Source organism: Lepus europaeus, chromosome 21 (assembly GCF_033115175.1).
Source record: "Lepus europaeus isolate LE1 chromosome 21, mLepTim1.pri, whole genome shotgun sequence".
NCBI lineage: Eukaryota > Metazoa > Chordata > Mammalia > Lagomorpha > Leporidae > Lepus > Lepus europaeus.
This window is the reverse complement of record NC_084847.1, coordinates 33,544,721-33,616,809: the sequence shown is the minus strand read 5'-3', so window position 1 is coordinate 33,616,809 and position 72,089 is coordinate 33,544,721. Positions and strand designations below refer to the sequence as shown.

The window sequence follows — 72,089 nt, the reverse complement described above, 5'->3', positions numbered from 1 at the left end:
TCGTTAGGCAAGTGCATAAAATGTCATGTATACAAACAGAAATATCATGTTTGCTTGCCGCAGTTCCTCTAGCTTTCTCCTAGACAATACGAATGTGTAGAGCTGGTGTCTCCATTTGGAACCACTCAGTCTTTCCCAGTACAAAATTAAATGTTCCTTGAAAAAAAAACATTCAAAAACAATAAAGTCCTTCGATAATATCCAGAAAACACAAACACAGGGGCTGTGGCAATATCTGGGATTGAGTTAGCCAAAACAAAACCGGATGTTTCCAGTTTCATCCAGTCATATCCGTACAAAGTGGTGTGGTATTCGTATGCAATAGACCCAGAAAATCACAGTAAAAATGGTTTTGGAGAAAAGCAAAGTCTTTTCGTTAGGCAAGTGCATAAAATGTCATTATACAAACAGAAATATCATGTTTGTTTGCAGCAGTTCCTCTAGCTTTCTCCCTAGAAAATACGAATGTTTTAGAGCTGGTGTCTCCATGTGGAACCAATTAGAGTTTCCCAGTACAAAATTAAATGTTCCCTAATAAAAAGCATTCAAAACAATAAAGTCCTTCGATAATATCCAAAAAAACAACCACAGAGGCTGTCGCAATATGTGGGAACAGTTAGCAAAACACAAGCAGATATTTCCCCTTTCATCCAGTCATATCCTGAAAAAGTCGTGTGGAATACGTATACAATGGACTGAGAAAATTACAGTGAAAGTGGTTTTGGAGAAAAGCAAAGTCTTTTCGTTAGGCAAGTGCATAAAATGTGATGTATACAAATAGAAATATCATGTTTGTTTACCGCAGTTCCTCTAGCTTTCTCCCTAGAAAATACGAATGTGTAGTGCTGGTGTCTCCATGTCAAACCAATTAGAGTTTCCCAGTATAAAATTAAATGTTCTCTTAAAAAAAACTTTCAAACAATAATGTCCATTGATAATATCCAAAAAACACAAACACAGGGTCTGTGGCAAAATCTGGGATTCAGTTAGCCAAAACACAACCGCATATTTCTGGTTTCATCCACTCATATATGGACAATTGGTGTGGAATTCGTATGCAATGGACTGAGAAACTCACAGTAAAAATGGTTTTGGAGAAAAGCAAAGACCTTTCGTTAGGCAAGTGCATGAAATGTCATGTATACAAACAGAAATATCATGTTTGTTTGCCGTAGTTCATCTAGCTTTCTCTCTAGAAAATATGAATGTGTAGAGCTGTTATCTCCATGTGGAACCAATTAGAGTTTCCCAGTACAAAATTAAATGTTCCCTGATAAAAAAAGAAAACATTCAAAACAATAAAGTCCATTGATAATATCCAGAAAACACAAACACAGGGCTGTGGCAATATCTGGGATTGAGTTAGCCAAAACAAAACCAGATATTTCCGGTTTCATCCAGTCATATCCGGAGAAAGTGGTGAGGAATTTGTATGCAATGGAATGAGAAAATCACAGTAAAAATGGTTTTGGAGAAAAGCAAAGACGTTTCGTTAGGCAAGTGCATAAAATGTCATGTAAACAAACAGAAATATCATGTTTGTTTGCTGCAGTTCCTCTAGCTTTCTCCTAGAAAATACGAATGTGTAGAGGTGGTGTCTCCATGTGGAACCAATTAGAGTTTCCAAGTACAAAATTAATTTCCATGATAAAAAAATAAACCTTCAAACAATAAAGTCCTTCGATAATATCCAGAAAACACAAACACAGGGGCTGTGGCAATATCTGGGATTGAGTTAGCCAAAACACAACCGGATATTTCCGGTTTCATCCAGTCATATCCGGACAAAATAGTGTGGAATTCGTATGCAATAGACTGAGAAAATCACAGTAAAAATTGTTTTTGAGAAAAGCAAAGTCTTTTCGTTAGGCAAGAGCATAAAATGTCATGTATACAAACAGAAATATCATGTTTGTTTGCCGCAGTTCCTCTAGGGTTCTTGTTAGAAAATACGAAGGTGCAGAATAGTTTCTCCATGTGAAACCAGTGAGTGTTTCTCATTAGGAAATTAAATGTTCCCTTATACAAAAAAACTTTGAAAACCATAAAGTGTCGATATTATCCAGAAAACACAAACACAGAGGCTGTTGCAATATGTTGGATTGAGTTAGCCAAAACACATCCGCATATTTCCGGTTTCATCCAGGGATATCCGGAAAAAGTGGTGTGCAATTGGTATGCAATGGACCAAGAAAATCACAGTAAAAATGGTTTTGGAGAAAAGAAAAGTCTTTTCATTACACAAGTGCATAAAATGTCATGTATGCAAACAGAAATATCATGTTTGTTTGCCGCAATTCCTCTAGGTTTCTCCTAGAAAATACGAATGTGTAGAGCTGGTGTCTCCATGTGGAACCAATTAGAGTTTCCCAGTACAAAATTAAATGTTCTCTGATTAAAAATAAATTTTGAAAACATTAAAGTCCTTTGATAATATCCAGAAAACACAAACACAAGTGCTGTGGCAATATATAGTGTTCAGTTAGCCAAAATAAAACCGGATATATCCGGATTCATCCAGTCATATCCGGACAAAGTTGTGTGGAATTCGTATGTAGCTGGACCAAGAAAATCTCAGTACAAATGGTTTTGGAGAAAGGCAAAGTCTTTTCGTTAGGCAAGTGCATAAAATGCCATCTATACAAACAGAAATATCATGTTTGTTTTCCACAGTTCCTCTAGCTTTCTCCCTAGAAAATACGAATGTGTAGAGCTGGTTTCTCCATTGGAACCACTGAGTGTTTCCCAGTACAAAATTAAATGTTCCCTATAAAAAAACTTTCAAAACAATAAAGTCCATTGATAATATCCAGAACACACAAACTCTGGGGTTGTGGCAGTATCTGGGATTGAGTTAGCCAAAACAAAACCGAATATTTCCGGTTTCATCCAGTCATATCCGGAAAAAGTGGTGTAGAATTCATATGCAATAGACTGAGAAAATCACAGTAAAAACGGTTTTGGAGAACAGCAAAGTCTTTTCGTTAGGCAAGTGCAAAAAATGTCATGTATACAAAAAATTTGTTTGTTTTCTGCATTTCCTCTAGCTTTCTCCTAGAAAATACGAATATCTAGAGCTGGTGTCTCCATGTGGAAGTAATTAGAGTTTCCCAGAACAAAGTTAAATATTCGCTGATAAAAAAACCTTCAAAAGGAAAAAGTCCTTCGATAATATCTAGAAAACACAAACACAGGGGCAGTCGCAATATCTGGGATTGAGTTAGCCAAAACACAAGCGGATATTTTGGAATTCATCCAGTGATATCTGGAAAAAGTGGTGTCAAATTCGTATGCAACGGACCGAGAAAATCACAGTAAAAGTGGTTTTGGGGAAAATCAAAGTCCTTTCTTTAGGCAAGTGCATAAAATGCCATCTATACAAACAGAAATATCATGTTTTTTTGCCACAGTTCCTCTAGGTTTCTCCCTAGAAAATACGAATGTGTAGAGCTGGTGTCTCTATGCGGAACCAATTAGAGATTCCCAGTACAAAATTAAAAGTTCTCTGACAAAAAACATTCAAAACATTTAAGTCCTTTGATAATATCCAGAAAATACAAACACGGATTCTGTCTCAATATCTGGGATTCATTTAGCCAAAACAAAAGCGGATATTTTCGTTTCATTCAGTCATATCCGGACTAAGTGGTGTTCAATTCGTATGCAATGTTCTGAGAAAATTGCATTGAAAATGGTTTTGGAGAAAAGGAAAGTCTTTTCGTTAGGCAACTGCATAAAATGCCATCTATACAAACAGAAATATCATGATTGTTTCAGCAGTTCCTCTAGATTTCTCCTAGAAAATATGAATGTGTAGATCTGGTTTCTCCATGTGGAACCAGTGAGTGTTTACCTGTACAAAATTAAATGTTCCCTGATAAACAAAAAAACTTTCGAAAAATAATCACAATTGGTAATATCCAGAATACCCAAACACAGGGGCTGTCGCAATATCTGGGATTCAGTTAGCCAAAACACAACCGCATATTTCTGGTTTCATCCACTCATATCCGGACAAAGTGGTTTGGAATTTGTATGAAATGGACCGACAAAATCACACTAAAAATGATTTTGGAGAAAAGCAAAGTCATTTGGTTATGCAAGTGCATAAAATGTCATCTAAACAAACAGAAATATCATGTTTGTTTGCCACAGTTCTTTAGATTTCTCCCCAGAAAATGCGAATGTGTAGAGCTGGATTCTCCATGTGGAACCAATTAGAGTTTCCCAGTACAAAATTATATGTTCCCTGATAAAAAAAATTCAAAACAATAATTTCCATTGATAATATCCAGAAAACACAAACACAGGGGCTGTGGCAACATCTGGGATCGAGTTAGCCAAAACAGAACCGCATATTTTGGCTTTCATCCACTCATATCTGGACAAAGTGGTGTGGAATTTGTATGCAATGGACCGACAAAATCACAGTAAAAATGGTATTGGAGAAAAGCAAATTCTTTTCCTTAGGCAAGTGCATAAAATGCCATCTATACAAACAGAAATATCATGTTTGTTTGCCGCAGTTGCTCTAGCTTTCTCCCTAGAAAATATGAATGTGTAGAGCTGGTGTCTCCATTTGGAACCAATTAGAGTTTCCCAGTACAAAATTAAATGTTCCCTGATAAAAAAACATTCAATATAATAAAATACTTAGATAATATCCAGAATACACAAACACAGAGGCCGTCCCTATATCTGGGATTCAGTTAGCCAAAACAAAACCGGATATTTCTGGTTTCATCCAGTCATATCTGGACAAAGTGGTGTGGAATTCGTATGCAATGGTCCGAGAAAATCACAGTAAAAATGGTTTTGCAGAAAAGCAAAGTCTTTTCGTTAAGTAAGTGCATAAAATGTCATGTAAACAAACAGAAATATCATGATTGTTTGCCACACTTCCTCTAGCTTTCTCCTAGAAAATACGAATGTGTAGAGCTGATATCTCCATGTGGAACCAATTAGAGTTTCCCAGTACAAAATTACATGTTCCCTGATTAAAAAAAAAACTTTCAAAACAATAAAGTCCTTCGTTAATATCCAAAAAACACAAACACAGGGGCTGTGGCAATATCTGGGATTGTGTTAGCCAAACCAAAACCGGATATTTCAGGTTTCATCCAGTCATGTCCAGACAAAGTGGAGTGCAATTCATATGCAATGGACGGAGAAACTCACAGTAAAAATGATTTTGGAGAAAAGCAAAGGCTTTTCTTTAGGCAAGTGCATAAAACGTCATGTATAGTAACAGAAATATCATGTTTGTGTGCCGCAGTTCCTCTAGGTTTCTCCTAGAATATAGGAATGTGTAGAGCCTTTGTCTCCATCTGGAACCAGAGTTTCCTGGAAGAAAATTTAATGTTCCCTGATTATAAAAAAAAACTTTCAAAACAATAAATTCATTCGATAATATCCAGAAAACACAAACCCTTGTTCTGTGGCAATGTCTGTTATTGAGTTAGCCAAAATAAAACCGGATATTTCCGGTTTCCTCCAGTCATATCCAATCAAAGTGGTGTGGAATTCGTACGTAATGGACTGAGAAAATTATGGTGGGACTGGTTTTGGAGAAAAGCAAAGTATTTTCATTAGGCAGGTGCATAAAATGTCATGTATGCAAACAGAAATATAATATTTGTTTGCCGCAGTTCCTCTAGCTTTTTCCTAGAAAATACGAATGTGTAGAGCTGGTTTCTCCATGTGGAAGCCCTGAGTGTTTCCCAGTTCAAAATTAAATGTTCCCTGATTTAAAACTAAAAAAAAAAACTTTCAAAACAATAAAGTCATTTGATAATATCAAAAAAAAAAAACACAAACACAGTTGCTGTGGCAATATCTGGGATTGAGTTTGCCAAAACAAAACCGGATATTTCCAGTTTCATCCAGTAATATCCAATCAAAGTGCTGTGGAAATCCTACGCAATGGACCGAGAAAATCACAGTAAATTGGTTTTGGAGAAAAGAAAGTCTTTTCGTTAGGAAAGTGCATAGAATGTCATCTATACAAACAGAAATATCATGTTTGTTTGCTGTAGTTCCTCTAGCTTTCTCCTAGAAAATATGAAAGTGTAGAGCTGATTTCTGCATGAGGAAGCAGTGAGTATTTCCCAGTACAAAATTAAAATATCATATATACAAACAGAAATATCATGTTTGTTTGCCGCAGTTCCTCTAGGTTTCTCCTAGAAAATACGAATGTGTAGAGCTGGTGTCTCCATGTGGAACCAATTAGAGTTTCCCAGTATAAAATGAAATGTTCCCTGATTAAAAAAAAAAAAACTTTCAAAACAATAATGTCCATTGATAATATCCAGAAAACACAAACTCAGGAGTGTGGCAATATCTGGGATTGAGTTAGCCAAAACACAAGCGGATATTTCGCCTTCCATCCAGTCATATCCCTACAAAGTGGTGTGGAATTCCTATGCAGTGGACCGAGAAAATCAGAGTAAAAATGGTTTTGGAGAAAAGCAAAGTCTTTTCGTTAGGCACGTGCATAAAATGCCATCTATACATACGAAAATATCATGATTGTTTGCCGCAGTTCCTTTAGATTTCTGCCCAGAAAATACGCATTGTAGAGCTGGTTTCTTCATGTGGAACCAGTGAGTGTTTCCCAGTACAAAATTAAATGTTCCCTAGTTAAAAAAAAACTTTCAAAACAATAAAGTCCATCGATAATATCCAGAAAACACAAACACAGGATCTGGCAATATCTGGGATTCAATGGCCATACCAATACCGGATATTTCAGGTTTCATCCACTCATATCCGGACAAAGTGGATTGCAATTCGTATGCAATGGACCGACAAAAATCACAGTAAAAATGTTTTAGGAAAAAGCAAATTCTTTTAGTTTGGCAAGTTCAAAAAATGCCATCTATACAAACAGAAATATCCTGACTGTTTGCCGCAGTTCCTCAAGATTTCTCCCTAGAAAATACGAAAGTGTAGAGCTGTTTTCTCCATGTGAAACCACTGAGTGTTTCCCAGTACAAAATTAAATGTTCCCTGATTAAAAAAAACTTTCAAAACAATAATGTTCATTGATAATATCCAGAAAACACAAACACATGGGCTGTGGCAATATCTGGGATTTAGTTAGCCAAAACAAAACCAGATATTTCTGGTTTCATCCAGCCATATAAGGAAAAAGTTGTGAGGAATTCGTATGGAAGGGACTGAGAAAATTACAGTGAAAATGGTTTTAAAAAAAGCAAACACTTTTCCTTAGGGAAGTGCATAAAATGCCATCTATACAAAAAAAAATATCATGTTTGTTTGCCGCAGTTCCTCAAGCTTTCTTCCTAGAATATACGAAAGTGTAGAGCTGATTTCTGCATGTGGAAACAGTGAGTATTTCCCAGTACAAAATTAAATGTTCCATGATAAAGAAAAACTTTCAAAACTGTAGTGACCATTGATAATATCCAGAAAACACAAACACAGGTGCTTTGGCATTTTGGGATTGAGTTAGAAAAAAAAAAAACCGGATATTTTCGGTTTCATCCAGTCATATCCGGACAAAGTGTTGTGGAATTCGTATGCAATGGACTGGGAAATTACGGTGAATCTGGTATTGGAGAAAAGCAAAGTGTTTTCGTCAGGCAGGTGCCTAAAACGTCATGTATACAAACAGAAATATCATGTTTGTTTGCCGCAGTTCCTCTAGCTTTCTCCTAGACGATACGAATGTGTACAGCAGGTGTCTCCCTTTTAAACGAATTAGAGTTTCCCAGTACAAAATTCAATGTTCCCAGATTAAAAAAAAATTTCAAAACAATAATGTCCTTCGATAATATCCAGAAAACACAAACACAGAGGCTGTGGCCATATCTGGGATTGAGTTAGCAAAACAAAACCGGATTTTCTGGTTTCATCCAGACATATCCAGACAAAGTGGAGTGCAATTCGTATGCAATTGACCAAGAAAATCACAGTAAAAATGGTGTGGACAAAAGCAAAGTGTTTTCGTTAGGCAAGTGCATAAAATGCCATCTATACAAACAGAAATATCATGTTTGTTTGCCGCAGTTCCTCTAGCTTTCTCCTAGAAAATACGAATGTGTAGAGCTGGAGTCTCCATGATGAACCAATTAGAGTTTCCCAGTACAAAATTATATGTTCCCTGATAAAAACACATTTAAAGAAATAAAGTCCTTCGATAATATCCAGAAAACGCAAACACAGAGGCTGTGGCAATATCTGGGATTGAGTTAGCCAAAACAAAACCGGATATTTCCGGTTTCATCCAGTCATATCTGGACAAAGTGGTCTGGAATTCATATGCAATGGACAGACAAAATCACAGTAAAAATGGTTTTGGAGAAAAGCAAAGTCTTTTCGTTAGGCAAGTGCATAAAATCTCATGTAAACCAACAGAAATATCAAGTTTGTTTGCCGCAGTTCCTGTAGTTTTCTCGCTAGAATACACGAATAGGTAGAACTGATTTCTGCATGTGGAACCAGTGATTGTTTCCCAGCACAAAATTAAATGTTCCCTGATAAGAAAAAAAAATTGCAAAACAATAAAGTCCTTCGATAATATCCAGAAAACACAAATTCAGGGGCTGTTGCAATATCTGGGATTGAGTTAGCCAAAACAAAACCGGATATTTCCGGTTTCATCCAGTCATATCCGGACAAAGTGGTGTGGAACTCGTATGCAATAGACCAAGCAAATGATAGTAAAAATGGTTTTGGAGAAAAGCAAAGTCTTTTCGTTAGACAAGTGCATAGAATGTCATGTATACAAACAGAAATATCATGTTTGTTTGTCGCAGTTCCTCTAGCTTTCTCGCTAGAAAATACGAATGTGTTGAGCTGGTGTCTCCATGTGGAACCTCTGAATGTTTCCCAGTACAAAATTAAATGTTCCCTGATAAAAACAATTTCAAAACAATAAAGTCCATTGATAATATCCAGAAAACAAAAACACATGGGCTGTGGCAATGCTCAATCGGTCTTGCCGGAAATGGTGGAGTTAGAAATGTGCCAGGGGATTCCAGCACAATCCCACCAAGATGGCATGTACCAATGCCATCGCACTAGTCCAAGTGATCAATTTCAGCTCACAATTGATAGCTCTGAAAGGTCTAAGAGTCAAAGAGATCACACAAACAAGTATCTGCTAATACTAACTGATAGAATCAAAATGGGAGAGAAATATCCAACATGGGAAGTGGGATACACAGCAGACTCATAGAATGGCAGATGTCCTAAACAACACTCTGGCCTCAGAATCAGTCCTCAAGGCATTCGGATCTGGCTGAAGAGCCCATGTGAGTATAGCAGGCATGGAAAGCCAAGATATCATGGAAAAGAAAAAGACCTAAATAAATGATCTCTGTGAGTGAGATCCCAGTGGAAAGTACGGGGCCATTAAAGAAGGAGGTACCCTTCTCCGAAGGGAGGAGAGAACTTTCATTTTGACTATGACCCTATCGGAATAAGATCAAAGTCAGCGAACTCTAAAGGCTTCCATAGCCCTGGCAACTCATGACTAGAGCCTAGGGAGATTACTGACGCCATGAACAGGAGTGTCAAATTGTTAAATCAGCAACAGGAGTCACTGTGTACTTACACCCCATGTGGGATCTGTCCCTAATGTGTCGTCTAAAGCGAAGTGATGCTACAACTAGTACTGAAACAGAATTTTTATACTTTGTGTTTCTGTGTGGGCACAAACTGATAAAAACATTTTAAGGTCCACAACAATCCATGTCCAAAGACCTTCTTCTGAGCCACTGCCAAGTCAAATGGTGGCCACGGTGACCAGCTCTAGGAAATAAGAATGGGGCCAGCGGCATCACTTTATCCTCAGCTTGACGTATTCCATGGAGTGTACCAGGAAAGCCACAGGGTGTCAGGTCCCTGGGGAATGTTAGCTACCAGGACAATTTCCTCCTCGGCATGGAAAAATAGGACACACAGAGGCCAAGGACTGAAAGTCTGATTTCCATAGCAACATAGGCACTGTCCCTTCTTGCTGGGGATGGAGCATGTTGAAGACCTATTCTGAGCATATATTCTCAAATAACAAGGCTTCTAAACATACTAAATTATCCTAAATAAATGGACTATGTGTTTCAAGTAAGGCCATCTCAAAACTGTATAACAGTTCCTTCTAAAGCTAAGCTCTATCAGATAGCTTTTTGTTTTCCTTATGATCCCGGAGAACACCTTCGCTAATAATGGAAAGATGTTTTATCCCTGGATATATTGCCACCCCAAGTCATAGCTCATCCTGAGTCTTCCTTAATCATGTTGAGATTTCTATAAGGGTCACCTGTTGAAGTTGCTTTTTAATTCTTTGGAGAAAGCAGGCTGGGCTCAGCTATGGGCTTATGTCTGCATTACAAATGTTAAAGGGATTTATTTGCAAATAAAATATTTCCCACACGTATTTGCCTGACTAAATCATAAGGCATAAAAAACAGCCTGAATTGACAAAAATGATCATTATTGGCAAAGGGAAATCATTCCAAATATATTCATACTTACCCATATCTGCTTTTTGAACTTAGATCCAAAAAACCTTCTTGAATTAAGTGTTTTGCTTTTAGTACACTTATCTCAGAAATATGAAATGAAATAGTGAAGTAAATAGTACTAATAATGCAATTTATATCTAGTATGATCACATGTGGTATTCTTACTTATTATGTGGAATTGCAAGTTGAAATATTTCATATCCTATATTATAAACACTAACCTATGGTTTTCTCCTACGTTTTCAAAAGTCACTATAATATTTTCATATTGTCATTAGCATTGATTATGCTACCATATTAGTGTTCTGCTTTATATATTTAATTAAATGTTTTCTATTTTGTATCTTGCCCTGAGGCATTTTAAACATGCAGGGGAAATTTTATAAATGGGAAAACGAGGAAACAAACCAACACATAAAATGCCTGGTATGTTCCCTACTGAATATAACATTTAAAAATTGGAATTGGGTGATCACTGACATCATAAATAAGAGTGTCAATTGTTAAATCAACAACAGGAGTCACTGTGCACTTGCTCTCCATGTAGGAACTCAGTCCTAAATGAGTTGTACTATGAGAATTAACGGTAAACTTAGTCTTCAAACAGCACTTTATACTTTGTGTGTCTGTGTGGGTGCAAACTGTTGAAATCTTTACTTAGTATAGAGTTGATCTTCTGTATATAAAGATAATTAAAAAAGAATCTTAATGAAGAATGGAATGGGAGAGGGTGTAGGAGGTGGGATGGGAATGCGGGTGGGAGGGCAGGTATGGAGGAAGAACTGCTATATTAAAAAAGCTGTACCTATGAAATTTATTAAATAAAAGCTTTCTAAAAAAAGAAAAAAAAATATCTGGTATTGAGTTAGCCAAAACAAAACCAGATATTTCCGGTTTCATCCAGTCATATCAGTACAAAGTGGTGTGCAATTCGTATGCAATAGATCAAGCAAATCATAGTAAAAAAGGTTTTGGAGAAAAGCAAAGTCTTTTCGTTAGACAAGTGCATAAAATATCATGTATACAAACAGAAATATCATGTTTGTTTGCCACAGTTCCTCTAGCTTTCTCCTAGAAAATACGAATGTGTAGAGCTGGTGTCTCCATGTGGAACCAATTAGAGTTTCCCAGTACAAAATTAAATGTTCCCTGATAAGAAAAAAAAATTTAAAAACAATAATGTCCATTGATAATATCCAGAAAACACAAACACAGGGCTTGTCGCGATATCTGGTATTGAGCTAGCCAAAAAAAAAAAAAACCGGATATTTACGGTTTCATCCAGTCATATCCAGAGAAAGTGGTGTGGAATTCGTATGCAATGGACCGAGAAAATCACAGTAAAAATGGTTATGGAGAAAAGCAAAGTCTTTTCGTTAGGCAAGTGCATAAAATGCCATCTATACAAAGAGAAATATCATGTTTGTTTGCCCCAGTTCCTCTAGCTTTCTCCTAGAAAATACGAATGTGTAGAGCTGGTGTCTCCATGTGGAACCAGTGAATGTTTCCCAGCACAAAATTAAATGTTCCCTGATAAAAAGCGTTCAAAACAATAAAGTCCTTCGATAATATCCAGAAAACACAAACACAGAGGCTGTGGCAATATCTGGGATTCAGTGAGCCAAAACACAAGCAGATATTTCCCATTTCATCCGGTCATATCCGGACAAAGTGGTGTGGAATTCGCATGCAATGGACTGAGAAAATCACAGTAAAAATGGTTTTGGAGAAAAGCAAAGTCTTTTCATTAGGAAGGTGCATAAAATGTCATGTATACAAACAGAAATATCATGTTTGTTTGCCGCAGATCCTCTAGCTTTCTAGTAGAAAATACGAATGTGTAGAGCAGGTGTCTCCATGTGGAACCAATTAGAGTTTCCCAGTACAAAATTAAATGTTCCTTGATCAAAAACATTCAAAACAATAAAGTCCGTTGATAATATGCAGAAAACACAAACACAGAGGCTGTAGCAATTTTTTGGATTGAGTTAGCCAAAACAAAACCGGATATTTCCGGTTTCATACAGTCATATCCGGAAAAAATGGTGTGGAATAGGTATGCAATGGACCGAGAAAATCACAGTAAAAATGGTTTTGGAGAAAAGCAAAGTCTTTTCGTTAGGCAAGTGCATAAAATTTCATGTATAGAAACAGAAATATCATGTTTGTTTGCTGCAGTTGCTCTAGCTTTCTCCTAGAAAATACGAAATTGTAGAGCTGGTGTCTCCATGTGGAACCAATTAGAGTTTCCCAGTACAAAATGAAATGTTCCCTGATAAAAAAATAAAAAAAAACTTTCAAAAGAATAAATTCCTTTGATAATATCCAGGAAACACAAATACAGGTACTGTGGCAATATCTAGGATTCAGTTAGCCAAAAAAAGAAAACGGGATATTTTCAGTTTCATCCAGTCAAATCCGTACAAATTGGTGTGCAATTCGTATGCAATGGACAGACAAAATCACAATAAAATGGTTTTGGAGAAAAGCAAATTCTATCGTTAGCCAAGTGCATAAAATGTCATGTATACAAACAGAAATATCATGTTTGTTTGCCTCAGCTCCTCAATTTTCTCACTAGAAAATACGAATCTGTAGAGCAGGTTTCTCCATGTGGAACCAGTGAGTGTTTCCCAGTACAAAATTAAATGTTCCCTGATTAAAAAAAAACTTTCAAAACAATAAAGTCCTTCGATAATATCCAGGAAACACAAACACAGGATCTGAGGCAATATCTGGGATTGAGTTAGCCAAACCAAAACCGGATATTTCAGTTTTCATCCAGTCAAATCCGGACAAAGTGGAGTGCAATTCATATGCAATGGTCTGAGAAAATCACAGTAAAAATGGTTTTGGAGAAAAGCAAAGTGTTTTCGTTAGGCAAGTGCATAAAATGCCATCTATACAAACAGAAATATCATGTTTGTTTGCCGCAGTTCCTCTAGCTTTCTCCTAGAAAATACGAATGTGTAGAGCTGGTGTCTCCATATGGAACCAATTAGAGTTTCACAGTACAAAATTAAATGTTCCCTGATAAAAAAAACTTTCCAAACAATAAAGTCCTTCGATAATATCCAGGAAACACAAACACAGGATCTGAGGCAATATCTGGGATTGAGTTAGCCAAACCAAAACCGGATATTTCAGTTTTCATCCAGTCAAATCCGGACAAAGTGGAGTGCAATTCATATGCAATGGACTGATAAAATCACAGTAAAAATGGTTTTGGAGAAAAGCAAAGTCTTTTCATTACGCAAGTGCATAAAATGCCATCTATACAAACAGAAATATAATGTTTGTTTGCCGCAGTTCCTCTAGCTTTCTCGCTAGAAAATATGAACCTTTAGAGCTGGTTTCTCCGTGTGGAACCACTGAGTGTTTCCCAGTACAAAATTAAAACTTCCGTGATAAAAAAAAACTTTCAAAACAATAATGACCATTGATAATATCCAGAAAACACAAACACAGGGGCTGTGGCAATCTGGGATTGAGTTAGCGAAAACACATCCGCATATTTCCGGTTTCATCCAGTCATATCCGGACAAAGTGGTGTGCAATTCCAATGCAATAGCCCGAGAAAATCACAGTAAAAATAGTCTTGGAGAAAAGCAAATTCTTTTCATTAGGTAAATGCATAAAATATCATGTATACAAACAGAAATATCATGTTTGTTTTCCGCAGTTCCTCTAGTTTTCTCGGTAGAATATATGAAAGTGCAGAGCTGGTTTCTGCATGTGGAACCAGTGAGTGTTTCACAGTACAAACTTAAATGTTCACTGATTAAAAAAATTTTCAAAACAATAATGACCATTGAAAATATCCAGAAAACACATACACAGGGACTGTGGCAATATCTCGGATTTACTTAGCCAAAACAAAACAGGGTATTTCCTGTTTCATCCAGTCATATTCGGAAAAATGGTGTGGAATTCGTATGTAATGGACTGCGAAAATTGCAGTGAAAATGGTTTTGGAGAAAAGCAAAGTCTTTTTTTTAGGGAAGTACATAAAATGCCATCTATACAAACAGAAATATCATGTTTGTTTGCCGCAGTTCCTCTAGTTTTCTCGCTAAAACACAAGAATAGGTAGAACTGGTTTCTGCATGTGGAACCCATGATTGTTTCCCAGTACAAAATTAAATGTTCCCTGATTTAAAAAAAGCGTTCAAAACAATAATGACCATTGATAATATCCAGAAAACACAGACACAGGATCTGTGGCAATATCTGGGATTCAATTAGCCAAAACACAATCGCATATTTCCGGTTTCATCCAGTCATATCCAGGCAAGAACAACAGGATATTTCGGTTTGAACTAGTCATATCCGGAGAAAGTGGTGTGGAATTTCTATGCAATGGACCGAGAAAATCACAGTAAAAACGGTTTAGGAGAAAAGCAAAGTCTTTTCGTTAGGAAAGTGCATAAAATGTCATGTATACAAACAGAAATATCATGTTTGTTTGCCCCAGTTCCTCTCTCTTTCTCCCTAGAAAATACGAATGTGTAGAGCTGGTGTCTCCATGAGGAACCAATTAGAGTTTCCCAATACAAAATTAAATGTTCCCTGATAAAAAAATAAAAAAAAAACTTTCAAAACAATAAAGTCCTTTGATCGTATCCACAAAACTCAAACACAGGGGCTGTTGCAATATCTGGGATTGAGTAAGCCAAAACAAAACCGGATATTTCCGGATTCATCCAGTCATATCCTGACAAAGTGGTGTGCAATTCGTATGCAATGGACAGACAAAATCACAGTAAAAATGGTTTTGGAGAAAAGCAAAGTGATTTCGTTAGGCAAATGCATAAATTGTCATGTATACAAACAGAAATATCATGTTTGCTTGCCGCAGTTCCTCTAGCTTTCTCACTAGAAAATACGAATGTGTAGAGCTGGTGTCTCCATGTGAAAGCAGTGAGTGTGTCCCAGTACAAAATTAAATGTTCCCTGATTAAAACAAAACTTTCAAAAGAATAATGTCCATTGATAATTTCCAGAAAACACAAACACAGGGGCTGTGGCAATCTGGGATTGAGTTAGCCAAAACAAAACCGGATATTTCCGGTTTCATCCAGTCATATCCAAAAAAGTGGTGTGGAATTCATACGCAATGGACCGAGAAAATCACAGTAAAAATGGTTTTGGAGGAAAGCAAAGTATTTTCGTTAGGCAAGTGCTTAAAATGTCATGTATACAAAAAGAAATATCGTGTTTGTTTGCCCCAGTTCCTCTAGATTTCTCCCTAGAAAATACGAATCTGGGCCGGCGCCGTGGCTCAACAGGCTAATCCTCCGCCTTGCGGCGCCCGCACACCGGGTTCTAGTCCCGGTTGGGGCACCGATCCTGTCCCGGTTGCCCCTCTTCCAGGCCAGCTCTCTGCTGTGGCTAGGGAGTGCAGTGGAGGATGGCCCAAGTCCTTGGGTCCTGCACCCCATGGGAGACCGGGAGAAGCACCTGGCTCCTGCCATCGGATCAGCGCGGTGCGCCAGCCACAGCACACCGGCCGCGGCGGCCATTGGAGGGTGAACCACCGGCAAAAGGAAGACCTTTCTCTCTGTCTCTCTCTCTCCCTGTCCACTCTGCCTGTCAAAAAAAAAAAAAAAAAGAAAATACGAATCTGTAGTGCTGTTGTCTCCATGTGGAACCGATTAGAGTTTCCCAGTACAAAATTAAATGTTCCCTGATAAAAAAAATTAAAAAAAATTTCAAACCAATAAAATCCTTCAATTATATCCAGAAAATACAAACACAGGGGCCGTGCCAATATCTGGAATTGAGTTAGCCAAAACAAAACCGGATATTTCCGGTTTCATCCAGTCACATCCAGACAAAGTGGTGTGGAATTCGTATGCAATGGACCGAGAAAATCACATTAACAATGGTTTTGAGAAAAGCAGAGTATTTTCGTTAGGCAAGTGCATAAAATGTCATGTATACAAACAGAAATATCATGTTTGCTTGCCGCAGGTCCTCTAGCTTTCTCCCTAGAAAATAGGAATGTGTAGAGCTGGTGTCTCCATGTGGAACCAATTAGAGTTTCCCAGTACAAAATTAAATGTTCCCTGATAAAAAAACTTTCAAAACAATAAAGTCCTTCGATACTATCCAGAAAAAACAAAGACAGTGTCTGTGGCAATATCTGGGATTGAGTTAGCCAAAAACAACAGGATATTTCTGGTTTCATCTAGTCATATCTGGAAAAAGTGTTGTGGAATTTCAGTGCAATGGACTGAGAAAATCACAGTAAAAAAGGTTTTGGAGAAAAGCAAAGTCTTTTCTTTAGGAACGTCCATAAAATGTCATGTATACAAACAGAAATATCATGTTTGTTTTCCCCAGTTCCTCTAGCATTCTCGCTAGAAAATACGAATGTGTAGAGCTGGTGTCTCCATATGGGACCTCTCTCGCTAGAAAATACGAATTTGTACAGCGGGTCTCTCAAAGTGGAACCACTGAGTGTTTCCCAGTACTAAAGAAAATGTTTCCTGAAAAAAAAAACATTCAAAATAATAATGTCCATTGATAATATCCAGAAAACACAAACAAAGGGGCTGTGGCAATCTGGGATTGAGTTAGCCAAAAAACCCGGATATTTCCCCTTTCATCCAGTCATATCTGGACAATGTGGTGTGGAATTCGTATGCAATGGCCTGAGATAATTACAGTGAAAGTGGATTTGGAGAAAAGCAAAGTCTTTTCATTAGGCAAGTGCATAAAATGTCATGTATACAAACAGAAATATCATGATTGTTTGCCGCAGTTCCTCTAGCTTTCTCCCTAGAAAATACGAATGTGTAGAGCTGGTGTCTCCATGTGGAACCACTGAGTGTTTCTCAGTACAAAATTAAATGTTCCATGATTAAAAAAGAAGTTTTAAAACAATAAAATCCTTCGAAATATCCATAAAACACAAACACGAGGGCCGTTGCAATATCTGGGATTGAGTTAGCCAAAAAAACCCGGATATTTCCGGTTTCATCCATTCATTTCCGGACAAAGTCGTGCGGAATTCGTATGCAATGGACTGAGAAAATTATAGTGAATGTGGATTTGGAGAAAAGCAAAGACTTTTCATAGGCAAGTGCATAAATTGTCATGTATACAAACAGAAATATCATGTTTGTTTGCTGAAGTTTCTATAGATTTCTCAATAAAAATATGAATGAGCTGGTTTCTCCATGGGGAACCAATCAGAGTTTCCCATTACAAAATTAAATGTTCACTGATAAAAAACATTCAAAACCATAAAGTCCTTCGATAATATCCAGAAAGCACAAACACAGAGGCTGTCGCAATATTTGGGATTCAGTTAGCCAAAACACAACCTCATATTTCTGGTTTCATTCGCTCATATCAGGACGAGGTTGTGTGGAATTCATATTCAATGGAGAGTCCAAATCAGAGTAAAAACGGTTTTGGAGAAAAGCAAAGTCCTTTCTTTAGCCAAGTGCATAAAATGTCATGTATACAAACAGAAATATCATGTTTGTTTGCCGCAGTTCCTCCAGTTTTCTTCTAGACAATACGAATGTGTAGAGCTGATGTCTCCATGTGGAACCCATTAGTTTCCCAGTACAAAATTAAATGTTCCCTGATAAAAAAAATCTTTCAAAACAATAAAATCCTTTGATAATATCCAGAAAACACAAACACAGGGGTTGTGGCTATATCTGGGATTGAGTTAGCCAAAACAAATCCGTATATTTCAGGTTTCATCCAGTCATATCCGGACAAAGTGGTGAAGAATTCGTATGCCATGGACCGAGAAAATTACAGTGAAAGTGGATTTGGAGAAAAGCAAAGTCTTTTCGTTGGACAAGTGCATAAAATGTCATGTATACAAACAGAAATATCATGTTTGTTTGCCACATTTTCTATAGCTTTCTCCCTAAGAATACGAATGTGTATAGCTGGTTTCTCCATGGGGAACCAATCATAGTTTACCAGTACAAAATTAAATGTTCACTGATAAAAAAAAATCTTAAAAATAATAAAGTCCATAGATAATATCCAGAAAACACAAATACAGTGGTTGTGGCAATATCTGGGATTGAGTTAGCCAAAACAAAACCGGATATTTCCGGTTTCATTCACTCATATCCGGGCAAAGTAGTAGGGAATTCGTATGCACTGGAGACAAAATCACAGTAAACATGGTTTTGGAGAAAAGCAAAGTCTTTTTGTTAGGCAAGTGCATAAAATGTCATGTATACAAACAGAAATGTCATGTTTGTTTGCTGCAGTTCCTCTAGATTTCTCCTGGAAAATACGAATGTGTAGAGCTGGGGTCTCCATGTCAACGTATCAGAATTTTCCAGTACAAAATTAAATGCTCCCTGATAAAAAAAATTAAAAACAATAAAGTCCATGGATAATATCCAGAAAACAAAAACAGAGGCTGTGTCAATATCTGGGATTAAGTTAGCCAAAAAAAAAAAAACGTATATTTTCAGTTTCATCGAGTCATATCCGGACAAATTGGTGGGGAATTCGCATGCAATGGACTGAGAAAATTACAGTAAAAATTGTTTTGGAGGAAAGCAAAGTCTATTCGTTTGGCAAGTGCATAAAATGTCATGTATACAAACAGAAATATCATGTTTGTTTGCCGCAGTTCCTCTAGCTTTCTCACTAGAAAATACGAATGTGTAGAGCTGGTGTCTCCATGTAGAACTGATTAGTTTCACAGTGCAAAATTACAAGTTCCCTGATAAAAAAAAAATCTTTCGAAACAATAAAGTCCTTCGAAAATATACAGAGAACACAAACACAGGGGCTGTCGCCATGTCTGGATATCAGTTAGCCAAAACACAACCGGATATTTCCGGTTTCATCCAGTCATATCTGGTCAAAGTTGTGTGGAATTCCTATGTAATGGACTGAGAAAATTACAGTGAAAATGGTTTTGAGAAAAGCAAAGTCTTTTCGTTAGGCAAGTGTCATTTATACAAACAGAAATATCATGTTTGTTTGCCGCAGTTCCTCTAGCATTCTCCCTAGAAAATATGAATGTTTAGAGCTGGTGTCTCCATGTGGAACCAATTAGACATTCCAAGTACAAAATTAAATGATCGCTGATAAAAAAAATTAAAATAAAAATGTCCATTGATAATATCCAGAAAGACACAAACACAGGGGCTGTAGCAAAATCTGGGATTCAGTTAGCCAAAACACAAGCGGATATTTCCCCTTTCATACAGTCATATCCGGACAAAGTGGTGTGGAAATCGTATGCAATGAACCGAGAAAATCACAGTAAAAAAGGTTTTGGAGAAAAGCAAAGTCTTTTCGTTAGGCAAGTGTCATTTATACAAACAGAAATATCATGTTTGTTTGCCGCAGTTCCTCTAGCATTCTCCCTAGAAAATATGAATGTTTAGAGCTGGTGTCTCCATGTGGAACCAATTAGACATTCCAAGGTCAAAATTAAATGATCGCTGATAAAAAAATTAAAATAAAAATGTCCATTGATAATATCCAGAAAGACACAAACACAGGGGCTGTAGCAAAATCTGGGATTCAGTTAGCCAAAACACAAGCGGATATTTCCCCTTTCATACAGTCATATCCGGACAAAGTGGTGTGGAAATCGTATGCAATGAACCGAGAAAATCACAGTAAAAAAGGTTTTGGAGAAAAGCAAAGTCTTTTCGTTAGGCAAGTGCCTAAAATTTCATGTATGCAAACAGAAATACCATGTTTGTTTGCCGCAGTTCCTCTAGCTTTCTCCTAGAAAATATGAATGTGTAGATCTTGTGTTTCCATGTGGAACCAATTAGAGTTTCTCAGTACAAAATTAAATGTTCCCTGAAAAAAAACATTCAAAACAATAAAGTCCTTCGATAATATCCAGAAAACACAAACACAGAGGCTGTGGAAATATCTGGGATTGAGTTAGCCAAAACAAAACCGGATATTTCCGGTTTCATCCAGTCATATCCGGACAAAGTGGTGGGGAATTCGTATGCAATGGACTGAGAAAATTGCAGTAAAAATGCTTATGGAGAAAAACAAACTCTTTTCGTTAGGCAAGTGCATAAAATGGCATCTATACAAACAGAAATATCATGTTTGTTTGCTGCAGTTCCTCTAGCTTTCTCCTAGATATACGAATGTGTAGAGCTGGTGTCTCCATGTGGAACCACTGAGTGTTTCCCAGTACAAAATTAAATGTGCCCTGATAAAAAAAAACTTTCAAAACAATAATGACCATTGATAATATCCAGAAAACACAAACACAGGGGCTGTGGCAATCTGGGATGGAGTTAGCCAAAAAAACCCGGATATTTCCGGTTTCATCCAGCCATATCTGGACAAAGTGATGTGGAATTCATATGCCATGGAATGAGAAAATTACAGTGAAAGTGATTTTGGAGAAAAGCAAAGACTTTTTGGTAGGCAAGTGCATAAAATGTCATGTATACAAACAGAAATATCATGTTTGTTTGCCGCAGTTCCTCTAGCTTTCTCCCTAGAAAATACGAATGTGTAGAGCTGGTGTCTCCATGTGGAACCACTGAGTGTTTCCCAGTACAAAATTAAATGTTCCCTGATAAAAAATCTTTCTATACAATAATGTCCATTGATAATATAAGGAAACTTAAACACAGGGGCTGTGGCAATATCTGGGATTCAGTTAGCCAAAACAAAACCGGATATTTCCGGTTTCATCCAGTCATATCCGGACATAGTGGTGTGCAAATCGTATGCAATCGACAGATAAAATGTCAGTAAAAATGGTTTTGGAGAAAAGTAATGTCTTTTCTTTAAGCAACTACATAAAATGCCATCTATACAAACAGAAATATCATGATTGTTTGCCGCAGTTCCTTTAGATTTCTCCCCAGAAAATACGAATGGGTAGAGCTGGTGTCTCCATGTGGAACCAATTAGAGTTTCCCAGTATAAAATTAAATATTCCCTGATAAAAAAAACTTTCAAAACAATAAAGTCCATTGATAATATCGAGAAAACAAAAGCACAGTGGTTGTTGCAATATCTGGGATTGATTTAGCAAAAAAAAAAAAAAAAGGATATTTCCGGATTCATCCAGTCATTTCCGGACAAAGTGGTGTGGAATTTCTATGCTGTGGACCTAGAAAATTGCAGTAAAAATGGTTTTGGAGAAAATCAAAGTCTTTTCGTTAGGCAGGTGCATAAAATGCCATCTATATAAACAGAAATATCATGATTCTTTGCCGCAGTTCCTGTGGCTTTCTCGCTAGAAAATACGAATGTGTAGAGATGGTTTCTCCATGTGGAACAAGTGAGTGTTTCCCAGTACAAAATTAAATGTTCCCTGATTAAAAAAAAATTCAAAACAATGAAGTCCTTCTTTAATATCCAGAAAACACAAACACCGGGGCTTTGGCAATATCTGGAATTCAGTTAGCCTAAACAAAACCAGATATTTCCAGTTTCATCCAGTCATATCCGGACAAAGTGGTGTGGAATTCGTATGCAATGGACTGAGAAAATTGCAGTGAATACGGTTTTGGAGAAAAGCAAAGTCTTTTCGTTAGGCAAGTGCATAAAATGTCATGTATCCAAACTGAAATATCATGTTTGTTTGCCGCAGTTCCTCTAGCTTTCTCCCTAGAAAATTGGAATGTGTAGAGCTGGTTTCTGCATGTGGAACCAGTGAGTGTTTCCACGTACAAAATAAATGTTCCCTGATAAAAAAAAACTTTCAAACAATAATGTCCATTGGTAATATCCAGAAAACACAAACACAGGGGCTGTGGCAATATCTGGGATTGAGTTAGCCAAAACAAAACCGGATATTTCCGGTTTCATCCAGTCATATCCGGACAAAAAGGTGTGGAATTCGTATACAATTGACTGAGAAAATTGCAGTGAAAATGGTATTGGTTAAAAGCAAAGTCTTTTCGTTAGGCAAGTGCATAAATTGTCATGTATCCAAACAGAAATATCATGTTTGTTTGCTGCAGTTCCTCTAGCTTTCTCCTAGGAAATACGAAAGTTTAGAGCTGGTGTCTCCATGTGGAACCAATAAGAGTTTCCCAGTACAAACTTAAATGTTCCCTGATAAAAAAAAAATTTCAAAATACAATATCCATTCATAATATGCAGAAAACACAAACACAGAGACAGTCGGAATATCTGGGATTCAGTTAGCGAAAAAAAACCGGATATTTCCAGTGTCATCCAGTCATATCCGTACAAAGTGTTGTGCAACTCATATGAAATGGACCGAGAAAATCACTGTAAAAATGGTTTTGCATAAAGCAAAGTCTTTTCATTAGGGAAGTGCATACAATGTCAGGTATACAAACAGAAATATCATGTTTGTTTGCCGCAGTTCCTCTAGCTTTCTCCTAGAAAATATGAATGTGTAGAACTTGTGTCTCCATGTGGAACCCATTAGTTTCCCAGTACAGAATTAAATGTTCCCGGATTAAAAAAAAAAAACTTTGAAAACTATAAAGTCCTTTGATAATATCCAGAAAACACAAACACAGGGGCTGTGACAATATCTGGGATTGAGTTAGCCTAAACAAAACCGGATATTTCCGGTTTAATCCAGTCATATCCAGACAAAAGTGGTGTGGAATTCGTATGCAATGGACTGAGAAAATCACAGTAAAAATGGTTTTGGAGAAAATCAAAGTGTTTTTGTTAGGCAAGTGCATAAAATGTCATGTCTACAAACAGAAATATCATGTTTCCTTGCCACAGTTCCTCTAGCTTTCTCCCTAGAAAATACGAATGTGTAGAGCTTGTGGCTCCATGTGGAACCAATTAGAGTTTCCCAGTACAAAATTAGATGTTCCCTGATAAAAAACATTCAAAACAATAAATTCCTTCGATGATATCCAGAAAACACAAACACAGGGGCTGTGGCAATATCTGGGATTTAGATAGTAAAAACTGAACCGCATACTTCTGGTTTCATCCAGTCATATCCGGACAAACTGGGTGTGGAATCCGTATGCAATGGACCGAGAAAATCACAGTAAAAATGATTTTGGAGAAAAGCAAAGTCTTTTCGTTAGGCAAGTGCATAAAATGTCGTGTATACAAACAGAAATATGATGTTTTTTTGCCGCAGTTCCTCTCGCTTTCTCCCTAGAAAACACTCATGTGTAGAGCTGGTTTCTCCATGTGGAACTAATTAGAGTTTCCCAGTACTAACTAAATGTTACCAGTTAAAAAAAACTTTCAAAACAATAATGTCCATTGATAATATTCAGAAAACACAAACACAGGGGCTGTGGCAATATCTAGGATTGAGTTAGCCAAAAGAAAACCGGATATTTCCGGTTTCATCCAGTCATATCCGGACAAAGTGGTGTCTAATTCGTATGTAATGGACTGAAAAAATTACAGTGAAAATTGTTTTGGAGAAAAGTAAAGTAATTTTGTTGGGCAAGTGCATAAAATGTCATTTATGCAAACAGAAATATCCTGTTTGTTTGCCGCAGTTCCTCTATCTTTCTCCTAGAAAATACGAATGTTTAGAGCTAGTGTCTCCATGAGGAACCAATTAGAGTTTCCCAGTACAAAATTAAGTATTCCCTGATAAAAAAACTTTCAAAACAATAAAGTCCATCGATAATATCTAGAAAACACAAACACAGAGTCTGTCGCAATACCTGGGATTGAGTTAGCCAAAACAGAACCGGATATTTCCGGATTCAACCAGTCATATCCAGACAAAGTGGTGTGGATTCGTATGTAATGGACTGAGGAAATCACAGTAAAAATGGTTTTGGAGAAAAGCATAGTATTTTCGTTAGGCAAATGCTTAAAATGTCAAGTATACAAACAGAAATATCCTGTTTGTTTGCCTCAGTTCCTCTAGATTTCTCTCTAGAAAATGCGAATGTGTAGAGCGGGTGTCTCCATGTGGAACCAGTGAGTGTTTCCCAGTACAAAATTAAATGTTCCCTGATAAAAAAAAACTTTCAAAACAATAAAGTCCTTCGAAATATCCAGAAAACACAAACACAGGGGCTGTCACAATATCTGGGATTGAGTTAGCCAAAACAAAACCGCATATTTCCGGTTTCATCCAGTCATATCCGGACAAATTGTTGGGGAATTCGTATGCACTGGAGAGACAAAATCACAGTAAAAATTGCTTTGGAGAAAAGCAAAGTCTTTTCGTTAGGCAAGTGCATAAAATGTCATTTATACAAACAGAAATAACATGTTTGTTTGCCGCAGTTCCTGTAGCTTTCTCCCTAAAAATACAAATGTTTAGAGCTAGTGTCTCCATGAGGAACCAATTAGAGTTCCCAGTACAAAATTAAATGTTCCCTGATAAAAAACTTTCAAAACAATAAAGTCCTTCGATAATATCCAGAAAAGACAAACACAGAGGGTGCTGCAAAATCTGGGATTCAGTTAGCGAAAACACAACCTCATATTTCCGGTTTCATTCACTCATATCAGGACGAGGTGGTGTCGAATGCGTATGCAATAGACAGACAAAATCACAGTAAAAATGGTTTTGGAGAAAAGCAAAGTCTTTTCGTTAGGCAAGTGCATAAAATGTCATGTGTACAAACAGAATTATCATATTTGTTTGCCGCAGTTCCTCTAGTTTTCTCCTAGAAAATACGAATGTGTAGAGCTGGTGTCTCCATGTCAATGAATGAGAGTTTCCCAGTACAAAATTAAATGTTCTCTGATTAAAAAAAAACTTGAAAAACAATAAAGTCCATGGATAATATTCAGAAAACACAAACAAAGAGGCTGCGTCAATCTCTGGGATTGAGTTAGCCAAAAAAAAACTGGATATTTCCGGTTTCATCCAGTCATATCCGGACAAAGTGGTGTAGAATTCATATGTAATGCACTGAGAAAATCACAGAATAAACGGTTTAGGAGAAAAGCAAAGTGTTTTCATTAGGCAAATGCATAAAGTGCCATCTACACAAACAAAAATATCATGTTCGTTTGCCGCAGTTCCTCTACCTTTCTCCTAAAAAATACAAATGTCTAGAGGTGGTGTCTCCATGTGGAACCAATTAGTTTACCAGTACAAAACTAAATGTTCCCTGATAAAAAAAATCTTTCAAAACAATAATATCCTTTGATAATATCCAGAATCACAAACACAGTGGCTGTCTCAATAGCTGTATATAGGTTTGCCAAAACAAAACTGTATATTTCCGGTTTTGTTCAGCCATATCCGGACAAAGTGGTGTGGAATTCGTAGGCAATGGACCCAGAAAATCACAATAAAAGTGTTTTGGAGAAAAGCAAAGTCTTTTCGTTAGGCAAGTGCATAATATGTCATCTATACAAGCAGAAATATCATGTTTGTTTGCCGCAGTTCCTCTAGCTTTCTCGCTAGAAAATACAAATGTATAGAGCTGGTTTCATGTGGAACCACTGAGTGTTTCCCAGTACAAAATTAAATGTTCCGTGATAAAAACATTCAAAACAAGGAAGTCCTTCGATAATATCCGGAAAAAACAAACACAGAGGCTGTCGCCATATCTGAGATTGAGTTCACAAAAAACAACAGGATATTTCTGGTTTCCTCCAGTCATAACCGGAGAAAGTGGTGTGGAATTCGTATGCACTGGAGAGACAAAATCACAGTAAAAATGGTTTTGGAGAAACGCAAAGTCCTTTCAATAGGCAAGTGCATAAAATTCCATCTATACAAACAGAAATATCATGTTTGTTTGCCGCAGTTCCTCTAGCTTTCTCCTAGAAAATACGAATGTGTAGAGCTGGTGTCTCCATGTGGAACCAATTAGAGTTTCCAGGTAGAAAATTAAATGTTCCCTGATAAAATAAAAACTTTAAAAACAATAAAGTTCTTCGATAATATCCAGAAATCACAAACACAGGGGCTGTGGCAATATCTGGGATTGAGTTAGCCAAAACAAATCCAGATATTTCCGGTTCCATCCAGTCATATCCGGAAAAAGTGGTTGGAATTTGTATGCAATGGATTGAGAAAATTGCAGTGAAAATGCTTTTGGAGAAAAGCAAAGTCTTTTTGTTAGGCAAGTGCATAAAATGCCAACTATATAAACAGAAATATCATGTTTGTTTGCCGCAGTTCCTCTAGCTTTCTCCCTAGAAAATACGAATCTGTAGAGCTGGTGACTCCATGTATAACCAATGAGTGTTTCCCAGTACAAAATTAAATGTTCCCTGATAAAAAACATTGAAAACAAAAAAGTCCTTCGATAATATCCAGAAATCACAAACACAGGTGCTGTGGCAATATCTGGGATTGAGTTAGCCAAAACAAAACCGGATATTTCCCTTTAATCCAATCATATCTGGACAAAGTGGTGTGAAATTCATATGCAATGGACCGAGAAAATAATTGTAAAAATGGTTTTGGAGAAAAGCAAAGTCTTTTCGTTAGGCAACTGCATAAAATGTCATGTATAGAAACAGAAATATGTTTGTTTGCCGCAGTTCCTCTAGCTTTCTCCCTACAAAATATGAATGTGTAGAGCTGGCGTGTCCATGTGCAACCAATTAGAATTTCCCAGTACAAAATTAAATGTTCCCTGATAAAAAAAAAAAACTTTAAAAAAAAATAAAGTTCATCGATAATATCCAGAAAACCCAAACACAGGTGCTGTGGCAATAACTGGGATTGAGTTAGCCAAAACAAAACCGGATATTTTCAGTTTTGTCCAGTCATATCCCAAAAAAGTGGTGTGGAATTTGTATGTAATGGACCGGGGAAATCACATTAAAAATGGTTTTGGAGAAAAGCAAAGTCTTTTCGTTAGGCAAGTACATAAAATGCCATCTACATAAACAGAAATATCATGTTTGTTTGCCACAGTTCCTCTAGCTTTCTCAGTAGAAAATACGAATGTGTAGAGCTGGTTTCTCCATGTGGAACCACTGAGTGTTTCCCCTACATAATTAAATGTTCCCTGATAAAAAAACTTTCAAAACAATAATGTCCATTGATAATATCCAGAAAATACAAACACAGTGGCTGTGGAAATATTTGGGGTTGAGTTGCCAAAACAAAAACGGATATTTCTGGTTTCATACAGTCATATCCGGAAAAACTGCTGTAGAATTCATATGCAATGGACTGAGAGAATTGCAGTGAAAATGGTTCTGGGAAAAGCATAGTCTTTTCGTTAGTCAAGTGCATAAAATGCCATGTATACAAACAGAAATATCATGTTTATTTGCCGCAGTTGCTCTAGCTTTCTCCCTAGAAAATACGAATGTGTTGAGCTGGTGTCTCCATGTGGAACCAATTAGAGTTTTCCCGTACAAAATTAAATGTACCCTGATTTAAAAAAAAAACATTCAAAACAATAAAATCCTTCGATAATATCCAGAAAAGACAAACACAGGTGCTGTGGCAATATCTGGGAGTGAGTTAGCCAAAACAAAACCCGATATTTCCCGTTTCATCCAGTCATATCCGGACAAAGTGGTGTGGAATCCCTATGTAATGGATAGAAAAATCACAGTAAAAATTGTTTTGGAGAAAAGCTAAGTCCTTTCGATAGGCAAGTGCATAAAATATCATGTATACAAACAGAAATATCATGTTTGTTTGCCGCTGTTCCTCTAGCATTCTCCCTAGAAAATACAAATGTGTAGAGCTTGTGGCTCCATGTGGAACCAATTAGAGTTTCCCAGTACAAAATTAAATGTTCCCTGATTTAAAAAACTTTCAAAACAATAAAGTCCTTTGATAATATCCAGAAAACACAAACACACGGCTGTGGCAATATTTGCGATTCAGTTAGCCAAAACACAAGCGGATATTTCTCCTTTCACACAGTCATATCCGGACAAAGTGGTGTGGAATATGTATGTAATGGATAGAAAAATCACAGTAATAATGGTTTTGAGAAAAGCTAAGTCCTTTCGATAGCCAAGTGCTTAAAATGCCATCTATACAAACTGAAATATCATGTATGTTTGCCCCAGTTCCTCTAGATTTCTCGCTAGAATATACTATTGTGTAGAGCTGGTGTCTAAATGTGGATCCAATTAGAGTATCCCAGTACATAATTAAATGTTCCCTGATTAAAAAAAAACTTTCAAAACAATAAAGTCTTTCGATAATATCCAGAAACCACAAACACAGGGGCTGTGTCAATATCTGGGATTGAGTTAGCCAAAACACAACCGGATATTTCCAGTTTCATCCAGTCATATCCGGAAAAAGTGGTTTGGAATTCGTATGTACTGGACTGCGAAAATTGCAGTGAAAATGTTTTGGAGAAAAGCAAAGTCTTTTTTTTAGGCAAGAGCATAAAATGCCATCTATACAAACAGAAATATCATGATATTTTGCCGCAGTTCCTTCAGATTTCTCCCCAGAAAATATGAAAATATAGAGCTGGTGTCTCCATGTGGAACCAATTAGAGTTTTCCAGGGCAAAAATAAATGTTCCCTAATAAAAAAAAATCTTTCAAAATAATACAGTCCTTCGATAATATACAGAAAAGACAAACACAGGGGCTGTGGCAATATATGGGATTCAGTTAGCCAAAACAAAACCGGAGATATCCGGTTTCATCCAGTCATATATGGAAAAAGTGATCTGGAATTCATATGCAACACACAGAGAAAATAACAGTAAAGTGGTTTTGGAGAAATGCAAAGTCTTTTTGTTAGGCAAGTGCATAAAATTTCATGTATACAAACAGAAATATCATGATTGTTTGCTGGATTTCCTTTAGATTTCTCCCCAGAAAATACGAATGTGTATAGCTAGTGTCTCCATGTGGAACCAATTAGAGTTACCCAGTCAAAATCAAATGTTCCCTGATAAAAAAAATTTTTTTCAAAACAATAAAGTCCTTTGATAATAGCCAGAAAACACAAACACAGGGGCTGTCGCAATATCTGGGATTGACTTAGCCAAAACAAAACCGGATATTTCCGGTTTCTTCCAGTCATATCCTGACAAAGTTGTGTGCAATTCATATGTAATGGACAGACAAAATCACAGTAAAAATGGTTTTGGAGATAAGCAAAGTCTTTTAGTTAGGCAAGTGCATAAAATGCCATCTATACAAACAGAAATATCATGATTGTTTGCCGCAGTTCCTTTAGATTTCTCCCCAGAAAATACAAATGTGTATAGCTGGTGTCTCCATGTGAAACCAATTATATTTTTCCAGTACAAAATTAAATGTTCCCTTAATAAAAAAAAATAAAAACCTTCCAAACAATAAAGTCCTTCGATACTATCCAGAAAACACAAACACAGGGGCTGTGGCAATATATGGGATAGAGTTAGCCAAAACAAAACGGGATATTTCCGTTTTCATCCAGTCATATCCAGACAAAGTGGTGTGAAATTCTTATGCAATGCACTGAGAAAATTACAGTGAAACTGGTTTTGGAGAAAAGAAAAGTATTCTCATTAGGCAAGTGCATAAAATGTCATGTATACAAACAGAAATATCATGTTTGTTTGCCGCAGTTCCTCTAGATTTCTCCCTAGAATATACAAATGTTTAGAGTTGGTGTCTCCATGTGGAACCACTGAGTGTTTCCCAGTACAAAATTAAATGTTCCCTGATAAAAAAGCATTCAAAACAATAAAGTCCTTCGATAATATCCAGAAAACACAATCATAGGGGCTGTGGCAATATCTGGAATTGAGTTAGCCAAAACAAAACCGGATATTTCCGGTTTCATCCAGTGATATCCGGAGAAAGTGGTGTGGAATTCGTATGCAATGGACTGTTAAAATTGCAGTGAAAATGTTTTTCGAGAAAAGCAAAGTCTTTTCGTTACGCAAGTGCATAAAATGCCATCTATACAAACAGAAATATCATGATTGTTTGCTGCAGTTCCTTTAGATTTCTCCCTAGAAAATATGAATGTGTAGAGCTGGTGTCTCCATGTGGAACCAATTAGAGTTGCGCAGTACAAAATTAACTGATCCCTGACAAAAAACATTAAAAACAATAAAATACTTCGATAATATCCAGAAAACACAAACACAGGGTCAGTGGCAGTATCTGGGATTGCTTAGCCAAAACAAAACCGGCATTTCCGGTTTCATCCAGACATATCCAGAGAAAGTGATGTGGAATTCGTATGCCGTGGATCGAGAAAATCACAGTAAAAAGGGTTGGGGAGAAATGCAAAGTCTTCTCATTAGGTAAGTGCATAAAATGCAATCTATTCAAACAGAAATATAATGTTTGTTTGCCGCAGTTCCTCTAGATTTCTCCCTAGAAAATATTAATGTGTAGAGCTTGTGTTTCCATGTGGAACCACTGAGTGTTTCCCAGCACAAAATTAAATGTTCCCTTATAAGAAATCTTTCAATACAATAATGTCCTTCGATAATATCCACAAAACACAAACACAGGAACTGTGGCAATCTGGGATTGAGTTAGCAAAAAAAAAAACCGGATATTTCCGGTTTCATCCAGTCGTATCCGGAAAAAGTTGTGTGGAATTTGTATGCAATGGACTGTGAAAATTGCAGTGAGTTTGGTTTTAGAGAAAAGCAAAGTCTTTTCCTTAGGCAAGTGCATATAATGCCATCTATACAAACAGCAATATCATGTTTCTTTGCCACAGTTTCTCTAGCTTTCTCCCTAGAAAACATGAATATGTAGAGCTGGTGTCTCCATGTGGAACCAATTAGAGTTTCCCCATAGAAATTTAAATGTTCCTGTAGGACCCCTGGAGCAGGTGTCCCACAAATCGACCGACCCCCAGATACACGAGCTCCACACCAATCGATGCAAAGGGCAAGAGGGAAGTTTATTTCATTTGCAAATGGTCCATCTCAACAACACCCTCTAGTGCAGTGCAGAGAGAGAGCGGCCCCGATCATCAGTTTCACAGAGTATTTAAGGCTTAAAACCACAACATTAGCATATTTCCACTGTGTTACAATTTCATTGGGTAACTTAAATGGTTACAGGGTACAGGAAGAAGTTACATGCTGTACGTGCCTTGTGGTTTTCATCTTTAGCTTAGGCAAGCAGGGGCAGGGGTCGTCAAGCCGGGTATGTAGTGTGTGGTAACTTGTAACAGGATATTGGTTGGGTACATTTTCTGTCAACTTCAGCCTTTATAGTTCCTAAAAATGGTTACATATTGCAAGCTTATGAAAGCAATCACATTTCTTGCAAGATTATTGCAAGCCCAGCCAATTTGTACAGAAGCAGAACAATATGCAGTTAGCTCAAGCAACTCCATTTCAAACCTAACCTGCTTAATTCTTTCACTCCCTCCTCTTGTTTTTGGCAAATTTTAATCTTAAAATTTAAGGAATAGCTGTATCCTGAAATTTTTTTTTTATGTCCTCCGTTTTTAAACTTCGGTACTGCTGGGTCAGGACCAAGGCATGGGTGATTGATCAAGTTGGATGGAAAATTGGAACCCAGGATCGTAGTTAGAAACATAAAACCTTACAGAGATCCAATCCCAACTAGAGGAGGGTTTCCAATATGTATGACCTGTTGTCTCACATCCCCAGGCTTTACAGTAGAAGGATTCTGCCACCCCCCCCCCCGCACCGCCACTTATCTGCCGCAGACCTGCCATCCTTAGGGCACACGTGAAACTGAGATTGTCGGAGATAGCATCTGAATTGTGGATTCCTGCACCCGGGGTTGTCTGCATTGGTTAAGTGCACGCCCTTGCCCCACAGGGCTATCTGTTCATGAGACATGTCAGGGATGTCCCAGGTGTCCAGGCCTGCAACCAATTGACAGACATCTGGGTGCAAGGAGGGCCACCATGTCCCAGAAGGGGCCACGTGGGTAACGGACCACACGACATCACCTGCCACGTGAGCCTCCTTGGGGTATGTGGGCTGCCCATAATCGGGGTAAGAAAAATTAAAAGTATTACAAGTACTAAACAATCTTTAAGAGTCTTATCTTGAGTGGATTTTGAGTGCGTTGTGCCTTCCATACTGTCCGGTCAGCGGGGCAATCGTCCTGAATTTTGTTTTCCTCCAGTAGGGCTCGCCTTACGTAGAACACGTGAACCCAGGCGGCGAATCCGTTGACTTTTACCACTGTTGAGGTGGTCCAGCGTGGTTTTGTGGTTTGGTGCCTGCGAACGTAGACGGTGTCCCCAGCCTGGAATGAGTGTCGGAGCACGAAACCCCTGTCTCTGTTATTGTTGTTTTAAAACTTTTTTTGAAGGTCTGAAACAAAGGAGGGGAGCAGGGTGTTTGAGATGCAGATGCATATAAATGCCTTCTTTTTAGGCCTGTCACACACACATAAGCTCATAACTGACTTCCTGCCTAACATTTCCCTCAAGAGGAATACCCAAAATTTTGGGATTATGGATGGAGTTCCGTCTTCTGTAACTTCTTCAAAGCTGGCATGTGGGCGTCGAGGGAGATTTGGGTATTTTCTCTTGCTATCTGTCTTATGGTATGTGACAGTAGCCTTAGAAACACTGGGCTGCATGGTCCAGGAAAAGTACAAATTTGGGTTTGTACCTGTCCAGTTGAATTGACCCAGAAACAACATTTTTCCTGAAGCATGGCACAAATACCCCCTAGAGCAGCAGTTAGCATGTTTAATACTTTTTTTTTTCTTATAACCTTTTGTGACTTGCACACACCCTCTTTAACTTACTTTAAACATTTTACCATTTCCACTTTAGCCTAGAGAAAACTAGCCGTCAGGATTCTTACAAACCATGTCCTTTTTTTATTTAAAAAAAAAAACTTTATCCTTTTTAGCCCTTCTGACCAACAACACTCTTTTTTTTTCCACTTTTATATTTGATGTTCTTATAGAGCCTGGTTTAGGAACTGTGCTATTTCCCTGTATCTAGAAACCTGTAACCTGATAGAGAAAAGCTGGGACTGCCTGAAGTTTGCAGAAGTAGGAATTTGCTGCATGGCCCATATCCTCTCTGGGGCTGGTTTTCTCTCCCCAGGGGAGAGGATAAGGGTTAAATAGTTAACACTTTAATGGACTAGCTATGCTTCGTTTTCCTCCAGATACCTAATAGCTAGTTTTGCTAGCAAGTTAAGCCAATGTAGAAGACTAGAGTCTCAGGCTGGGAAAGGAGACAGACTACAAGTCACTTACATTTAATCATCTACACTATGGATTATTGTGCACCCCCCTCAAGAGATAGTCCCTTTTAAGTCCTCAGTGAGGACCTGTCCAAATAGGTGTAGGACTATCTGAGTTAGCTATTACTGAAAGCCCTGTTTTTAGGAACAGGCAGGGAGGGCTTTCTCTAAGCTTAATACTATTGGATAGACATTTTAAGGCCTGGCTGGGTGTGTAAAGCCCAGACCTATCCAGGGGGTGCTGGAAGCGAATTGCAAGAGATGCGAATCTCCTTTAAGGGAGGCACCCTGTTGACTTGCATTACCTGGCTGGACTAGGAGGAGAGCTTTAATAGGAGGCTGGTAGAAATAGGCAACTTGCGTTTCACTGACCCTAGGCCATCCCCTCAATAGCAGTGGCTGGAGCCAGAAGCTAGGCAGAGGCTGGGCAGAGCTAAAGGCTTTTTAGCTCGGGGCCACAGGGTCTGCGGTTCTGAACCAGGAGTCCTTCAACACCCAGGGCAGTTCCATGTCCAGTGGCCATGCTCTTGGCAGAGCTGACAGAAGGCAGTTTCTGTTGTGACAGCTGCTTGCCCAATGCCCTGGCTCCTTATATCAGCAACAGGTGCTGTTTGGGGTGCAGTGGCCTTGCTGGGTCTCCTTGACGGCAGATCACCGTGCAGAAAGCCATAGATTGGCCTGTTGCCTATCCTCATGTCGCTCCTGCTGCTAGCTTGCTCCTCGTTCTCCTGGTCTCTAATAAAGTAGACCAAGGAGGCAGCCTCTATGTAAGTCAAGGGGGTGCTCAACCCAACCCTGATTTCTTTAATATCAGGGTGAGCTAAAAAAACTATGGTCATGGGCAAATTTTGATACTTAGTATTTTTTTTTTTGCGAGTTAAGACCGTGCCCATGAGGAGAACTATGACCTTTTAGGCAAGATTAACTGTGGTGACCTGCTTGCATACTTTGAGGTCATCAGTACAACTTTTTATTTATCCCTCAATTTGGTTTAAAAGGGGAGTTTTGCCCATTTACCGCGTACACTGAAAAATCGATTTAGCTGTCACATTATTTTATAATTTAACCTCTTATTTTGGCTATGCTGTTTGGCCAGGCATTATTACAGAGAAGGTCAACCATTTTTTTACATAAGGTCTGGGGATCAAACCGTACATCACAGTGGAGAGTCCTGCAGAACTGTAGTAACTTCCCTTCTGGAAGAGAAAAGAGGATAAGTGAGGCAACGAGTCGGGTCTCTAGACTGACTTCCTGGGCTTTCAGATTTAACTGGCGGTTTAACCAGTGCTTACTGCGTAGCCTGACTTAGAGGAGAAATTGTGGCAGACATCTCTGCCATCCTTTGGCTTCCAGATTATTTACCATGTAGCCAGTGGGCACTAGAGTTTTCTTGGGCCCCTGGAACCTGGTCCTCTAGCACCTGTCGCATAACCATCTCCCTTCGTCTCTAAGTCTCTTTTGGAGCACTTTTTCCCTGTTGGCTAGATCTCCCGTTTGATCCACATTTGAACTAGCAATACATTTGAACTAGCAATGCCTGGTTGTTCAGCGTTAGCTGGACGGAGACTTCGTCAGTCCCTCTTTAAAGGATCTGGCTTCTGAGCCAGTGACTGGAGCAGCTAGAAAGAAACATGTTTATAGCTGAAGTTTAGCATCATTTTACATCTTGGCACCACTTTTAATTTAAACAGCTGATTGATTATTATCTCTGCAATTTAGAACTTTGATTTTCATAAAGTCTGTTAAGGGTGCCAAGAGAACTTAGAGTACCTGGTCAAAATAGAATTTCTTAACATCCTGAAATGACAGCCATTTATTAGTCAGGGTGATTTTTACACTTTTAAACCAGATCTGATCATAATACTTAACAATGCTTTTCATCAATCTAAACTTAACAGATACAGTAGAGTACATAATAGATTATTTGGGTAGAACATAAATTCTATGTCTCTTGCTGTCGAATAAACCAGAAATAAAAAAACCTTGCACATAAAAGTTCACATAGTTCAGAACTATTTAACAGAGTCAAAAAGAGCTTACAGGACCTCACTCTAGAAATGGCAGAGCAACTGACTCAGCAGACACTGTTAAAATAGACGTTACAGTTTTTTTTTTGCAAAAACAGATTTTAAAATTTACGACTTAGACCATTTCCAGATATTTACTAACATTAGTGCACATTTTTTTAAAATCTCATTGTTGTAACAGAAGATCAGACTTTAACTTTAGGTCAATGTAATTTTGGCATTAGCACTTAAAGAAAACTTTATAAATAATTTTAAAGTTGTAAACCTTTTAAAACTTTTTATGACTTGTTTACACCTTTTGAAACTTTACACCTGTAGTTACTTTTACATAGTCTTGAATTGTTATGTATGGACAATCTATGAGAATACATGCTAACAAACTTAAACAGTCTCTCTTATCGAATTTAAGATGTGAAAAGTACAATACATTTTCCCACATTTTGCTTAGCATTGATGCCTAGATGGCTTAAGACACTGAGTTATTAATGAATACCACACCGTTATCTGAATTAACAGTTAAAATTACATTTTACATAACCTGAATTGACTCAAGCAGCTGTTACTTTAACAAATTTTAGAGTCCTATCCTTTGAGAGTTCCAGGGATCCGACTGGAAGCCCAAAGTTGGAAGACTCGGTTTAGAATTTAAGCTGTCAGAGTTGAGCGGTTCAGCCAACAATTTGTACACTTCTGATCAGTTGGGTAATCACTCAAACACTGAAAACAGATAAACAATATAAACAACTTTGCGTTGCAGTTTTCCCAATCAAGACTCATAATGGCAATAGGAAAACGCAAAACCTTCAAGGCACGTGAAGGAACACTCTCATCAAATAAGTCAGGGACAGCAGCACAGAAAAGAACCAGACATCAGCATATGAACCATTGCTTAGGCTTCCATCAACTGCAAAGAAAAAAAAAACCCATCAGGTTGGAAAGGGTTAATGGATTAAGGTTCTGGCTCCCTCTCAAAGCCTCCAAGGACAAGGGTGGCTCATTGCCAAGACTTCAGGCAAGCAGTGCGTCCCGTCCCGGATCTTGGCCAAAGAGCCAAGACAGGAAGCATGCCCACCCGTTTATCCGAAACATTTTTCTTTCCTCCTCCCAGGGAACTGGCCAGGCCCCCAAGGAGCAGGATAAGGTCATTTGGCAACAAAGTTACTCGTCCACCAGAGCTGAACCTAGACACAAGCCCCTTTATTTTAAAAATTTGTCCGTACATTTGGCCCTAAGGCTGTATTGAGAGGTAGACAAAATTAACACATAATACAAAAATAGAATGGGTAGTCCGGACACTCTGTTACCACAATTTCTCAGACAATTAAAACTTAGCAACAGTAATAGCTCACAAAAACTTTAAGATGCACCAAAGCTACCATAAGCTGCAAAGACGGACAGCCTTTTACCAGATTGGAAAGGGTTAACTGGTCCAGCCGAGGCTCAAAGGTGTAGTCAATCCCTGTCCCATATTGGAGAAGAAAGGTAAGTAGATTATAACACAGAACACAATTACAAAACACACAAACATTCTGCGCGCAACAATGGAATGAGACAAAACTGAAACCAAAACTTCTGATGGGAGCAGCCGCCTGACGGGCAGGCAGCTCGGGAGCGGCTGCCCGGCAGCCAGGCTCTCCCGAAGAAGGGGGGGAGACAAAATCCACCTCCTTTTCCTCCCAGACTGCCACTGGAGCGTCCTCCAGAGGCTCGAGCCAGGGGTCCTGGACACGTCTGTCCTTTCCTACTACTGGCTCTTCTACTCGTTAGGCGCCTAGCGCCCGCAAACACAAACACTCGTACGCCAGGCGCCCGGGGAAGATAACACAAACACCCGTACGCCAGGCGCCCGGGGAAGATAGACAATGGAACACACAAAAATACACGGAACAGAAAAGACTTACCTCCGATTGGGAGATGGAGGGTGAATCTGGGGGGGTCTGAATCCCGGACGAGCCCCCAAAATATAGGACCCCCGGAGCAGGTGTCCCACAAATCGACCGACCCCCAGATACACGAGCTCCACACCAATCGATGCAAAGGGCAAGAGGGAAGTTTATTTCATTTGCAAATGGTCCATCTCAACAACACCCTCTAGTGCAGTGCAGAGAGAGAGCGGCCCCGATCATCAGTTTCACAGAGTATTTAAGGCTTAAAACCACAACATTAGCATATTTCCACTGTGTTACAATTTCATTGGGTAACTTAAATGGTTACAGGGTACAGGAAGAAGTTACATGCTGTACGTGCCTTGTGGTTTTCATCTTTAGCTTAGGCAAGCAGGGGCAGGGGTCGTCAAGCCGGGTATGTAGTGTGTGGTAACTTGTAACAGGATATAGGTTGGGTACATTTCTTGCAAGATTATTGCAAGCCCAGCCAATTTGTACAGAAGCAGAACAATATGCAGTTAGCTCAAGCAACTCCATTTCAAACCTAACCTGCCTAATTCTTTCATTCCCTGACAAAAAAACATTAAAAACAATAAAATACTTTGATAATATCCAGAAAATACAAACACAGGGTCTGTGGCAATATCTGGGATTGAGTTAGCCAAAACAAAACCGCATATTTCCAGTTTCATCCAGTCATACCTGGACAAAGTGGTGTGGAATTCCTATTCAATTGACTGCGAAAATTGCAGTGAAAATGGTTTTGGAGAACAGCAAAGTCTTTTCCTTAGTCTAATGCATAAAATGCCATCTATACAAACAGAAATATCATGTTTGTTTGCCGCAGTTCCTCTAGCTTTCTCATAGAAAATACGAATGTGTAGAGCCAGTTTCTCCACGCGGAACCACTGAGTGTTTCCCAGGACAAAATTAAATGTTCCCTGATAAAAAAAAAACGTTCAACACAATAAAGTCCATTGATAAAATCCAGAAAACACAATAACAGGGGCTGTGGCAATATCTGGGATTGAGTTAGCCAAAGCAAAACAGGATATTTCCGGTTACATCCAGTCATATCTGGACAAGTGGTGTGGAATTCATATGCAATGGATTGAGAAAATCACAGTAAAAATGGTTTTGTAGAAAAGGAAATCCTTTTTTTTAAGCAAGTGCATAAAATGCCATCTACATAAACAGAAATATCATGTTTGTTTGCCACAGTTCCTCTAGATTTCTCGCTAGAAATTACGAATGTGTAGAGCTGGTGTCTCCATGTGGAAGAAATTAGAGTTTCCCAGTACAAAATTCAATGTTCCCTGATAAAAAAAATCTTTCAAAACAATAAAATCCATTGATAATATCCAGAAAACTCAAACACAGAGGCTGCGGCAATCTGGGATTTAGTTAGCCAAAACAAAACTGTATATTTCCGGTTTATCCAGTCATATCCGGACAAAGTGGTGTGGAATTCGTATGCAATGGACTGAGAAAATTGCAGTGAAAATGGTTTTGGCGAAAAGCAAAATCTTTTCGTTTGGCAAGTGCATAAAATGCCATCTATACAAACAGAAATATTAGGTTTGTTTGCCGCTGTTCCTCTGGCTTTCTCGCTAGAAAATACAAATGTGTAGAGCTGGTGTCTGCATGTGGAACAAGTTGGAGTTTCCCAGTACAAAATTAAATGTCCCCTGATTAAAAAAAATACTTTGAAAACAATAAAGTACTTCGATAATATCCAGAAAACACAAACAGATGGGTTGCGGCAATACCTGGGATTCAGTTACCCAAAACAAAACCAGATATTTCCGGTTTCATCCAGTCATATCTGGAAAAAGTAGTGTAGAATTCGTATGCAATGCACAGATAAAATCATAGTAAAAATGGTTTTGGAGAAAAGCAAAGTCCTTTCGTTAGGGAAGTGCATAAAATTTAATGTATACAAACAGAAATCTCATGTGTGTTTGCCACAGTTCCTCTAGCTTTCTCCCTAGAAATTACGAATGTGTAGAGCTGGTGTCTCCATGTGGAAGAAATTAGAGTTTCCCAGCACAAAATTCAATGTTCCCTGATAAAAAAAAATCTATTAAAACAATAAAGTCCTTCTATAATATCCAGAAAACACAAATACAGGGGCTGTGGCAATATCAGGGATTGAGTTAACCAAAACAAAATCGTTTTTTTCCGGTTTCATCCACTAATATTCAGACCAATTGGTGTGGAATTCAAATGCAATGGACAGAGAAAATCACAGTTAAAATGGTTTTGGAGAATAGCAAAATCTTTTCGTTAGGCAAGTGCATAAAATGTCATGTATACAAACAGAAATATCAGGTTTGTTTGCCGCAGTTACTCTAGATTTCTAATAGACAATACGAATGTGTAGAGCTGGTTTTTCCATGTGGAACCAGTGAGTGTTTCCCAGTACAAATTTAAATGTTATCTGATAAAAAAAATTTCAAAACAATAAAGTCCTTCGATAATATCCAGAAATCACATATACAGGGGCTGTGACAATATCTGGGATTGAGTTAGCCAAAACAAAACCGGATATGTCCCGTTTCATCCAGTCATATCCGCAATAAGTTTTGTGGAATTCGTATGCAATGGACAGAGAAAGTTACAGTGAAAATGGTTTTGGAGAAAAGCAAAGTCTTTTCGTTAGGCAAGTGCATAAAATGTCATGGAAACAAACAGAAATATCATGTTTGTTTGCTGCAGTTCCTCTACGATTTTCCTAGAAAACACGAAAATGCAGAGCTGGTGTCTCCATGTGGAACCAGTGTTTCCCAATAGAAAATTAAATGTTCCCTGATAAAAAAAACTTTTAAAACAGTAAAGTCCATCGATAATATCCAGAAAACACAAACACAGAGGCTGCGGCAATATCTGGGATTGACGTAGCCAAAACCAAACCGGATATGTCCCGTTTCATCCACTCATATCCGCAATAAGTTTTGTGCAATTCATATGCAATGGACAGACAAAATCACAGTAAAAATGGTTTTGGAAAAAAGCAAAGTCTTTTCTTTAGGCAAGTGCATAAAATGTCATGTATACAAACAGAAATATCATGTTTGTTTGCTGCAGTTCCTCTAGCTTTCTCGCTAGAAAATATGAATCTGTAGAGCAGGTTTCTCCATGTGGAACCAGTGAGTGTTTCCCAGTACAAAATTAAATGTTCCCTGATTACAAAAATACTTTCAAAACAATAATGTACATTGATAGTATCCAGAAAACACAAACACAGGGGCTGTGACAATATCTGGGATTGAATTAGCCAAAAACAACAGGATATTTCCACTTTCATCCAGTCATAACCGGAGAAAGTGGTGTGGAATTCGTATGCAATGGACCAAGAAAATCATAGTAAAAATGGTTTTGGAGAAAAGCAAAGCCTTTCGTTAGGCAAGTGCATAAAATGTCATGTATACAAACAGAAATATCATGATAGTTTGCCGCAGTTCCTTAAGATTTCTCCCCAGAATATATGAAGGTGTAGAGCTGGTTTCTCCATGTAGAACCAATTAGAGTTTCCCAGTACAAAATTAAATAAAACATTCAAAACAACAAAGTCCTTAGATAATATCCAGAAAACACAAACACAGAGGCTGTCGAAATAAATGGGATTCAGTTAGCCAAAACACAAGCAGATAGTTCCCCTTTCATCCACTCATATCCGGACAAAGTGTTGTGGAATTCGTATGCAATGCACCGAAAAAATCCCAGTAAAAACGGTTTTGGATAAAAGCAAAGATTTTTTGTTAGGCAAGTGCATAAAATGTAATGTATACAAAGAAAAATATCATGTTCACCGCACTTCCTCTATCTTTCTACTAGAAAATATGAATGTGTAGAGCTGGTGTCTCCATGTGGAACCTGTTAGAGTATCCCAGTACAAAATTAAATGTTCCCTGATAAAAAAGTGCATAAAATGCAATCTATTCAAACAGAAATATCATGTTTCTTTGCCACAGTTACTCTAGCTTTCTCCATAGAAAATACGAAAGTGTAGAGATGGTGTCTCCATGTGGAACCAATTAATGTTTCCCAGTACAAAATAAAATGTTCGCTGATAAAAAAAAATCAAAACAATAAAGTCCTTCGATAATATCCAGAAAATAGAAACACAGAAGCTGTCGCAATATCTGGGATTCAGTTAGCCAAAACACAACCGCATATTTCTGATTTCATCCAGTCATGACCGGATAAAGTGTTATGGAAATCGTATGCAATGGACTGAGAAAATCACAGTGAAAATGGTTTTGGAGAAAAGCAACGTCTTTTTGTTAGGCAAGTGCATAAAATGTCATCTATACAAAGAGAAATATCATGTTTGTTTGCCCCACTTCCTCTATCTTTCCCCTAGAAAATATGAATGTGTAGAGCTGGTGTCTCCATTTGGAACCACTCAGTGTTTCCCAGTACAAAATTAAATGTTCCCTGAAAAAAAACATTCAAAACAATAAAGTCCTTCGATAATATCCAGAAAACACAAACACAGAGGCTGTTGCAATATCTGGGATTGAGTTAGCCAAAACACAAGCGGATATTTCCACTTTCATCCATTCGTAGCCAGACAAAGTGGTGTGCAATTCGTATGCAATGGACAGACAATATCACAGTAAAAATGGTTTTGGAGAAAAGCAAAGTCCTTTCGTTAGGCAACTGCATAAAATGCCATCTATACAAACAGAAATATCATGTTTCTTTGCCACAGTTCTTCTAGCTTTATCCCTAGAAAATACGAAAGTGTAGAGCTAGTGTCTCCATGTGGAACCAATTAATGTTTCCCAGTACAAAATAAAATGTTCGCTGATAAAAAAAAATTTCAAAACAGTAAAGTGCTTCGATAATATCCAGAAAACACAAACAGAGGGCTGTCGGAATATCTGGGATTCAGTTAGCGAAAATACAACCGCATATTTCTGGTTTCATCTAGTCATATCCGGACAAAGGGGTGTGGAATTCGTATGCAATGGACGGAGAAAATTGCAATGAAAATGGTTTTGGAGAAAAGCAAAGTCTTTTCATCATGCAAGTGCATAAAATGTCATGTATACAAACAAATTTATATGTTTGTTTGCACCAGTTCCTCTAGCTTTCTCGCTTGAAAATACAAATGTGTAGAGCTGGTGTCTCCATGTGGAGCAACTGAGTGTTTCCCAGTACAAAACTAAATGTTCCCTAATTAAAAAAAAACTTTCAAAACAATAATGGCCATTGATAATATCCAGAAAACACAAACACAGAGGCTCTGGCAATATCTGAGATTGAGTTAGCCAAACAAAACCGGATATTTCTAGTTTCATCCAGTCATATCCGGACTAAGTCATGTGGAATACGTATGCCATGGACTGTGAAAATTGCAGTGAAAGTGGTTTTGGAGAAAAGCAAAGTCTTTTCATTAGGCAAGTGCATAAAATATCATGTATACTAACAGAAATATCATGTTGGTTTGCCGCATTTCCTCTAGATTTCTCCCGAGAAAATACGAATGAGTAGAGCTGGTTGTCTGCATGTGGAACCAATTAGAGTTTCCCAGTACAAAATTAAATGTTCCAAGATTAAAAAAAAAAGCTTTCAACATAATAATGTCCTTCGATAATATCCAGAAAACACAAACACAGGGGCTGTGGCAATATCTGGGATTGAGTTAGCCAAAAAAAACCCAGAAATTTCCGGTTTCATCCAGTCATATCCGGACAAAGTGGTGTGCAATTCGTATGCAATGGACCGAGAAAATCACAGTTATAATCATTTTGGAGAAAAGCAAAGTCCTTTCGTTAGGCAACTGCATAAAATGCCATCTATACAAACAGAAATATCATGTTTCTTTGCCACAGTTCTTCTAGCTTTATCCCTAGAAAATACGAAAGTGTAGAGCTAGTGTCTCCATGTGGAACCAATTAATGTTTCCCAGTACAAAATAAAATGTTCGCTGATAAAAAAAAATTTCAAAACAGTAAAGTGCTTCGATAATATCCAGAAAACACAAACACAGGGCTGTCGGAATATCTGGGATTCAGTTAGCGAAAACACAACTGCATATTTCTGGTTTCATCTAGTCATATCCGGACAAAGGGGTGTGGAATTCGTATGCAATGGACGGAGAAAATTGCAATGAAAATGGTTTTGGAGAAAAGCAAAGACTTTTCATCATGCAAGTGCAAAAAATGTCATGTATACTGAGGGACCCCGAAGCTGGTGTCCCACGAATCGATTGACCCCAGATACACAAGCTCCACGCCACAATCGATGCAAAAACAAGAGGAAGTTTATTGCATTTGCGCAAATGGGCCGTCTCAGAGCACAACACACCTCAGTGCAGTGCGAGAAGAGAGGCACCTGATCATCGATTACACGGAGTATTTAAGGCTAAAAACCGCAACATTAGCATATTTCCACATCATTACGAATGATCACAAGGTATAGGGACTTTCCAGGGCAAAAAGGAACAAAGTACAGGGGATTTCCAAAAGGGAACAAGATACATGCAGTACGCCTTAGGGATTTTTCCAATTTTTACTTGAGCAAGCATGAGTAAGGGGGTCACCGCGGTGTTACAGTATATAGGTTGGGTACATTTTCTGTTAACTGTAGCCTTTTTGGTTCCTAAAAACGGTTACATATTGCAAACTCAGCCATCTCATAAAAAGCAATCTCATTTCCTGCAAAATTACTGCAAGCTTAGCCATTTCATACAAAAGCAGAATAATATGCAGTTAGCTCCAGCAACTTTATTTTAAACCCGTCAAATTTCTTTTACCTGTTATTAAAATTATTTTAGGGCCTTACATTCCCTCATCTCCTTTCTGTACTAATTTTAATCTTAAAATTAAAGAATAGCTGCATTTAAAGTGAGTCTTCTATGTCTTCTAGTTTTAAACTCTGGTGTTGTAGGGTTAGGATTAAAGCATGAGTAACGGTCATTTTGTCGTTAATAAACTGTAGAAGCCTATTTATTATGCAGGGTCCAATGGTTATAATTAGGAGTAACACAACTAGGGGCCCTGTGACGGAAGAGATTAAAGTAGTGAGCCAAGGGGATGAATTAAACCAGCCCTGGAACCACGACTGTCCTGTCTTAAAATAGCTTTCCCGCTGTTTTAGTCTTTCCCTTAATTTTGCCATATTATCTCGGACCACTCCAGTGTGATCCACATAGAAACAACATTCTTCCTTTAAGGCTGCACACAGTCCCCCTTCCTTTAGAAATACCAAATCTAGCCCCCTTCTATTTTGTAATACTACTTCAGAAAGTGAAGTCAAGGATTTTTCTAAGGCGCTAACAGATTCTTCTAAGGCTCGTAAATCTGAATGCATAGCTTGCTGTAGTAAATGAAATTGGTTTGTCTGATGTAAAGCAGCAGCTCCGGTACCTATGCCAGCCCCAATACCCCCAACGGTGAGTCCTCCCAATATAAGGGCTAGTGTTATGGATACGGGTTCCCTACGGAACCGGAGATTTCCCTCATAGTGTTGATAGACTTCTTCAGAGTTATGTAATGTGACCCGAGGCCACACTTCAACCATGACACACCATTCATGAGTTTGATTATGAGCTTGTCCTGCTAAGCAGGGAGTCAGGCCAGTATTACATGCCCAATATAACCCATCTGGCCCTGTTAAATAATAGGCGCCTGGTTTGAGGGTCATGGTTTTGTTACAGAGGCCCTGGTATCGGGGGGGGGAACAGAACCTACACAGAGCCCTTGTCCTGTTACTTCTGTAAGAGTCAGCCGATGGGATGGCAGATTGGAACACTGGGGAGGGACATTAGTGTGGTTTGTCCAATTTCCAACAACAGCCACTCCCTCATAATAAGGGGGAGGTGAGGCAAGGCACATCCAACAATCCTGAGTTCTGTTGGGGTTAGAATTATTTAGTGCTTGGTAAGCCCCATGTATTAGGCTGAGGAGCCTACTCTCTGCTCCGGGCAAAGGGGTGGACACAGAACCGGGCAAAGGAGGCGTGGTTGTTACAGACTTATTTAAAAAAACGGGTGTCTGGGGAGTCAGGCTGGACCGATTGCTAGCAGGCGTTTGGGTGGGCCGATTCTTAACAAGCACTTGCTTATGGAATTTTTCCTTTTGAAAAGGTAGAGCGGGTGGGCTCTTTTGTTTGGTTAATATTTTATTTGGCCCGACTGCCATTTTGGATGGGGAAGTTATTTGGAGTTTGAGTCTAAAATTAAGACAGGAATCCCGACCGTCTTGATAGAGGCAAAGGCTCCACTCGAACCCTCGGCCCATGGTACTCCACGGAGCCTGTTGTCCTGCTTGAGTAAAGGAAATTTCAAGTGGGTTGCACCATCCTTTTCGTTGTGAAGTTGAGCCACACTGACTATGCAACGGCCATTGGTCGGGAGACCCATATGTCCGCCGAGGGGGGTTAGTTCTTTTAACTAATATGTAATCCCACTTAGAAGAAGGCTTCCAGTGGACATCCCCGGTGGTTTCACATCCCCATGAGCCGCAATAGTGAGGTACCCATCCACAGCGATAATGAGTTTCCCTGGGCCGGTGACTTCCAGGGCAAACATATATCCCGTCTTGTAGGGTTAGCACAGCCCTCTGGGTGTCACTCCCGCACCCGGGGCCTGTACCCGAAGTATGTTGTTTAGGGGCAGACGGTTGCGGATAAAAGAGATCAGGGGTTCCCCATTCGGGCCCAGCCCCCAATGCCAACGCACAGAGATCCACCTGGATAGGATCCCAAGGGATGGTAGCTTGTACTTTGGAGGTGGAGTTTACCACGTCCCCAGCTTGGTTATAAAGTAGCCAAGTGAAATTGTAAATTTGATGGGGACTCACGCTAGTCTTAACAATTAGGGGGTACAGAATGAGATAGAAAAAAGTAATGAGGCGTAAATAAGTCTTATCTGGAGGGGTTATTGGGTGCGTTGTAATCTCCATTCCGGTGTGAGCTTGTCGGCAAGGCTACTCGCCCCCCCTTGACTCGTTGCCGTTGGTGTGGTCAGCAGTCCAAACGTCCCGGCGTAGACGGTGTCTCCAACCTGGAACAAGTGTGGCAGCACGGAGTCTTTGGGCTGATATGTGGCAGGCAACTGCTTTCCTATGTAGATCAGCTGTAAAGCACGGAAACAAATCTGCAGGGTAGGGGAAGTTGTAAAGGAATCAATACTAGATTTTAATAAATCCGCCGCAGGGCAGGAGCCTTCACATAATATGATGTTAGTCCACACATAAAAGGCATGCCACAAGCTCCAAACAAAGCTGTCATCAGCAGTTGTTTAGGGCTTGTAGCATACCCCCCATGCGGGATGCAACACAAATCCTTAAAGTTGGGCATGTTGGTCCAAAAGGCGGTACAGGATTGTTAATATTTGTTCTATAATGTCAATAGTCTGGTCCAGGAGGCTCCAACCGTCAATCACATCCCAGAGGCTGCGCAGGGCGTCCCGCTCCTGCGTGAGCCGTCTTACGTAGAAGCGTAGTTTTTCATTTTCCACAGACAACTCTATTAACCTCTGTTGCATCTCCTTGGCCCTTTCTTTGGCCTTTGCACGGCTCCTGCGCTGGGAGATGGCGTGGCGCTCCCGCCTCAGCTGGTCCTCATTTACTACCCCTCTGCCCTCCTGCGGGGAGTTAGCCGAGGAGGGCGCCCCGAGGGAGGAGCTGCAAGGGGGTACAGCGGTGTCCAAGGGGGTCCCGCAGAAGCGCAAGGCCTGGTTCAGCAGGGATTGCAGCTGCTCTGACTGCCACCTGGGTTGCCCCCTGGCTTCCGCGGCCCCCTTCTCCACAGCCACAGCACCATAACTTCCTGGACTGTTGTCATGGTTTCCCAATCCCTCAAGGCCCCATGCTTCCGGCGCCTGCATCAGGGATGTAAATAGATCCTAGAAAAATAAGCATTTAAGCAAAACCTTAGCCATGTTGACAAGAAATATAGAAATATTGCAAACCTCAAGTAAAAGAAGAACCTGACCCAGTCTCTAGTGCCAGTCTCCATTATTTATACGTTTCATTTGACTGTCTCCCTAATACCCTGGCCACTATCACTTTCTGACCTATCCTGTAGATACTATGCAACTTTTAATATCCGCGCCACCATCTGACTTACCCAGGAGACGACAGCCAGCCCGGTGTCTGACCCAGTGCCCCTGGTAGTCCAAGTCTTTAAAAAGCTTCTGTCCGTTTTAAGTTCCCCGCAGGTAGCGTACCTGTTGTTCTTATGCATTATCATCCGTTCCTTAGCTGTACAGAATGCGTAGTTCATGGCGATCAGTTCCGCCTCGCCGAGCAGAGTCCTCGGGGGGTTGAAGGTAGAAACCCAGACCACTGACCTTGTTCGGTCGCCTCCCGCTGTTATCTTTGTTGAGTTCCAGACGCTTAGGGAATATTGTGTGGGCCCATCCCAGACACCGCAGGGGGAGATGGAGTATTATCCACGGGAACCTAAGCAGGGCCCGCGTCCCCAACACTGTCCCCACCCATGTGTCAGTCCACACGCCCACGCGCGCCCCAACGGAGGAGGGGCCGTTGTCGCCCAGTCTCACCACTCCGCTGTTGCCGTCTTTTCTCTCACCGTCTTGCACGGGCCATTTCGGTCAGTTCTGTCTCGTGTGGCAGTCGCGCACCACTGGGTTCTCGGTGTTAGTCGGATCTTAGGCAGTTCTTCTTGGCACTTTTCTACGCTTCTTGTCAGTCTCCTGGGGTCCCTGCCTATCCTGATTCTTTTACTTTGTTTGCTTTTTAGCTCATTAAACTAAGCAATGTCAGTTTTCTTTACCCCTGCTATCCCTTTAGCTAAGCCCCCTCAGGAGAGCCTGGCAGTAGAGTCTGAGTCTCCCTCCTCCCTTTATAAGTGTAGTGTTATTTTAATGGCAGTATAAGCCCTGCAAGTGTAGTGTTTTAATAAGCCCTGCAAGTGTAGTTGGGGCTTGTGATCTCAATTATACGGACGAGGAGGACGGCCAGTTGGGACGGGTCTAGGGTCCTATCTCTTTGGGCACCGTGGGTCTTCCTGGAAAGCGGGGAATATAAGGCGCTCTCCTTGGGAGGCGGGGGGTGCAAGGTGGCAATAGGTCCTCCGGTTCACCTGAAGGAACTATAGGTTTTTCTGGTTTGTAAGTGTCTGATTCCTGTAATGGGTACAGGGTCGAGGTGGGGTATTTGCCCTGGTCTACGAGTTTCGATACTAAGGGTGTTGTGGGTAAAGTGGGAGTGGGTTTAGGGCTCGACACCGATCCCGGGGCAGCAGGTGACTCAGAACTGGGCTTTTTCCTTAGGGCGGGCTTTTTCCTTAGGGCGGTGGTGAGTGTAACAGGATTAAGTTCTGCCACCGCCCTGTTGGAAAGGAGGCAGGGTTTTACCCAGTATGGGGGATTTTTCGCCAGGTCCTCCCACACTAAGATGTAGGGCACTTGACCCAGGTGCCCTTCTTTGCCTTCCCTGCAGACCTGGCTCTTCACCTGTGAGATAATTTGAGAGTCAAAAGTCCCATCCCGTGGCCACCCGATTTTTAAGGCTGGCCACTCGGACGTACAAAAACTTGTCCAGTTCTCCTTCTGCACTCTTATAGACAAGTTTTGGGCCCGTTCCCGGACCTCTCTCCAATGATCTAAAGTAAGACTTAAAGGTGTAGTTAATTCCTGTCCCATGTTGAAGGGAAAGGCAAATAAGGAAAGTATACAAGAACACAGAAAACAAGAAAACAATTACACAGACACTGCGCGCAACAACAAACCGAGACAAAACTGAAACCTAAACCTCCGACGGGAGCGGCCGCTTAGTCACCAGCCTTCTCTCGGAGAAAAAGAACAAAGGAAAAAATTTCCTGGTGGGAGAGCTGCCTAGCCAGCCTCCCCCGAGACACCGGCACTGGAGCGTCCCCCAGGCCCAAGCCAGGGGTCGTGGACACGTCTGTCCTTACCTACTACTGGCTCTATTCTTTCGGCGCCTAGCGCCCGGACGCCCTAGCCGCCCGTACAATACAGAAGTACACAGAAGTACACAGAACAGTGAGAACTTACCTCCGATTGGAGGATGGAGCGTGGGTCTGGGGTCTCCAATCCCGGACGAGCCCCCAAGATGAGGGACCCCGAAGCTGGTGTCCCACGAATCGATTGACCCCAGATACACAAGCTCCACGCCACAATCGATGCAAAAACAAGAGGAAGTTTATTGCATTTGTGCAAATGGGCCGTCTCAGAGCACAACACACCTCAGTGCAGTGCGAGAAGAGAGGCACCTGATCATCGATTACACGGAGTATTTAAGGCTAAAAACCGCAACATTAGCATATTTCCACATCATTACGAATGATCACAAGGTATAGGGACTTTCCAGGGCAAAAAGGAACAAAGTACAGGGGATTTCCAAAAGGGAACAAGATACATGCAGTACGCCTTAGGGATTTTTCCAATTTTTACTTGAGCAAGCATGAGTAAGGGGGTCACCGCGGTGTTACAGGATATAGGTTGGGTACATTTTCTGTTAACTGTAGCCTTTTTGGTTCCTAAAAACGGTTACATATTGCAAACTCAGCCATCTCATAAAAAGCAATCTCATTTCCTGCAAAATTACTGCAAGCTTAGCCATTTCATACAAAAGCAGAATAATATGCAGTTAGCTCCAGCAACTTTATTTTAAACCCGTCAAATTTCTTTTACCTGTTATTAAAATTATTTTAGGGCCTTACAATACAAACAAATTTATATGTTTGTTTGCACCAGTTCCTCTAGCTTTCTCGCTTGAAAATACAAATGTGTAGAGCTGGTGTCTCCATGTGGAACCACTGAGTGTTTCCCAGTACAAAACTAAATGTTCCCTAATTAAAAAAACTTTCAAAACAATAATGGCCATTGATAATATCCAGAAAACACAAACACAGAGGCTCTGGCAATATCTGGGATTGAGTTAGCCAAAAAAAACTGGATATTTCTAGTTTCATCCAGTCATATCCGGACTAAGTCGTGTGGAATACGTATGCCATGGACTGTGAAAATTGCAGTGAAAGTGGTTTTGGAGAAAAGCAAAGTCTTTTCGTTAGGCAAGTGCATAAAATATCATGTATACTAACAGAAATATCATGTTGGTTTGCCGCATTTCCTCTAGATTTCTCCCGAGAAAATACGAATGAGTAGAGCTGGTGTCTGCATGTGGAACCAATTAGAGTTTCCCAGTACAAAATTAAATGTTCCAAGATTAAAAAAAAAAAAGCTTTCAACATAATAAAGTCCTTCAATAATATCCAGAAAACACAAACACAGGGGCTGTGGCAATATCTGGGATTGAGTTAGCCAAAACAAAACCAGATATTTCCGGTTTCATCAAGTCATATCCGGACAAAGTGGTGTGCAATTCGTATGAAATGGACCGAGAAAATCACAGTTATAATCGTTTTGGAGAAAAGCAAAGTCTTTTCGTTAGTCAAGTGCATAAAATGCCATCAATACAAACAGAAATATCATGTTTGTTTGCCACAGTTCCTTTAGATTTCTAACCAGAAAATACAAATGTGTAGAGCTGGTTTCTCCATGTGGAACCAATTAGAGTTTCCCAGTACAAAATTAAATGTTCCCTGATAAAAAACTTTAAAAAAAATAAAGTCCTTCGATAATATCCAGAAAACACAAACACAGGGGCTGTGGCAATATCTGGGATTCAGTTACCCAAAACAAAACGGGATTTTTCCGGTTTCATCCAGTCATATCTGGACAAAGTGGTGTGGAATTCGTATGCAATGGTCAGACAAAATCACAGTAAAAATGGTTTTGGAGAAAAGCAAAGTCTTTTCGTTAGGCAAGTGCATAAAATGCCATCTATATAAACAGAAATATGATGATTTTTTGCCGCAGCGGCAGACTCAACACACCAGCGCTGGAACGCGAGGTGAGCCGAACCTCAATAGCCCAAGACACCAGCGGGCAAGTGGAAATAGGAGGCTAGAGGGAACGAGGCTTGAAACTCCGTGGGGAAAAATTCACCAGGCTAACTAGAAGAGAGAGGAAAAATAATTAAAAAGTGACCAATACGGACACAAGTTTCTCTCTCTCCACTCACCTCTCAAAGGCGAGCAAGACAGAGCAGGCGCCATTTTGGACATATGTCATAAGCAGTGCGACCTCAGGTCTGCACCGGCCCTGAGCCTAGCAGAAACACCGGACTCTGAGGGGAGGGGTGAAATAACAGTAGATTAGGATCTAACTTGGCAACCCAGTGGGAGACTGCAGGAGAATTGGAGCCTACACTGAGGGCAGCAGAGATTCCCTGTGTGGTCCTTGGGAAAGAGCTTCTGATCTCTGGCTCCTGTGGGTATATCATTTGCCTGCTAACTACCTCCAATTACGTTCAGCTGTGCGGAATTACTTCCCTTTTGAATCAAAAAAGAGAGAGACTTACCACACCTAACCTGGGAGTGTCATCTTTGACACACCCTCAACCCTGTGGAATCAAACACAGCTCTCAGTCCACACTCATCTCAAGCCTCTAAGGCTCCACTGAAAGCAGACAGTCCATTTAATATAGAGCCATAGTGTAACAAGAAAAAACACCACAATGAAGAAACCAAATATCTCCAACATGCCATACAACAAACACAAAAACCGAGGTAACAAGAACAAGGAAGACACTATGACGCCCCCAAATGAAAAAGACACCCCAATTCAAGATTATGAAGCTGATGAGATAGAAGAAATGCAAGAAGCGGATCTCAAAAAATTGATAAGAACATTAAGAAGTTCTCAAAAACAAATTCTTGAACTACAGAAATCTTTAATGGACAAGATAGAAAATCTCTCTCATGAAAGTTAAATATTAAGGAGGAATCAAAATGAAATGAAACAACTAGTGGAACAAGAAACTGGGATAGTGATGAGAAATCATAATGAAATGAAAAATTCAATAGATCAAATGACAAATGCATTAGAGAGCCTTAAAAACAGAATGGGCGAAGCAGAAGAGAGAATATCAGACTTAGAAGACAGAGAACAGGAAAGGAAACAGGCAAACCAAAGAAAAGAAGAAGAAATTAGAAATATAAAAAATATTGTCGAGAATCTACAGGTTACTTTTAAAAAACCCAACATTCGGGTTCTAGGAGTTCCTGAAGGCATGGAGAGGGAGAAAGGATTAGAAGGCATTTTCAGTGACATACTAGCAGAAAATTTCCCAGGTTTAGAGAAGGACAGAGGCATCTTAGTACAGGAAGCTTATAGAACCCCTAATAAACATGACCAAAAGAGATCCTCACCACGACATGTTGTAATCAAACTCACCACAGTGAAACATAAAGAAAAGATCATAAAAGGTGCAAGAGAGAAACGTAAGATTACTCTTAGAGGATCTCCAATTAGACTCACAGCTGACTTCTCATCAGAAACCCTACAAGGTAGAAGGGAATGGCGAGACATAGCCCAGGTACTAAGAGAGAAAAACTGCCAGCCCAGAATACTATATCCTGCAAAGCTCTCATTTGTGAATGAAGGTGAAATTAAGACTTTTCATAGCAAACAGAAACTGAAAGAATTTGTTGCCACTCAAACTGCCCTGCAGAAGATGCTTAATGATGTGTTACACACAGAAACACAGAAACATGGTCACCAATATGAAAGAAGGTAAAGGAAGGAAACCTCACACCAAAAGACCACAGGAAGCTCAATTTCTCTTTGACATAGAATTAAACTCTGATGCTCTGTTAAATCAATGTGTTAAAGTAATCTATTATGTTCTGTTGATGTCTGTTAAATTATAATTGTTCAAAAACAGCTGCATTTTTATTAAGAGCTATGGGTTATTTAAATATGTGCTTATTTTCAAAGATTTGAATAATCACCTTGTAACAATGATCAAATTTGGTCTATGTTATGTCATGATTTTAAGGAATCTTATTTCAACTAGATATTTTGGATTTTGAGCCTTCTTGGCATTCTTGACAGGCATTCAAAAAATCAAAGTTTCAAACAATCTGGTCTCTAAAATTTCCAGTAAACCAGGACTTTGGTTTTTCCAGTTTGGGCCCAAATGAAAAAATCAAAGGACCTATATCTCTCATCTTATAGAGACTCCAACTAATCAGTCTATTTAGATTATATTAGAAGGACTGTCAAGTTGTGATGTGGTACCAGACTTTAAGTTTCTATAATGGAAAATGCTATTAATACAAATGTTTGAGAATTAAAAAGTCTAATGATCTTGTGTTACTAGACATGATAGTTATCTCAATGAGAAAGCCCCAGAGGCCTAAAGGGTTAAATACTTGTAAAATCCTACAGGTGCTTTCAAAAATACTGTGAAGTAAGCAAGTGCCTCTTGTTGGTTGATGAGTTTATAATTTTAAACATGGCGACTTAAAGTCTTTTGTCATCCATAGTTATATATGATGTGCTGCTCATAAAACTAAAGTGTTGTTGGTTCTGTGTTTAGCTGTCCTCCTATCGGTTCCTATGCACTTTTTCCAGCCACTTTTATTGTATTCAGTACTTTGGGATGGCTCTGTAAACAGATGAAGCCAATAATGTATTACCAGTACCAACTGAGAGAAAGTATGGTTAACTGAGGTGACTAAAAACAAAAAGCAATTCAAATCCATTGGCAATCTACAAAAAGAGTTAAAGATTTTAAAAGCTATTATTAAAATTGCTATATTGGTCTATTATGCTATGTTATATGTGTGTACATATTGTATGTCCACATGGGGAAATTTTATTAAGAGTTTTATTTTAAATGGCTTATAGATAAGATTGTCCATAAATTTAAGCTGCTAAAATCAATCAAAGATACATTTTAATTTGTGTGACCTGAATCTGTGTATCATATGTTTTAAACGTGTTGGTAGAAAGAAACTAAAAACATTTTACATGGTTGTGCTTAAGTTTACTGGTTAAACAAACTACACCATGTTAGATATTTAAGAGGTGTTTTCAAATACATGATTCTTAAAATTTATAGAAGGCATTGGACCTTCTGGTAAATGTTTTCTTAAGTTGTTATCTAATGGTTGAAACGGTTTGCTAAGTATTCATGTAATATTGCTATTGTCAGCAAGTGATCTAGGACTTGCTCACTCATTTCTCTATTCTAAGCCCAACTTGTTCTTTCATTTCTCTATTCTCTTCAAGGTAGGAAACTAATTCTACTATAAAGGAATCTGTAGGATGCACAATTTAATCATTAGACCTTATAAAAGAGATGGCTAATATTTTTCTGTAATAGCATAGCAAAAATAAGAGCTTAAATAATAATCTCATAGCTAGATTCTCTTCGCCATCAGCGAAGTATACAGTAAGTAGAAAAAACCTCCCTTTCAGACCAAATGGAAAGAAAGTTTTAAAGTGAGAATATAATTTTCCTCATGGGCATTGTCTACCTTAGAAAAACTACTACAGAACATGCCTGTGACTATAGACTTGTAGTTCAGGCCACCGAAGATTAGAGATGGGAAACGGGCACTCCCTTGACTTGCATCCTCTGGTCTGCTTTAACACAAACGAGGAGGAAAAGAAAGCTCGGCATCAGAAGCAATGGGTGGCAGGCCTATTAATGGCTGATCTGTACAGTGATCTGCCCTCAAGGAGACCCAACAGGCCAGTCCACTGCAGTGGCTTTCAATGTGGTAAGCCTGGGCTTCAGCAGAAGTCAGCTTGTGAAGAGCCCTGGCAGCTCTGCCAAGAGTTGGATCACTGGAAATGGACCTGCCCTGGAGTCGAAGGATGCCCAGGTCAGAGCCACAGATCTTATTGGCTCTAAGCTGAAAAGCCCTTCACGCAGCCCAACTTCCAAAGTGACCACTGCAGCTGAGGAGATGGTCAAGTAAGGTCAGCAACATTGCAGGCAGAACTGTACATTTCTTGTTAGAGATGCCACCTACCTTTACCTGGCCAGCTCTCCCCCCAGCACAGCCAAGAAATGAAAGTGAACAGAGTGCCTTCCCCTAGGATGTTCACACCTCCCTTAGGATATACCCCATGTGAAGAGATAGATAGGTCTGGGCCTCTTAGCTTACAAGGCCTAAAGCCCACCAGATTATTATCAAGCCCCTTCTATCAGGTTCTATTTGCCTCTCAATCAGAAAAATTAATTGTAGCTTAGACAGCACCTTTCTTAGCACATCTAATAATGACTCTGTCCTTTGTTCTAGGCCCTGTCTAGTGCACTTGGGCCTCATTCCTTCGTAATCATAACCTCTTCTCTACCACCAATGGCTCTACTCCCAACCTGTGTGTACTGATGGTCCTCTTCCCCACTTCATGCTGTATAATTGTTCAAACCTGGTAAATGCCACTCTTAGGATCCTTGATTACTATCCTCACCCTGTCTTTTATGACCTTGTCTAAATATGATCAGATTCGGCAAACCTGGAAGGCTTCCATAGCCTTGGCAACTCATGACGACAGCCTAGGGTGGTTACTGGCGCCATAAACTAGAGTGTCAATTTGTTGGGTCAACAACAAGAGCCACTGTGCACTTGCTCCTCATGTGGGATCTCTGTCCTTAGTGTGCTGTACATTGTGATTTAATGCTATAACTAGTACTCAAACAGTATGTTTCACTTTGTGTTTCTATGTGGGTGCAAACTGTTGAAATATTTATATTAAATTTATCTTCTGTATATAAAGAGAATTGAAAATGAATCTTGATGTGAATGGAAGGGGAGAAGAAGTGGGAGAGGGGAGGGTTGTGGGTGGGAGGGAAGTTATGGGAGGGGGAAGCCATTGTAATCCATAAGCTGCACACTGGAAATTTATATTCATTAAATAAAAGTTAAAAATAAAATAAAATTAAAAAAAAATAATAAATAAATCATAAAAAATAAGCTAAAAAAATTAAATGTTCCCTGATTAAAAAAAAACTTTCAAAACAATAATGACCATTGATAATATCCAGAAAACACAAACACAGGGGCTGTGGCAATCTGGAATTGAGTTAGCCAAAACAAAACCGGATATTTCTGGTTTCATCCAGTCATATCCGGACAAAGTGGTATGGAATTCCTATGCAATGGACCGAGAAAATCACAGTAAAAATGCTTTTGGAAAAAATCAAAATCTTTTTGTGAGGCAAGTGTATAAAATGTCATGTATATAAACAGAAATATCATGTTTGTTTGTCGCAGTTCCTCTAGCTTTCTCCTAGAAAATGCAAATGTGTAGAGCTGGTGTCTCCATGTGGAACCAAATAGAGTTTCCCAGTACAAAATCAAATGTTCCCTGATAAAAAAAACATTCAAAACAAAAAAGTCCTTCGATAATATCCAGAAAACACAAACACAGGGGCTGTGGCAATAAATGGATTTCAGTTAGCCAAAACACCAACGGATATTTCAGGTTTCATCCAGTCATAACTGGAAAAGTGTTGTGGAATTCGCATGCAATGGACCGAGAAAATCACAGTAAAAATGGTTTTGGAGAAAAGCAAAGTCTTTTTGTTAGGCAAGTGCATAAAATGTCATGTATATAAACAAATTTATATGTATGTTTGCCGCAGTTCCTCTAGCTTTGTCGCTAGAAAATACGAATGTGTAGAGCTGGTTTCAGCATTTGGAACCAGAGAGTGTTGAACAGTACAAAATTGAATGTTCCCTGATTAAAAAAAAAAATATTCAAAACAAAAAAGTCCATTAATATCCAGGAAACAGAAGCACAGGGGCTGTGGAAATATCTGGGATTGATTTAGTCAAAGCAAAACCGGATATTTAAGGTTTCATCCAGTCATATCCGGACAAAGAGATGTGGAATTCGTATGCAATGGACTGAGAAAATTGCAGTGAAAATGGTTTTGGAGAAAAGCAAAGTCTTTTCGTTAGGCAAGTGCATAAAATGTCATCGATACAAACAGAAATATCATGTTTGTTTTCCACAGTTCCTCTAGCTTTCTCCTAGAAAATACGAATGTGTAGAGCTGGTGTCTCCATGTGGAACCAATGAGTGTTTCCCAGTATAAAACTAAAAGTTACATGAAAAAAAAAACTTCAAAAAATAAAGTCCTTCGATAATATCAAGAAAACACAAACACAGAGGCTGTGGCAATATATGGGATTCAGTTAGCCAAAACACAAGCATATATTTCCGCTTTCATCCAGTCATATCCGAACAAAGTGGTGTGGAAATTGTATGCAATGGACCGCGAAAATCCCAGTAAAGCTCGTTTTGGAGAAAAGCAAAGACCTTTCGTTAGGCAAGTGCATAAAATGTCATGTATACAAACAGAAATATCTTGTTTTTTTGCCGCAGTTCCTCTAGCTTTCTCTTAGAAAATAAGAATGTGTAGAGCTTGTGTCTCCATGTGGAACCAATTAGAGTTTCCCAGTACAAAATTAAATGTTCCCAGATAAAAAAGCATTCAAAACAATAAAGTGCTTCGATAATATCCAGAAAACACAAACACAGATGCTGTGGCAATATCTGGGATTCAGTTAGCCAAAACACAACTGCATATTTCTGGTTTCATCCACTCATATCGCGATAAAGTTTTGTGCACTTACTATGCAATGGACCGACAAAATCATAGTAAAAATGGTTTTGGACAAAAGCAAATTCTATTCGTTAGGCAAGTGCATAAAATGTCATATATACAAACAGAAATATCATGTTTGTTTGCTGCAGTTCCTTTACATTTCTCCCCAGAAAATACGAATTTGTAGAGCTGGTGTCTCCATGTGGAACCAATTAAATTTCCCAGTACAAAATTAAATGTTCCCTGACAAAAAACATTCAACACAATAAAATACTTCGATAATATCCAGAAAACACAAACACAGGGGCTGTGGCAATATCTGGGATTGAGTTAGCCGAAACACAACCGCATATTTCTGGTTTCATCCAGTCCTGTCTGGACAAAGTGGTCTGGAATTCGTATGCAATGGACTGACAAAATCACAGTAAAAATGGTTTTGGGGAAAAGCAAAGTCTTTTCGTTAGGCAAGTGCATAAAATGCCATCGATACAAACAGAAAGATCATGTTTCTTTGCCTCAGGTCGTCTAGCTTTCTCTTAGAAAATACGAATGTGTAGAGCTGGTGTCTCCATGTGGAACCAATTAGAGTTTCCCAGTACAAAATTAAATATTCCCTGACAAAAAACATTCGAAACAATAAATTGCTTCGATAATATCCAGAAAACACAAACACAGGGCTGTGGCAATATCTGGGATTGAGTTAGCCAAAACAAACCCGTATATTTCCGGTTTCATCCAGTCATATAAGGAAAAAGTGGTGTGGTATTCGTATCCAATGGACTGAGAAAACTACAGTGAAAATTTTTTCGAGAAAAGTAAAGTCTATTCGTTAGGCAAGTGCATAAAATGCCATCTATACAAACGGAGATATCATGATTGTTTGCCACAGTTAATTGAGATTTCGCCCCAGAAAATACAAAAGTGTAGAGCTGGTTTCTCCATGTGGAACCAGTGAGTGTTTCCCAGTATAAAATTAAATGTTCCGTGATAAAAAAAATTCAAACAATAATGTCCATTGATAATATCCAGAAAACAATAAAAACTTTAATTGGGCGGCAAGATGGCGGAATAGGCAGGGAGCACACTATTAGTCCGGAGAGAGAGACAGGTTAATATAAGTGGAGATACTGCAGGGTCAAGGAAGAATAGGGGATGAAATAGCACAGGAAACTCTTCCGGAACTAGTGATTCACAGTGGACCTGCGTGGAGAGCGTGGGAGCCCAAGTTTGGGACACCAGTGGCAGACTCAATGCACCAGCGCTGGAACGCAAGGTGAGCCAAAGCACAATAGCCCGAGACACCAGCGGGCAAGCAGAAAAAGGAGGCTAGAGGGAACGAGGCTTGAAACTTCGTGGGGAAAAGTTCACCAGGCTAACTAGAAAAGAGAGAGGAAAAAAAATAAAAAAGCGACCTATATGGACACAAGTTTCTCTCTCTCTGCTCACCTCTCAAAGGCGAGCAAGACAGAGCAGGCGCCTTTTTAGACATACGTCATAAGTAGGGGGACCTCAGGTCTGCACCGGCCCTGAGCCTAGCACAAAAACCTGACTCTGGGGGGAGAGGTGAAATAACAGGAGATTAGCATCTAACTTGGCAACCCAGTGGGAGATTTCAGGAGCATTGGAGCCCACAGTGAGGGCAGCAGAGATTCCCTGTGTGGTCCGTGGGAAAGAGCTTCCGATCTCTGGCTCCTGTGGGTATATCATTTGCCTGCTAACTACCTCCAATTACGTTCAGCTGTGCGGAATTACTTCCCTTTTGAATCAAAAAAGAGAGAGACTTACCACACCTAACCTGGGAGTGTCATCTTTGACACACCCTCATCCCTGAGGAACAAAAGACAGCTCTCAGTCCACGCTCATCTCAAGCCTCTAAAGCACCACTGAAAGCAGACAGTCCACTTAATATAGAGCCATAGTGTAACAAGAAAAAACACCACAGTGAAGAAACCAAATATCTCCAACATGCCAAACAATAAACACAAAAACCGAGGTAACAAGAACAACGAAGACACTATGACACCCCCAAATGAAAAAGACACCCCAATTCAAGATTATGAAGATGAGGAGATTGAAGAAATACAAGAAGCAGACCTCAAAAAATTGATAAGAACATTAAGAAGTTCTCAAAAACAAATTCTTGAACTACAGAAATCCTTAATGGACAAGGTAGAAAATCTCTCTCGTGAAAATGAAATATTAAGGAGGAATCAAAATGAAATGAAACAACTAGTGGGGCCGGCGCCGCGGCTCACTAGGCTAATCCTCCGCCTTGCGGCGCCGGCACACCGGGTTCTAGTCCCGGTCGGGGCACCGGTCCTGTCCCGGATGCCCCTCTTCCAGGCCAGCTCTCTGCTGTGGCCAGGGAGTGCAGTGGAGGACGGCCCAAGTACTTGGGTCCTGCACCCTATGGGAGACCAGGAGAAGCACCTGGCTCCTGCCATCGGATCAGCGCGGTGCGCCGGCCGCAGCGCGCCAACCGCGGCGGCCATTGGAGGGTGAACCAACGGCCAAGGAAGACCTTTCTCTCTGTCTCTCTCTCTCACTGTCCACTCTGCCTGTCAAAAAAAAAAATTAAAAAAAATTTAAAAAAAAAAGAAAAAGAAACAACTAGTGGAACAAGAAATGGTGATAGTGACGAGAAATCATAACGAAATGAAGAATTCAATACATCAAATGACAAACACATTAGAGAGTCTTAAAAACAGAATGGGCGAAGCAGAAGAGAGAATATCAGACTTAGAAGACAGAGAACAGGAAAGGAAACAATCAAATCAAAGAAAAGAAGAAGAAATCAGAAATCTAAAAAATACTGTCATTGAATCTACAGGATACTCTTAAAAAACCCAACATTCGGGTTCTAGGAGTACCTGAAGGCATGGAGAGAGAGAAAGGATTAGAAGGCCTTTGTAGTGAGATACTAGCAGAAAATTTCCCAGGTTTGGAGAAAGACAGAGACATCCTAATACAGGAAGCTCATAGAATCCCTAATAAACATGATCAAAAGAGATCCTCACCACGACACGTTGTAATCAAATTTACCACAGTGAAACACAAAGAAAAGATCCTAAAATGTGCAAGAGAGAAACGCCAGATTACTCTCAGAGGATCTCCAATTAGACTCACAGCAGACTTCTCTTCAGAAACCCTACAAGCTAGGAGAGAATGGCGAGACATAGCCCAGGTGCTAAGAGAGAAAAACTGCCAGCCCAGAATATTATATCCTGCAAAGCTCTCATTTATGAATGAAGGTGAAATAAAGGCCTTTCACAGCAAACAGACATTGAAAGAATTTGTCGCCACTCGTCCAGCCCTGCAAAAGATGCTTAAAGATGTGTTACATACAGAAACACAGAAACACGGTCACCAATATGAAAGAAGGTAAAGGTAGGAAACCTCACACCAAAAGATCACAGGAATCTCAAACCATATATTAGAAAGTATCTTTGGCTAATGGCAGGGCAAAGTTACTCCTTCTCAATAGTCACATTGAATGTTAATGGCTTGAACTGTCCAGTTAAAAGACACCGATTGGCTGATTGGGTTAAGGAACAAAACCCATCCTTTTGCTGCTTACAAGAAACCCATCTATCCAACAATGATCCATACAGGCTGAGAGTGAAAGGCTGGAAAAAGATATACCATGCCAACAGAAATGAAAAGAGAGCGGGCGTAGCCATTTAATATCAGACAACATAAACTTTACCACAAAAACTGTTAGGAGAGACAAAGAGGGGCACTACATAATGATTAAGGGATCCATTCAACAGGAAGATATAACGATTATCAATGTATATGCACCTAATTACAGGGCACCAGCTTATTTAAAAGACTTGTTAAGGGACTTAGAGGGAGATTTAGACCGCAATACAATAGTACTGGGGGACTTCAATACTCCACTCTCAGAGATAGACATATCAACAGGACAGAAGATCAACAAGGAGACAGTAGATTTAAATGACACTATAGCCCAAATGGATCTAGCAGATATCTGCAGAACATTTCATCCTACATCTAAGGACTTTACATTCTTATCAGCAGTACATGGAACCCTCTCTAGGATTGACCACATACTAGGCCATAAAGCAAGTCTCAGCAAATTAAAAAAAATTAGACTCATACCATGCAGCTTCTCAGACCACAAAGGAATGAAATTGGAAATTGGCAACTCAGGAATCCCTAGAGCACGTGCAAACACATGGAGATTGAACAACATGCTCCTGAATGAACAATGGGTCATAGAAGAAATTAAAAGAGAAATCAAAAATTTTCTGGAAGTAAATGAGGATAACAGCACAACATACCAAAACCTATGGGATACAACAAAAGCAGTATTAAGAGGAAAGTTTATATCAATAGGTGCCTACATCAAGAAATTGGAAAGGCACCAAATAGATGAGCTTTCAAGTCATCTCAAGGATCTAGAAAATCTGCAGCAAACCAAACCCAAACCCAGTTGGAGAAGAGAAATAATTAAAATCAGAGAAGAAATCAACAGGATTGAATCCAAAAAAAAAAAAAAAACATTACAAAAAATCAGCCAAACGAGGAGCTGGTTTTTTGAAAAAATAAACAAAATTGACACCCCATTGGCCCAACTAACTAAAAAAAGAAGAGAAAAGACCCAAATCAATAGGATCAGAGATGAAATGGGAAACGTAACAACAGACGCCACAGAAATAAAAAGAATCATCAGAAATTACTACAAGGACTTGTATGCCAGCAAACAGGGAAATCTATCAGAAATGGACAGATTCTTGGACACATACAACCTCCCTAAATTGAGCCAGGAAGACATAGAAAACCTAAACAGACCAATAACTGACACAGAAATTGAAACAGTAATAAAGGCCCTCCCAACAAAGAAAAGCCCAGGGCCAGATGGATTCACTGCTGAGTTCTACCAGACATTTAGAGAAGAACTAACTCCAATTCTTCTCAAACTATTCAGAGCAATCGAAAAAGAGGGAATCCTCCCAAATTCTTTCTATGAAGCCACCATCACCTTAATTCCTAAGCCAGAAAGAGACACAACATTGAAAGAGAATTACAGACCAATATCCCTGATGAACATAGATGCAAAAATACTCAATAAAATTCTGGCCAATAGAATGCAACAACACATCAGAAAGATCATCCACCCAGACCAAGTGGGATTCATCCCCGGTATGCAGGGATGGTTCAACATTCGCAAAACAATCAACGTAATACACTACATTAACAGACTGCAGAAGAAAAACCATATGATTCTCTCAATAGACGCAGAGAAAGCATTTGATAAAATACAACACCCTTTCATGATGAAAACTCTAAGAAAACTGGGTATGGAAGGAACATTCCTCAATACAATCAAAGCAATATATGAAAAACCCACGGCCAACATCCTATTGAATGGGGAAAAGTTGGAAGCATTTCCACTGAAATCTGGTACCAGACAGGGATGCCCTCTCTCACCACTGCTATTCAATATAGTTCTGGAAGTTTTGGCCAGAGCTATTAGGCAAGAAAAAGAAATTAAAGGGATACAAATCGGGAAGGACGAACTCAAACTATCCCTCTTTGCAGATGATATGATTCTTTATTTAGGGGACCCAAAGAACTCTACTAAGAGACTGCTGGAACTCATCAAAGAGTTTGGCAAAGTAGCAGGATATAAAATCAATGCACAAAAATCAACAGCCTTTGTATACACAGGCAATGCCACGGCTGAGGAAGAACTTCTAAAATCAATCCCATTCACAATAGCTACAAAAACAATCAAATACCTTGGAATAAACTTAACCAAAGACGTTAAAGATCTCTACGATGAAAACTACAAAACCTTACAGAAAGAAATAGAAGAGGATACCAAAAAATGGAGAAATCTTCCATGCTCATGGATTGGAAGAATCAATATCATCAAAAAGTCTATTCTCCCAAAAGCAATTTATACATTCAATGCAATACCCATCAAGATCCCGAAGACCTTCTTCTCAGATCTGGAAAAAATGATGCTGAAATTCATATGGAGACACAGAATTCCTCGAACGGCCAAAGCAATCTGTACAACAAAAACAAAGCCGGAGGCATCACAATACCAGATTTCAGGACATACTACAGGGCAGTTGTTATCAAAACAGCATGGTACTGGTACAGAAACAGATGGATAGACCAATGGAACAGAATAGAAACACCAGAAATCAATCCAAACATCTACAGCCAACTTATATTTGACCAAAGATCCAAATCTAAACCCTGGAATAAGGACAGTCTATTCAATAAATGGTGCTGGGAAAATTGGATTTCCACGTGCAGAAGCTTGAAGCAAGAACCATACCTATCACCTTACACAAAAATTCACTCAACATGGATTAAAGACTTAAATCTATGACCCGAAACCATCAAATTATTAGAGAGCATTGGAGAAACCCTGCAAGATATAGGCACAGGCAAAGACTTCCTGGAAAATACTCCAACAGCACAGGCAGTCAAAACCAACATTAACATTTGGGACTACATCAAATTGAGAAGTTTCTGTACTTCAAAAGAAACAGTCAGGAAAGTGAAGAGGCAACCAACAGAATGGGAAAAAATATTCGCAAACTATACTACAGATAAAGGATTGATAACCAGAATCTACAAAGAAATCAAGAAAATCCACAACAACAAAACAAACAACCCACTTAAGAGATGGGCCAAGGACCTCAATAGACATTTTTCAAAAGAGGAAATCCAAATGGCCAACAGACACATGAAAAAATGTTCAAGATCACTAGCAATCAGAGAAATGCAAATCAAAACCACAATGAGGTTCCATCTCACCCCGGTGAGAATGGCTCACATCCAGAAATCTACCAACAACAGATGCTGGAGAGGATGTGGGGAAAAAGGGACACTAACCCACTGTTGGTGGGAATGCAAACTGGTTAAGCCACTATGGAAGTCTGTCTGGAGATTCCTCAGAAACCTTAACATAACCCTACCATACAACCCAGCCATCCCACTCCTTGGAATTTACCCAAAGGAAATTAATTTGGCAAATAAAAAAGCCATCTGCACATTAATGTTTATTGCAGCTCAATTCACAATAGCTAAGACCTGGAACCAACCCAAATGCCCATCAACAGTAGACTGGATAAAGAAATTATGGGACATGTACTCCATAGAATACTATACAGCAGTAAGAAACAACGAAACCCAGTCATTTGCAACAAGATGGAGCAATCTGGAAAACATCATGCTGAGTGAATTAAGCCAGTCCCAAAGAGACAAATATCATTTGTTTTCCCTGATCAGTGACAACTGAGCGCCAAAGGGGAAACCTGTTAAGTGAAATGGACACTATAAGCAACAATGAACAGATCAGCTCCTGTCCTGACTTTAGATGTACAATGTAATACTTTATCCTTTTTAGTATTTGTTGTTGTTGTTGTGGTTCTAGTACTAGTGGTTGAACTCAGTAATTAACACACAATTATTCTTAGGTGTTTAAATTTTAACTGAAAAGTGATCCCTGTTAAATCTAAGAGTGGAAAAATAGAGGGAGGAGATGAAGAGCTATGGGTTATTTAATTATGTGCTTATTTTCAAAGACTTGAATAATCACCCTGTAACAATGATCAGATTTGGTCTATGTTATGTCATGATTTTAAGGAATCTTATTTCAACCAGATATTTTGGATTTTGATATTGGTCTATTATGCTATGTTATATGTGCGTACATATTGTATGTCCACATGGGGAAATTTTATTAAGAGTTTTATTTTAAATGGCTTTTAGATAAGATTGTCCATAAATTTAAGCTGCTAAAATCAATCAAAGATACATTTTAATTTGTATGACCTGAATCTGTGTATCATATGTTTTACACGTGTTGGTAGAAAGAAACTAAAAACATTTTATATGGTTGTGCTTAAGTTTACTGGTTAAACAAACTACACGATGTTAGATATTTAAGACGTGTTTTCAAATACATGATTCTTAAAATTTATAGAAGGCATTGGACCATCCGGTAAATGTTTTCTTAAGTTGTTATCTAATGGTTGAAACGGTTTGCTAAGTATTCATGTAATATTGCTATTGTCAGCAAGCGATCTAGGACTTGCTCACTCATTTCTCTATTCTAAGCCCAACTTGTTCTTTCACTTCTCTATTCTCTTCAAGGTAGGGGACTAATTCTATTATGAAGGAATCTGTAGGACGCACAATTTAATCTTTAGACCTTATAAAAGAGATGGCTAACATTTTTCTGTAATAGCATAGCCAAAATAAGAACTTAACTAATAATCTCATAGCTAGATTCACATCGCCATCAGCGAAGTATACAGTAAGTAGAAAAAAAAAAAAAAACCTCGCTTTCAGACCAAAGGGAAAGAAAGTTTTAAAGTGAGAATATAATTTTTCTCATGGGCATTGTCTACCTTAGAAAAACTACTACAGAACATGCCTGTGACTATAGACTTGTAGTTCAGGCCACCGAAGATTAGAGATAGGACATGGGCACTCCCTTGACTTGCATATATAAGTCTGGGCCTCTTAACTTACTAGGCCTAAAGCCCACCAGATTATTATCAAGCCCCTTCTATCAGGTTCTATTTGCCTCTCAATCAGAAAAATTACTTGTAGCTTAGACAGCACCTTTCTTAGCTCCTCTAATAATGACTCTGTCCTTTGTTCTAGACCCTGTCTAGCACACTTGGGCCTCATTCCTTTGTAATCATAACCTCTTCTCTACCACCAATGACTCTACTCCCAACCTGTGTGTACTGATGGTCCTCTTCCCCACTTCATGCTGTATAATTGTTCAGACCTGGTTAAGGCCACTCTTAGGATCATTGGTTACTACCCTCACCCATTCTTTTATGACCTTGTCTAAATATGATCAGAGTTGGTAAACCTGGAAGGCTTCCATAGCCTTGGCAACTCATGACGACAGCCTAGGGTGGTTACTGGCGCCATAAACTAGAGTGTCAATTTGTTGGGTCAACAACAGGAGCCACTATGCGCTTGCTCCTGATGTGGGATCTCTGTCCTTAATGTACTGTACATTTTGATTTAATGCTATAACTAGTACTCAAAGAGTATGTTTCACTTTGTGTTTCTATGTGGGTGCAAACTGTTGAAGTATTTATACTAAATTGATCTTATGTATATAAATAGAATTGAAAATGAATCTTGATGTGAATGGGAAGGGAGAGGGAGCGGGAGAGGAGAGGGTTGCGGGTGGGAGGGAAATTATGGGAAGGGGAAGCCATTGTAATCCATAAGCTGTATACTGGAAATTTATATTAATTAAATAAAAGTTAAAAAAAAGAAAAAAAGAAGATAATATCCAGAAAACACAAACACAGGTGCTGTGGCAATATCTGGGATTGAGTTAGCCAAAACACAACCGCATATTTCTGGTTTCATCCACTCATATCCTGACAAAGTGGTGTGGAATTTGTATGCAATGGACCGAGAAAATCACAGTAAAAATGGTTTTGGAGAAAAGCAAAGTCTTTTCATTACGCAAGTGCATAAAATGCCATCTATACAAACAGAAATATCATGTTTGTTTGCCGCAGTTCCTCTAGTTTTCTCCTAGAAAATACGAATTATAAGCTGGTGTCTCTATGTGGAACCATTTAGAGTTTCCCAGTGCAAAAGTAAATGTTCCCTGATAAAAAAAAAACTTTCAAAACTGTAAATTCCTTCGATAATATCCAGAAAACACAAACAAAGGGGCTGTGGCAATATCTGGGATTGAGTTAGCGAAAACAAAACAGGATATTTACGGTTTCATCCAGTCATATCTGGACAAACTGGTGTGGAATTCGTATGCAATGGTCGGAGAAAATCACAGTAAAAATGGTTTTGGAGAAAAGCAAAGTCTTTTCGTTAGGCAAGTGCATAAAATGCCATCTATACAAACAGAAATATCATGTTTGTTTGGAGCAGTTCCTCTAGCTTTATCCCTAGAAAATACGAATGTGTAGAGCTGGTTTCTCCATGTGGAACCACTGAGTGTTTCCCAGTACATAATTAAATGTTCCCTGATAAAGAAAACTTTCAAAACAATAATTCCAATTGATAATATCCAGAAAACACAAACATAGGGGTTGTGGTAATCTGGGATTGCGTTAGCCAAACAAAACCGCATATTTCCGGTTTCATCCAGTTATATCGGGACAAACTGGGCGTGGAATCCGTATGCAATGGACCGAGAAAAGCACTGTAAAAATGGTTTTGGAGAAAAACAAAGTCCTTTTGTTATGCTTTCTCCTAGAAAATATGAATGTGTAGAGCATGTGTCTCCATGTGGAAGCAATTAGCGTTTCCGAGAACAAAGTTAAATATTCCTTGATAAAAAAAAACCTTTCAAAACAATAATGTCCTTCGGTAATATCCAGGAAAAACAAACACAGAGGCTGTCGCAATATCTGGGAATGAGTTAGCCAAAACAAAACCGGGTATTTCCCCTTTCATCCAGTCATATTCGGAAAGTGGTGTGGAATATGTATGAAATGGACTGAGAAAATCCCAGTAAATATGGTTTTGGAGAAAAGCAAAGTGTTTTCGTTAGGCAGCTGCATAAAATGCCATGTATACCAACAGAAATATCATGTTTGTTTGCCCCCGTTCCTCTAGCTTTCTCGATAGAAAATATGAATGTGTAGAGCTGGTTTCTCCATGCATACGAATGAGAGTTTCCCAGTACAAAATTAAATGTTCCCTGATTAAAAAAAAAAACTTTAAAAACAATAAAGTCCATCGATAATATCCAGAAATCACAAACACAGAGGCTGCGGCAATATCTGGGATTCAGTTAGCCAAAACACAACCGGATATTTCCGGTTTCATCCAGTCATATCCGGACAAAGTGGTGTGGAATTCGTATGTAATGGACTGAGAAAATCACAGTAAAAAAGGTTTTGGATGAAAGCAAAGTCTTTTCGTTAGGCAAATGCATAAACTTCCATCTACACAATCAGAAATATCATGCTTGTTTGCCGCAGTTCCTCTAGCTCTCTCCCTAGAAAATACGAATGTGTAGAGCTGGTTTCTCCATGTAGAACCAATTAGTTTCCCAGTACAAAATTCAATGTTCCCTGATAAAAAAAAATCTTTCAAAACAATAAAATCCTTTGATAATGTCCACAAAACACAAACATAGTGGCTGTCGCAATATCTGGATATCAGTTTACCAAAACACAACTGTATATTTCCGTTTTCATCCATTCATATCTGGACAAAGTGGTGTGGAATTCCTATGCAATGGACCCAGAAAATCACAATATAAATGTTTTGGAGAAAAGCAAAGTCTTTTCGTTAGGCAAGTGCATAATATGTCATCTATACAAGCAGAAATATCATGTTTGTTTCCTGCAGTTCCTCTAGCTTTCTCCCTAGAAAATATGAATGTGTAGAGCTGGTATGTCCATGTGGAACTGGTGAGTGTTTCCTAGCACAAAATTAAATGTTCACTGATAAAAAAAATTTAAAAACAATAAAGTCCTTAGATAATATCCAGAAAACACAAACACAGGATCTGTGGCAATATCTGGGATTCAGTTAGCCAAAACACAACCGCATATTTCCAGTTACATCCAGTCATCTCCGGACAAAGTGGTGTGGAATTCGTATGCAATGGACAGAGAAAATCTCAGTAAAAATGGTTTTGGAGAAAAGTAAAGTATTTTCTTTAGGCAAATGCATAAAATGCCATCTATACAAACAGAAATATCATGTTTGTTTGCGCAGTTCCTCTAGATTTCTCGATAGAAAATATGAATGTTTAGAGCTGGTGTCTCCATGTGGAACCAGTGAGTGTTTCCCAGTAGAAAATTAAATGTTCACTGCTAAAAAAAAAAAAAAAAAACTTGAAACAAAAAAGTCCATCGTTGATATCCAGAAAACACAAACACAGGATATGTGGCAATATCGGGGATTCAGTTAGGCATAACACAACCGCATATTTCCGGATACATCCAGTCATATCTGTACATAGTGGTGCGCAATTCCTATGCAGTGGACAGAAAAAATCACAGTAAAAATGGTTTTGGAGAAAAGCAAAGTCTTTTCGTTAGGCAAGTGCATAAAATGTAATGAATACAAACACAAATATCATGTTTGCTTGCTGCAGTTCTATAGCTATCTCGCTACAAAACACGAATGTGTAGAGCTGGTGTCTCCATGGGGAACCAGTGAGTTTTTCCCAGTAGAAAATTAAATGTTCAGTGATAAATAAAAAAAACTTTCAAAACAATAAAATCCTTCAATAATATCCAGAAAACACAAAAACAAAGGCAGTCGCAATATCAGGGATTCAGTTAGCCAAAACAGAACCGGATATTTCCAGTTTCATCCACTCATATCCGGACAAAGTGTTGGGGAAGTCGTACGCAATTGACAGACAAAATCACAGTAAAAATGGTTTTGGAGAAAAGCAAAGTCTTTTCGTTAGGCAAGTACACAAAATGTCATGTATACAAACAGAAATATCATGTTTGTTTGCCACAGTTCCTCTAGCTTTCTCGCAAGAAAATATGCATGTGTAGAGCTGGTGTCTCCATGTGGAACAAATTAGAGTTTCCCAGTCCAAAATCAAATATTCCCTGATAAAAAAAAAAAACTTTCAAAACAATAAAGTCCATTTATAATATCCAGAAAACCAAACACAGGGTCTGCGGCAATATCGGGTTTCAGTTAGCTAAAACAGAACTGGATATTTCCAGTTTCATCCACTCATATCGGGACAAAGTGTTGGGGAATTCGTACACAATGGACAGACAAAATCACAGTAAAATGGTTTTGGAGAAAAGCAAAGTCTTTTCTTTAGGCAAGTACACAAAATGTCATGTATACAAACAGAAATATCATGTTTGTTTGCCACAGTTCCTCTAGCTTTCTCCTAGAAAATATGCATGTGTAGAGCTGGTGTCTCCATGTGGAACAAATTAGAGTTTCCAGTCCAAAATTAAATGTTCCATGATAAAAAAAAAACTTTCAAAACAATATAGTCCATTGATAATAGCAAGAAAACACAAACAGAGTATCTGTTTCAATATCTGGGATTGAGTTAGCCAAAACAAAACCGGATATTTCGGGCTTCATCCAGTCGTATCCGGACAAAGTGGTGTGGAATTCGTATGCAATGGACATACAAAATCAGAGTAAAAATGGTTTTGGAGAAAAGCAAAGTCTTTCCGTAGGCAAGTGCATAAAATGCCATCTATACAAACAGAAATATCATGTTTGTTTCCCGCAGCTCTTCTAGCTTTCTCGCTAGAAAATACGAATGTGTAGAGCTGGTGTCTCCATGGAGAACCAGTGAGTGTTTCCCAGTACAAAATTAAATGTTCGCTGATAAAAAAATACTTTCAAAACAATAAAGTCCTTCGATAATATCCAGAAAACACAAAGAAAGGATCTGTGGCAATATCTGGGATTGAGTTAGCCAAAACACAACCGCATATTTCTGGTTTCATGCACTCATATCCAGACAAAGTGGTGTGGAATTCGTATGTAATGGACTGAGAAAATTACAGTGAAAATGACTTTGGAGAAAAGCAAAGTCTCTTCAATAGGGAAGTGCATAAAATGCCATCTATACAAACAGAAATATCATGTTTGTTTTCCGCGGTTCCTCTAGATTTCTCCTAGAAAATACGAATTTGTAGAGCTGGTGTCTCCATGTGGAACCAGTGAGTGTTTCCCAGTACAAAATTAAATGTTCACTGATAAAAAACATTTAAAACAATACAGTCCTTTGATCATATCCAGAAAACACAAACACATAGGCTTTCGCAATACCTGGGATTCAGTTAGCAAAAACACAAGCACATATTTACGGTTTCATCCAGTCGTATCTGTATAAAGTGGAATGGAATTCCTATGCAATGGACAGACAAAATTACAGTAAAAATGGTTTTGGAGAAAAGCAAAGTCTTTTCGTTAGGTAAGTGCATAAAGTGTCATGTATACAAACAGAAATATCATGTTTGTTTCCCGCAGTTCCTCTAGAATTCTTCCTAGAAAATAAGAAGTTTTAGAGCCTGTGTCTCCATGTGGAGCCAATTAGAGTTTCCCTGAACAAAATTAATTGTTCACTGATAAAAAAAAACTTTCAAAACAATAAAGTCTATTGATAATATCCAGAAAAAACAAACACATATCTGTGGCAATATCTGGGATTGAGTTAGCCAAAAAAAAAAAAAAACAACGGATATTTCTGGTTTCATCCAGTCATATCCAGACAAAGTGGTCTGAAATTCGTATGCAATGGAACGAG

The 72,089-nt window shown here is 38.9% G+C and overlaps 1 protein-coding gene across 1 annotated transcript; it reads right to left on the bottom strand.

Annotated features, from left to right (window-relative positions):
• Window positions 1-43,695: 43,695 nt before the first annotated feature.
• Window positions 43,696-46,353, bottom strand: LOC133750646 (MLV-related proviral Env polyprotein-like). Its single transcript, XM_062180262.1, is given in 2 exon segments — window positions 43,696-45,110; window positions 45,113-46,353. Coding segments are annotated over 2 exon segments (2,061 nt in total). The 5' UTR covers window positions 46,337-46,353; the 3' UTR covers window positions 43,696-44,273.
• Window positions 46,354-72,089: the final 25,736 nt, after the last annotated feature.